We start from the raw sequence: 68,615 nt of genomic DNA, 5'->3' as shown, positions 1-68,615 counted from the left end.
TTTTGTGGGATCCCCTTCCTGGCGAGTGGCGTTTGCCCTGTGAATGCGTCTTATGTCAATCTAACCCGCTGAGCCCGCCTCCAAGGTATGCAAGTCCATGTGGTTTGCTTTCAAAGGAGGAGGAAGAGGCAGAAAGCCGGATCTCACCAATCAAGGCTGCCTTGTCTTGCCTTCCTGTCCCTGGCAGCCACACCTCACCCCGTGCTGCCCAGGTGTGCTCTGCCCCCTCCCCCCCCCCCCAAGGCCCCTGAGGACAATCCCACCCAGGCCTCAGGTCCAGCTGTGTTCCCATGGCAACCCGCTCACTCCTGTTTTGCCGGTGTGTTTGCTGCCTGCCAGGACTGACCGCTACGTCCACTCACACACTGAGTAGCATGCGCGTCTATCCGTTTAGCCCTTGCCCAAAACCCAGTTTCCACAGTCAGAACCCACAGGAGATCCATACATAGATGATAGGAAGACCGATCGATAGGTAGACAGATGATAGACTGATCGATGGTTAGATGGTATTTGGTGCGTGTGCATATAAAGGGATGCACAAGGCTCAGGTGGCTACGAGGCTGTCCCAGGAGCGCCTGTACGTTGTTCAGAGCTCTGAGAGCCAGCACGTCATGGACGTACGTCAAGCCCCCGTCTGAGGCCCTGAGAAGCGCTGAGAAGTGGGCATGCGGCGGGCAGGAGGGGAGGGTGGCTCCCTCGCGGAGTGGTCAGGCGGAGGGCACTCCGACCCCCCTCCACCTCTCTGTTGGACTCCTGCTTTCTTCCTTGCACTCATGTCGACCAGATACTCCCAGGATTCACGCTCAGCCTGCGCTCTGGGCACCCCATGGCTCGGTCAAAGAGCAGCCTACAGAGTGCCCAGCACCAGGCCACCCGTGGGCAGCGTGGCGCCCACACGCAGCTCCTTAAACCCGCTGAACTCCAAAGGCGATGACTGCTCGAGGGATGCGGTGCCCGGCACACAGCAGGCGGATGCCTTCCCTAGGGGAGCAGGTGGCGTTGTGCGTCCCGACACCCCAGAGCTTACACCCTGTGAAGTCAAATCAGTAACCGTAATACGGTGAGATAAGGTTAACACCGGTGTGTGATAACAGAATAAGAGAGGAAAGCAAACAAAGACACACAGAGAGAGAGAGAGAGAGAGAGAGAGAGAGAGATTATCAGAACAAAATAAGGAGGAAACTCGACCCTCAGGACGCCCCTCATTGCCGTAGTGGTCGCAGGGGCAGAGCTGGTATGATGTCTTCCGCCACCCGTTCTGTAGTTGCCTTTGCCTTTGCCGGCTCCTCAGCTGGTCGGGTTCTTCACCTGGTGATGGACCCAAACCTCAGCCACCCACACTCATGCCTGGTGGTATCGTTAAGAGTTTTCCACTGCGGCTGTCGCTGTGGTGTAGCTGTGGCATAGGTAGAGCTGCTGCCTGCAGTGCCGACATCCCACATGGATGCTGGTTCAAGTCCTGGCTGTTCCACTTCCAATCCAGCTCCCTGCTATGGCCTGGGAAAGCAGTGGAAGATGGCCCTAGTGCTTGGGTCCCTGCACCTGCCTGGGAGACCCGGAAGAAGCTCCTGGTACAGCTCCGGCCATTGCAGCCATCTGGGTGTGAACCAGCAGATGGAAGACCTCTCTCTCTGCCTCTGTAACTCTGCCTTTCAAATAAATAAATCTTTAAAAGAAGAAGAGTTTTCCATTGGCTTAAACAGAAACATGGTATTGCCAGGAGACCCCTCAGCCCTCCAACGTATCCCAGACACCGCGTCTCACCTGCCTTGTGGAGAGTAGTCTCACTTCTCCTCGGCAGTCCGGATCAATCACCCCCACCTTGGGGCCAGCGCTGTGGCGCAGTGGGTTAAAGCCCCAGCCTGCAGCGCTGGCATCCCATATGGGCGCTGGTTCAAGTCCCAGCTGCTCCTCTTCTGATCCAGCTCTCTGCTATGGCCTGGGAAAGCAGTAGATGACGGCTCAAGCCCTTGGACCCCTGTACCCACATGGGAGACCTGGAAAAAGTTCCTGGCTCGTGGCTCTGGATCAGCTCAGCTTTGGCCGTTGCAGTCATTTGGGGAGTGAACCAGCAGGATGGACGACCTCTCTCTCTCTGGCTCTACCTCTCTGTAACTCTTTCAAGGTAAATAAAATAATTATTTAAAAACAAGCAAAAAAAATCACCCCCGCCAGTACCACATTCTCTTCTCTGCCTGCTTAGCCGGAGGCATGATGAGTGAGCCCAGAGCCCGGGCAGCAGCCCCCAGTTCAAATGTCATGGGATGCTGGTTGAGGCTCCTGGCGACAGCATTCCTCCCTGTGGCCAGCAGAGCACAGGAAGCAAAAGGTTTGCTAGCAGATCGCCCAGTGGCGTAAGGAGCGAAGCCCCTCCCACTTGCACCCCTGGATTCCGGAGTCTGTGGGCATCCACCCCCTTGTAAAGAATGGTGCCCCAGCCCCACAGCACGCGGCCACCCAGCTGTCACTCCAAGTGAGACTTCACAAAGCCATCGCGCTGTTGCTGCAAGCTGGCTGCTCTGGAGGGCCCGGTCCCGTTGCCACACTTCCCTGGCTGCGAGTGAGTCCCCTGGCCAGCAGCAGTGGCCACGGCGGTTGGTGTCGGGCAGGCCCGCGAGGGGAGTGTGTGCAGAAGCATTGCCTGCAAGGAAGGCGAGTCTGTTTGCAGAGTCAGGGCCCGTTCCAGTAAGGACAGACGCTGCCCCTGCCTGGATGGCGGCGTCCAATATAACCACCCGGCAGGTCACCCTGGGAACACTGTGGATCTCTGCTGCTGACGGATCGGGCACTCCCTGCTGGCTGTGGAGAGTGGGAGCCCTGTCGCCCTGGCCGCTGGCTCACGAGCCCTGTGTGGTGAGAGCTCACAGGCATCACAGAGCACACCATCCTACCCCCCCCCACCTGATTATTAAAGCCCCCGCTGCCGAGGTCTCACCTTGCTGAGCCTTCTCCCAGGGCCCAGATACCTGCTTGGCGTCCACCCATCCAGAGGTCTGGCCGCACACTTCTCCCTGTTTGTTTTTGTCGCCGATTTCCCAATCCTCGTCGCACAAGATCAGCCGAAGCACTGGCCCCAGCCGATGAGTCGGCCCAGCACCTATCTGGCCACTTGTCCTCCTCAGGGGGTGCACGGCCAGGTGGACTGCCCTGAGCCCTGAAGCTGGAGGGTGTCCCTGCATTGCCATCCTTCAGGGGGGCCGGAGTCTGCAGCTGTCCACTCGGAGCCGGCGTGTGCATACGGGGCAGAGCCGTCTGTAAACCAGGAGGTCTTCTCTGCTCTGACGGCCAATGGAAGGGAACTCCCCTCTCCCAGTGCGGGGACTCTGCGAGCTCCAGGTGTGCGGGGACTCTGCCAGCTCCGGGCATGTCCCCTCTGATGATGCATTGGAAACGGGGGAGTGACCACAGCTTGGGTTTGGGGGCTCACTAGGCCCAGGGAGATGAGGACCTGAGCTAAAGCCCCACTGGTCACCGAACCTCCAGCTGCAGGCTCACAGCGGTGGTTCGGGTCTCCTGGCAGCAGTGCCGGTCCAGCGCCGGTGTCTGTGAGCCCCGACGCTCTGATCACTTTCTCCCCCAGTGCAGACAGCCGTGGGTCTCTCTGGGGAGGCGGGACCTGGTGTCTGCTTTATCCGGAAGATTCTGGGTCTGAAACTGGCTCCCATCTGGGAACTGATTGAGGAGCGGTGATCCTCTGATGACTCTGGTTCGAGTTTTGCTCACTCGATCTAGAACATTTCTAGTAAGAATCCAGCGGCTGTGGGCACATCCAGAAACCCCACAGCCGCCTGCCTGTGTCATGCGTTCTCACAAGTCAGCCTGCCCCGTGGTGCTGTGACTGTGCTGAGTCTCACCCCGGGGGACCGGTCCCTGCCACCCTGGGATCCGTCTGACCCTCGGCATCTCGGTGGCCCAGTGTGGTGCACTCCTCCCTGTAGAAAGAGCAAGCACGGTGCCACGCTCTCCTCACACTTACTTCTTGAAGCGCTGGTGCAGGTGGGCGCTCTGGCCCTCCTCATGTGGCTGAGTAGGTCTTGAGTGACAGGTCCACTGGAGCACTGCACTGCCTCAGCCTTTGAATCCACGTCTCTAAATCAAACCAAAGCAAGTCTGGTTTGCTCGCAGCAGGCCATCCTTTGATCCCTGTGTCAACCAGCCAGCTAACCAACCAGCCAGCTAACCAAACAACCAGCTAACCAAACAACCTGCTAACCAACCAGCCAGATAACCAGCCACCCAGCTAACCAACCAGCCAGATAACCAGCCACCCAGCTAACCAACCAGCCAGATAACCAACCACCCAGCTAACCCACCAGCCAGCTAACCAAACAACCTGCCAACCAAACAACCCACTAACCAACCAGCCAGAAAACCAACCAACCAGCTAACCAAACAACCTGCTAACCAACCAGCCAGCTAACCAAACAACCAGCCATCTAACCAACCAGCCAGCTAACCAGCCAGCCAGCCAGCTAACCAAACAACCGACCTGACAGAGCCCTTCCCAACTCCCTCGCGGCAGCAGTAAATGCAGACTCAGCAGAGCCGACATGGGCGCATTCATTCTGACCCGTCCGCCACTATCCCACCCTGATACCGCTGTCACACGTGCTCCCCAGATTCCTCCTCTTTAAAAGGTTTGCTTCTTGGAAAGGCAGCACATCAGAGAGAGAGAGAGAGAGAGAGAGAGAGAGCGTCCATCTGCTGGTTCACTCCCCAAGGTGGCCACACAGCCAGGGCTGGGCCAGGCTGGGGCCAGGAGCCAGGACTCCATCTGGGTCTCCCGCGGGGTGGCAGCCGCTGCCTCCCAGACGCCGCGGCAGAGAGCTGGACTGAAGCAGAGCAGCCAGGGCTTGACCAGCGCTCCGACCGGGGAAGCCGGCGTAACCAGCTCACCACGCGCGGCTGCCCCGGATTCCTTCTTCTGGGAATTAGAGTGCAGCATGCGTCTCCGTGGGTCACACTCCAGACCTCTCCCGCGGGGCCCTGCTGCCCCTTGGGTTTCATTGCGGTAGGGGTTCTTTTTTTTTTTTTTTTTTTTTTTTTTTTTTTTTTTGACAGGCAGATTAGACAATGAGAGAGAGAGACAGAGAGACAGGGAGAAAGGTCTTCCTTTTTCCGTTGGTTCACCCCCCAAATGGCCACTATGGCCAGTGCGCTGCATCGATCCAAAGCCAGGAGCCAGGTGCTTCCTCCTGGTCTCCCATGGGGTGCAGAGCCCAAGCACTTGGGCCATCCTCCACTGCCCTCCTGGGCCACAGCAGAGAGCTGGCCTGGAAGAGGGGCAACCGGGACAGAATCCGGCGCCCCGACCGGGACTAGAACCCGGTGTGCCGGCGCCGCAGGTGGAGGATTAGCCTAGTGAGCCGGGGCGCCGGCCGCGGTAGGGGTTCTTGAGGAGGGTCTGCGCCGTCTCAGGCGAGGCCACTGTGGCTTCCCAGGTGATGCCGAGTGGGCCCCTCAGCAGAGGTGGGGAGGCCTGTGTTGCCCCTGGGGACGAGGGGGCCCCTTCCTCTGGCAAAGACTCTTTGGAGCCTGGGGACTCGGTGCCCCCAGCTCTGCCAGGGTCCTCCCGCACGCCCTGAACTCCTCTCGGACGATCCTGCTCTTTCCCCAGCAACGCCCTACTGTGACTTTCGCTGTATCCCTGTCACTCAGGTGAGGGTCTGCCTTTGGTTTCCAGTAGTTTCAGCCCTGTGCCTGCGGGAGAGAAGGCGCGCCCTTGGGCCACACACAGAAGCTCCGGGTCACCGATGCGGCATCTGATTGGGTGTCTGCATCCCTAGCTCATCCGTGTCTTTCACCACTTTGTCCAGCAACTGGCCATGGGGCCGGCGCTGTGGTGTAGTGGGTTAAGCCGCCACCTGCAGTGCTGGCATCCTATATGGGCACTGGTTCGAGTCCCGGCTGCTCCACTTCTGATCCAGCTCCCTGCTCATGCACCTGGGAAGGCGGCAGAAGATGATCCAGTGCCTGGGCCCCTGCCACACACATGGGAGACTCAGAGGAAGCTCCTGGCTCCTGGCTTCGGCCTGGCCCAGCCCTGGCTCTTGCGGCTATTTGGGGAGTGAACCAGCAGTATCTGTATCTCTTTCTCTCCCTCTGTAACTTTGACTTTCAAATAAATCAATGAATACAGTCATTCATATCCTTGATCACGAGTATTCAGTGTAGCTGTTTGGAGGGTCTCCATGGCCAGATCGCACCCTGGACTATCAGTGCTCTCTGCATTATTGGAGGTACAGTCATTAGCATGTTTAAGGCTAAGCGGAAGAGAGTCAAGGCCAGAAGCCCCAGAGCCAATCGGGAAAGCTAAGACTTCACGTTCTGTCCTCTAAATCACTCTGCGGACCGAAGTCCGTGCGAGTCAGGGTTCTCTGGAGAAACAACCAAGAGGCCACCGTGTGGAGACATTGGCTCGTGCGGTGACGGAGGCCGAGAAGTCCCAGGGCCCACGGCCTCCACAGTGAGCGTGCAGAGACAGCCAATGTTACAGATTCCGGTCTACACCGCAAGCAGCTCAGTGAGCGTGCAGACAGCCAATGTTACGGATTCCGGTCTACACTGCAAACAGCACAGTGAGCGTGCAGACAGCCAATGTTACGGATTCCGGTCTACACTGCAAGCAGCACACTCAGCCTGCTTCCACCTTTTAGTTGCATTCAGGCCCTCAGACTGGGCAATGACCACCTGGGACCAGCTGGGAGGGCCAGCTTCCTCTCTCTGTCCACCCACTCCCATGCCTGTCTCTCCCACCGCCACCCTCCCAGGCACACCACGGACAGTGGTGACCAGCCGCCTGGGCATCCTGCAGCTCAGTCGACTTGGTGCCTACAACCACCCCTCACACCCTCCCTTGCCAGCTTGCTGGACTTTAGGGGAAGCACGTCTCCCGGGAGCAGCCCACCTGCTCGGAAACCAACTCCACCCCCGTGCTAGAAGTGGCCGTGAAGCCAACTCTGGCTCCAGAGCTGAACCCCAACCTCTGGAGCTGAGCCACAGCTGCACCCCGGGGCAGGGGGGAACCTGGGGCTGGAGGTGTTGGGTGCAAACCAGGGTGTAGGTCTCATGCATGTAGAGTGTAGACACTCAGAACTTGATTCTGTGTTGTCAGAGATGGACACGTACCACAATGTGAAACTGAAAAAGAGAAAGAAACCGATAAACGCAGCACAAGTGTGGTGGGCATGTCGGGGCCCCGGCACGGTCCCTATCTGCAAGAATCTGTCTCCTAACCCAGGCACAGACACCAGCGCCACTTTGCTTTCTCTCAGGACCTTTTGTACATTGCGTGTGTGAGCTGCATGCGTGGAGTATTTCATAGTTTGAGCAATGACGTGTAACTGATCCTGAGATGTGTGTATCTGGAAAGCAGTCCGTGGTGGGGACGCCGGGGCCACCTGTGATGCATCGGTGGAGATGGAGAAGCGAGTTCTGAACTGTGGTTTGCACGCCGCCCTCCTCTGAGATCCTGAGACACGCGGGGGCGGGGGAGGCTGAGCGAGCCCCTTGAAGAGGCAGACTGCAGACGGCGGGGGTCTTCTACCCACAGGAGGCTGGCTTTGGTGCACCGAGGGTCCTGGCCCCGCCCAGCAGCCAGGCGCGGTCCTTCCCTGCACCGCCCTGGAAAGACGCGAGCTTCCATTCCTGCGCTCACCACCGCCGGCCAGTTGTCCCGGTGAACCAGGGCCCAGTGGTTCAAACACACGAAGGATTTTTTTTTTTTATAGGCAGAGTGGACAGTGAGAGAGAGAGACAGAGAGAAAGGTCTTCCTTTGCTGTTGGTTCACCCTCCAATGGCTGCTGCGGCCGGCACACCGCGCTGATCCGAAGGCAGGAGCCAGGTACTTCTCCTGGTCTCCCATGGGGTGCAGGGCCCAAGCACTTGGGCCATCCTCCACTGCACTCCCAGGCCACAGCAGAGAGCTGGCCTGGAAGAGGGGCAACCGGGACAGAATCCGGCGCCCCGACCGGGACTAGAACCCGGGGTGCCGGCGCCGCAGGCGGAGGATTAGCCTAGTGAGCAGCAGCGCCGGCCCACGAAGGATGTTTTAACACGTGTTGCTTTTTGTGTCTGGAATAAGTCACAGGCGCAGCCCGTCCCCGGTGACAACAACAGTGCCCTCTCGCTGGACGTGGATGTGCGCGTCCCCACACCGAGCTGGCGCTACCAGGATGGGCAGGATGAGAACACCGGGGTTCTCGGAGGGCACAGGCTGCGGCTCCGTCACACGGCGGCTGGGGGTTGGGCTGTGCCCAGGGCTGAGTCAGCGGCAGGGCCAGGGCTCCCCGCCACGGAGGCTGCTCTGCTCCCAGGGTGCTCCGCAGGGGCCCCAAACCCTTACAGGCCCCTTTGTACCGGAACCCAGGGTGAGGCACTTGTAGGAGAAGGGGTTGGACGGGGTGAGGAGCAGCAGTGACCGTGAAGGTGGAAGCCCCGTCCTCTCCTCTCTGTTGGGGGCGGCGCCCTGCCTCCACTGCTGCCGCCCAAGTCTGCCTGTGGGGCCAAGTTCAACTCCAGCAGTCCCCGACACGCCCAACCCACAGTGCAGGAGGGAACGGGAGTCCTAGCTTCCCTCTGCGTCTCCTCCTCTGCTACAAAGCCTGGAGGAGCTGGGGTGTTCCTGAAGATGCGATGATTTATGTGAAAGGCAGAGTGACGGGGTGGAGGGGGGAGAGACCTTCCAACCACTGGTTCACTCCCCAAGTGGCTGCAATGGCCAGGGCTGGGCCAGGCTGAAGCCAGGTCTCCCACGTGGGTGCAGGGGCCCAAGCACTTGGGCCATCTGCCACTGCTTTCCCAGGTGCATTAGCAGGGAGCTGGGTCAGAAACGGAGCAGCCGGGACTCGAACCAGCAACACAGGTGGCAGCTTCACCCACTGCACCACAACACTGTAGTACATCATGCATTTCGGGGCTGGGGTGCTCAGTGCGGACGGAAGCCCAGAGACTCGTCCTCAAGTGTCCTTGGCATGGCAGATAGCCCCCACCCCTTATGTTTGTCTGCATCTCACTGAAATGTGTGTCTGAAAGGTGGCGTCGTTTCGATTGTTTGCTTCAAAGTACACGTTACCGTGGCGGCTGAGATGTCTGTGGCCCACGCCGGAGCACCCAGCGTGGCTCCAGCTCCCGACTCCGGCTTCCTGCTAATGCACACCCTGGGAGCCCCCAGAAAGCACAGGTAACCAGGTCCTGAAACCCACGGGGGAGACCGGGATTGAGCGCCTTGCTCCTGGCTTCGGCTTCAGCCTGGACTGCGGACTGTGGCCATCTAGGGCGTGAACCAGCAGATCGGAGAGCTCTCTTCTCTCTCTCCTCCTCCCACCCCCTCTCAAAAAACTGGAAAGAATTGGGGGGGGGGAGTTAGTGGAAAAACAGAATTAAGCAATAAGTTTATTTAAAAAAAGAAATAAATTAATATCGAACCAAGCCCAATTTTAATTCCAGAAAGGTCACTCTGATAAGAAGGCCCCACTGGAATCCCCTACCCAAGTTCTGGGCCTCCCCGCCCACACAGACACCATCTTACGGGGGGCCCGATGACCTGGGCCCGAGGATTTTCCTTTGAAAGAGGAAACTAAAAAGTACGCGTCCACTCGGCACATTTTAAAGTCGGAAGGCCCGGGAGTCTGCACACGCCGGCCTGGCATGGGCTTCTTTTCTCGTGCCCGTGGGGCCCAGTGTCGGAGGACGAGACGGAGGGGTCGCCAGGCGGGGCTGAGGCCCTCAGACGGATCTGCGTGGATGGTGGCCCGAGAGAGGGCGAGTGCCGGGGCCACCTCTGCCGCCTTCCCAGGCACACCGGCAGGGAGCCGGACGGGGCGCAGAGCAGCTGGGACCGGACGCTGGTGTCACAAGAGACATCCACGCCCAGGGTGGCCGAGTGCACTGTGGGGCACGGCTGTCGCGATGGTGGTCCCCGGACGATGGTGGTCCCCAGGACGATGGTGGCTCCAGGACGATGGTGGTCCCCAGGACGATGGTGGCCCCAGGATGATGGTGGTCCCCAGGATGATGGTGGTCCCCAGGATGATGGTGGTCCCCAGGACGATGGTGGCCCCAGGATGATGGTGGCCCCAGGATGATGGTGGTCCCCGGACGATGGTGGCCCCAGGATGATGGTGGTCCCCAGGACGATGGTGACCCCAGGATGATGGTGGCCCCAGGATGATGGTGGCCCCAGGATGATGGTGGTCCCAGGACGATGGTGGTCCCCAGGATGATGGTGGTCCCCAGGACGATGGTGGCCCCAGGACGATGGTGGTCCCCAGGATGATGGTGGTCCCCAGGACGATGGTGGCCCCAGGACGATGGTGGTCCCCAGGACGATGGTGGTCCCCAGGATGATGGTGGTCCCCAGGACGATGGTGGTCCCAGGACGATGGTGGTCCCCAGGATGATGGTGGTCCCCAGGACGATGGTGGCCCCAGGACGATGGTGGCCCCAGGACGATGGTGGTCCCAGGACGATGGTGGTCCCCAGGACGATGGTGGTCCCCAGGATGATGGTGGTCCCCAGAACGATGGTGGTCCCAGGACGATGGTGGTCCCCAGGATGATGGTGGCCCCAGGACGATGGTGGCCCCAGGACGATGGTGGCCCCAGGACGTTTCTGTCCAGCAGAGAGCGGTGAATCACTCCAGCTCTCAGCAAAGCGCAGCGCGAGCTCACGCAGGGTCCTCCGCAGGACGGGAGACGCCGAGCCTCGCCGCGGCGCTCTCTCCTGCGCTCACGGTGCCGAGTCTCGGCTTTGCATTTTAATTGTCTTTGCCTTCAGTATCTGGCTGTGTTCAGGAATAAGAGCATCCGCTTTTTTTTAAAAAAAAGATTTTATTTATTTATTTGAAAGTCAGAGATGCACAGAGAGAGGAGAGGAGGAGAGGCAGAGAGAGAGAGAGAGAGAGAGGTCTTCCATCCGCTGCCTCACTCCCCAGTTGGCTGCAATGTCCGGAGCTGTGCCAATCTGAAGCCAGGAGCCAGGAGCTTCCTCCAGGTCTCCCACGCAGGTGCAGGGGCCCAAGGACTTGGGCATCTTCCACTGCTTTCCCAGGCCATAGCAAAGAGCTGGATTGGAAGTGGAGCAGCCAGGTTTTGAACCGGCGCGCATGTGGGATGCTGGTGCTTCAGGCCAGGGCGTTAACCCGCTGTGCCACAGCGCCAGCCCCAAGAGCATCAGCTTTTAAAAGCTTGGCTGTAGTGGGCCAAGCCAGATGTGAATGTTGTATTTTACTAGAAAAAGAATTTTGGAAACATTTGAACTAACTTTTTAAAAAAGATTTATTTTATTTGTTTGAAAGACAGATTTAGAGAGAGATCTTCTCTCCGCTGGTTCACTCCCCAGATGGCCACAATGGCCAAGGCTTGGCCAGGCTGAAGCCAGGAGCCAGGAGCTCCATCCAGGTCTCCCACATGGGTGCAGGGCCCAGGCACTTGGATCACTGCCCTCCCAGGTGCACCAGCAGGGAGCTGGACACAAAGTGGAGCAGCCAGGACCTGAATGGGATGCTGTGTCGTAGGCAGCTACCCAAACCCTGAACCCCAACACCGGCACCTGAACTAGCATTTTTTTTAAAGATTTATTTATTTATTGAAAGGCAGATGGGGCTGGCACTGTGGCATATCAGGTAAAGCCACCGCCTATGGCACCAGCATCCCACATGGGTGCCGGTTTGAGTCCCAGCTGCTCCACTTCCGGCCCAGCTCTCTGCTGTGGCCTGGGAAAGCAGCAGAAGATGGCCCATGTCCTTGGGCCCTGCACCTGCATGGGAGACCCGGAAGAAGCTCCTGGCTCCTGCTTCGGATCAGCACAGCTCTGGCCGTTGCGGCCATGCGGGGAGGGACCCAGCTGAACTACAGAGCAGCAGTACCAGGGACGTGAGAAATAACACGGAGAAGGGTTAAGACGCCACGTGGGATGGCCACAGCCCATATCAGGGCTCCAGCTTCCTGCTGGCTGCACCCGGGGAGGCAGCCGATGCTGGCCCTGCCACTCACGTGGGGGACCTGGGTGGAGCTCCAGCTCCCCGCTGCAGCCCTGCCCAGTCCCGGCCACTGCAGGCATTCGGGGAGCGAACCAGCCGGTGGAAGATCTCTGTCTGCCTTCCAAACAAGTAAAATAAATGTCTTTAAAAAAAAAAAAAAAAAAAAAAAAAAACTACGTGGCTGCCGGTTGCTCTGAGAGCAGAGGCCACGGTGCTGAACAGTCACAAAGTCAGGCCAGTCATGAAAGTGTGTCTCCAGAAATGTCCTTCAACGGGGAGGGAAGAGGGGGCTCACTCCTCGTCACGGGCTCAGCAGAGGTCGGGTGCCAGGGCCCGGGGGCCAACCCTGATGCCCAGGGCAGGGCTCTGCACAAACGGCGTCTCGGGGCGCGGCCGGGGAGCTCAGCAACACGGCAGCACTGGCCCCAGTCCCATCCCCAGGACTGGCTCAGGGAGGCCAGAGAGCCCACTGGTCACTGCCACCACCGGCCACTTCTGAGGAATCAAGTCCAGAACCAGCTCCGTCTGCCTGGGAGGGGCACAGGGAAAAACCTACGATTCGGCAGCCGAAAGCATCAGGACGCCTGCAAAACCACGCACGGCACAGCCTGGGCGGCCACAGGTCTTGGCTGTAGCCGGGCACGTGAAGCGAGGGGACTTGCTCATCCAACACGCGTTTGTGCTGTGCCTGCGGTGACAGAAGCCGAGAATAACGAGGGCCCTGGAACGTGGGAGCCAGCCCACCGAGGGCCAGCACCCAGGCTCTGACGTCAGCTGTGAGGCGCAGAGGCCGGGTGACAGCAGGGCCTCACCCAGTCGGACCGAGTCTGGACGCAGCCAAGCGAGCAAACAGCAGTGCAGCGGGGCCACAGGGAAGAGGGCTCGGCCGGCGCTGTGCTGGGGCCAGGGAGAGGCTGTTCCCAGCTCCAGCTTCCTGCCCATGCAGACTGGCAGGCAGCAGGTGACGGCCCAAGTGGCCGGGCCCCTGTCACCCCCATGGGAGACCTGGATGGAATCCTCACTGCCTGGCCCACCTCCAGCTGTCGTGGGCATTCGCAGAGGGAACAGCAGCTGGGAGCGCTCCCTCCGGTCCTGTTCCCGCGCTCTCCCCCTCTGTGTGTGTGTTTCCCTGCCTCTCACACACAGTAAATAAAAGCGTCATACATGATAAATGTCAGGCACCGAGCTCCCCACGTCTCCCCAGCCTGCTGCCCCTGCAGGGCCCTGGGCATTGAGAGCAAACAGGAGAGAACCCAGACTCGCTCTCTCTCGGGGCCAGGGAGTCAACGGGCTGCAGCCACAGGCAGTCACAGGGCTTGCGCTCCACAAGTCCCCGCGAGAGACAGAGGGCTCTTCCCTAAAGGCCGCGTGTGGGCCTTCGGAAGCCGTGTGTGGGGAGGCCGAGGGTCCCCACCAGGGCCAGGGCTGGAGGGCGTGTGGGCGGGGTCCTGGCCAGCTGAACCGGGCTTGCTTGGAGAAACCTTGGAGCAGAACCCAGCAGGGCAGCTGGCTGCTGGGGACGGGGTGGGGTCTGGCTAGAGGGGTGTAAAACAGCACTGGGGCCTGCACCTGTCCCCCGATTCACCTGCTGAGGTTCGTCCCCGACGCAGCAGTGTTGAGAGGAGGGCCCTGTGAGAATGTTCCGGGCTGTGAGCGCTCCGCCCGCGGGCATGTGTGTTCACGGCGTGTTCACAGCGTGCTCACGGGAGCCGGCGGGGTACAGAAGCGAGCTTGGGCCTGTCTTGCCGCCTGCACTGCACTGGCCACGTAGCCAGACGCCAGCCCTGTGATCTGGACTCCCAGACGGCAAAGCGCTGCTGGTTGTCGGTCACGCGATCTGTGGATTCCATGACAGCAGCAGGACACAGACAGCGAGAGTCGGGGACGCACGCGGCTTCCACGAGGGCACCTGTGCCAACCAGTGGCAGTTCCTCGCCCAGGAGGCGGTTCTATTGGCGACAGAGCCTCATGGGGCGGACACTGAGGCCCCCTGGGTGCCCTCCCTGGAGACAGGTGTGGTCTGCAGCAGGAGGGGCTGCCCGGCCCGCGGGCTCAGCTCTCCTTGGTTAAAACTCGGGTTTTCAAGTCAGACATGAGACGCATCCTCTGGGAAACTTCCTGCACTCAGGCCTCAGTCCCCATCCAGGGTGTGGACCCTCACAGGGTGATCAGAACGAAGAGAGGCCGCTGGCCGGCTGCGTGAAGGCGGCGGCTTCTGTCGCTGCCTGTGAGCCGCACAGCAGTCGGCACCTGGCGTCCGTCAGCTCAGAGAGACGAGACTCTGCCTTGCAGAACGGAGGGCAGCGGTGGTGAGTCCGCGGGGCGGCCAGGACGGCGCAGGGGCTGAGGCTGCAACGTTCCCCAGCCAGATCCTGGGGAGGAAGGCGGGATTCAGGGGTGGGCTCTGTCCCCAGGTGAGTGAGGGTCAGGGGTGGGCTCTGTCCCCAGGTGAGTGAGGGTCAGGGGTGGGCTCTGTCCCCCAGGTGAGTGAGGGTCAGGGGTGGGCTCTGTCCCCCAGGTGAGTGAGGGTCAGGGGTGGGCTCTGTCCCCAGGTGAGTGAGGGTCGGAGGTGGGCTCTGTCCCCAGGTGAGTGAGGGTCAGGTGTGGGCTCTGTCCCCCAGGTGAGTGAGGGGTCAGGTGTGGGCTCTGTCCCCAGGTGAGTGAGGGTCAGGGGTGGGCTCTGTTCCCAGGTGAGTGAGGGTCAGGTGTGGGCTCTGTCCCCAGGTGAGTGAGGGTCAGGGGTGGGCTCTGTCCCCCAGGTGAGTGAGGGTCGGGGATGGGCTCTGTCCCCAGGTGAGTGAGGGTCAGGTGTGGGCTCTGTCCCCAGGTGAGTGAGGGTCAGGGGTGGGCTCTGTCCCCAGGTGAGTGAGGGGTCAGGTGTGGGCTCTGTCCCCAGGTGAGTGAGGGTCAGGGGTGGGCTCTGTCCCCAGGTGAGTGAGGGTCAGGGTGGGCTCTGTCCCCAGGTGAGTGAGGGTCGGGTGTGGGCTCTGTCCCCAGGTGAGTGAGGGTCAGGTGTGGGCTCTGTCCCCAGGTGAGTGAGGGTCGGGGGTGGACTCTGTCCCCAGGTGAGTGAGGGTCAGGGGTGGGCTCTGTTCCTCAGGTGAGTAGGGGTCAGGGATGGGCTCTGTCCCCAGGTGAGTGAGGGTCAGGGGTGGGCTCTGTCCCCAGGTGAGTGAGGGTCAGGGGTGGGCTCTGTCCCCAGGTGAGTTGGAGTTGGGGTGGGCTCTGTCCCCAGGTGAGTTGGAGTCGGGGTGGGCTCTGTCCCCAGGTGAGTGAGGGTCAGGTGTGGGCTCTGTCCCCAGGTGAGTGAGGGTCGGGGGTGGGCTCTGTCCCCAGGTGAGTGAGGGTCAGGTGTGGGCTCTGTCCCCAGGTGAGTGAGGGTCAGGGGTGGGCTCTGTTCCCAGGTGAGTGAGAGTCAGGGGTTGGCTCTGTCCCCCAGGTGAGTGAGGGTCAGGGGTGGGCTCTGTCCCCCAGGTGAGTGAGGGTCAGGGGTGGGCTCTGTCCCCAGGTGAGTGAGGGTCAGGGGTGGGCTCTGTCCCCAGGTGAGTGAGGGTCAGGAGTGGGCTCTGTTCCCAGGTGAGTGAGGGTCAGGGGTGGGCTCTGTCCCCCAGGTGAGTTGGGGTCGGGGGTGGGGCCTGAGCCTCCTCATGTCCTCCCTCACCAGAGAAGCCGTCACAGCAGACACGGGGACCCTGAGTCTCCAAGTTTACCTGCAGGGCATCCTAGGAGTGGCGCTGAGGGCAGGGCTCCCCTGTCCTGGCCGGCAGGGAGCCAGGCTGAGAAGCTGGGCGAGCTGGCAGCAGTCGGGGCTCAGTGGCGCCCCCCACCCGGAACTCCAGGGCATCGGCCCCCTCCTTGGCCCCCTCCTCAGCCCCCTCCTCGGCCCCCTCCTCGGCCCCCTCCTCGGCCCCCTCCTCAGCCCGGGCTCCCTGCGGGGAAGGCGGGCCTTGCCTTTCCTGGTGGAACGTCAGCATCTCTCTGGCCTCTGTTCTCACTGCCAGCATCCTGTCCTCTTCCCCGGTCAGCCCGCGGTCACCCCGGCCTCGGTGCAGGTTTTTCCAGTCGGACCGGGCCCGGCTGCGAGCCGTCTGACCCCTGGGCACAGGAGAGGCGGTTTCCCGAGGCGCAGATGGCTGTCCCAGGAGACCCTGGACACACGTGCACATCCGGGCCGGGCCGAGCCCGAGGCTTGGATTTGGGCTCTGGGTCCCCGGGCTCTCGCAGCATGGCCGCCGTCTGACACTCGAGCTGTGCACAGTGGGAGGACATGGAGGTGGCCCACGCAGCCTCGGCTGTGAGCCATGCCGGTGGTCACGTGACACCAGAGCCCTGGAAGTGCCTTGAGCAGAGAGGAAGGAAGGCGGGCGCTATGCAAGCCCCAGTCCCAACCGGCCCGGCCGGGCGGCGGGAAGTGGGACCCGGATGTCTTTGACATTGGCTCACTGGAGCTCTGGGCCTGTGTCAACAGTGGCAAAGCCGCCGGCTTCTCAGGCATTGAGGCCTGTGGCCCACACACCCTCCTGGGGACCGGCAGGTTTGGTAAAGGATGAGTGCCTAGAATTGGGGGCCCTCCTAAGAAACGGGGTACACAATTAGAAACACAGGAGCTGGTCAGAAACAGGGTTTTATTTAACATGAGCAAGGGCGCCCCGATAGGTTACAGACTCCATCGCAACATTACAAAGTCCAGAAACCATGCTGTGGTCTTTTCATAACTTTCCCACGACAGTTCCTACAGTTTCCCTAAATTTCTTACAACATTGAATAGTCCATGACTTAAAAAAAAAAAATTCTTATTGGTCCTAGCGCTGTGGCGTGGTAGGTTAAGCCTCCACCTGCAGCATTGGCATCTCTGTGGGTGCTGGTTCGAGTCCCAGCTGCTCCTCTTCCGATCCAGCTCTCTGCTGTGGCCTGGGAGGGCAGTGGAAGATGCCCAAGTCCTTGGGCCCCTGCACTTGTGTGGGAGACCTGGAGGAAGCTCTCGGCTCCTGGCTTCGGATCGGTGCAGCTCCAGCCGTGTGGCCACCTGGGGAGTGAATCAGCGGATGGAAGACCTCTCTCTCTCTCTCTCTCTCTGCCTCTCCTTCCCTCTCTGTATAACTCTGACTTTCAAGTAAATAAATCTTAAAAAAAAAATGCATAGAGTTTTTTCCCTAATATGCATTTTCAAGTAATTTTTGAAGCAGATCTCTTGTATTTTATTTTATTTATTTTTAAGGATTTAGTTGAAAGGTAGAGAGAGAGAGAGAGACACACACACACACACACACACACAGACGTTCCATCCTCTGGTTCACTCCGCAAATGGCTACAACGGTCAGGGCTGGGCCAGGCTGAAGCCAGGAGCCTGGAGCTCCATCCAGCGGGACTCACGTGCCTGCACCATCATCTGTTGGTTCCCCGGGTGCATTCGCAGGAAGCTGGGGGAAGGGAGCAGCCGGGCCTCGAGCCAGCGCCTGCCTGTGGGACGCCGGGGAAGCGGGGGCAGCTTCACCTGCCGCGGCACGACAGCAGCTTCTGAGCCTGTTATTTGGACACAGCGGTGTTGGGGTCCTGGTGGGGGGGCTAATCCAACCTGGGGTCCTTGTAAGACAAGGACGCCAGGACACAGAGGGACGGCCACGTGAGGTCACGGGAGAGGACAGCGCCTGCCAGGCCAGCAGAGCGGACTCAGGTGAGCCGGGCCCGGCCACAGCTGGACGTCACTGGACCTTGGACGTCAGCCTCCAGGACTGGGAGACAACACTGGTGCAGGCACTCGTGTGTGGTGCTCTGTTCCGGCCTCCGAGCTGACGGAGGCAGGTGCGGGCGTGGAAGCCGGGGAGCACCCGGCCAGCAGGTAGGGGGGCCCACGAGGGCTGAGAGCCCCGCGTTGTCCCTGGTGCTGAAGGAGCAGACGGATTTGAAAATAGTTCGAGCGTTACAGAAACGCTGGCGAAGAGGAAGCCAGATACCAGCGTGGCGGCGGCTGCTGCCGACCTCCTCCTGCATCTCCCAGCACAAGGACTCAGCGCGTGGGAGGGACACAAACCACCAGGCCATCTGCGTGGCAGACAGGGCAGAGCTGCCCCAGCCCACGCTGGCACAGGGCCCTCGTGGCAGCCGGCGCAGGATGGCCGGGGCTCGGCCGCAGACCTCCACCGGGTCTGCAGAGGCAGCTGGTGCCCGCAGGCTGATCCCGCAGTGCCTGCGCCGGCCCGGTGAGGGACACCACAGACCAGGCCATTGGTACACACGGGAGGCTGGTTCCCCGGGCCTTTGTGCTGTGTCTCCCAGGTGGAAGGCTGGGGCCAAGGATGAGAATCAAACAGGGACCTGAGGGCCGGCGCTGTGGCACAGCGGGTAAAGCACCGCCTGTGATGCCGGCATCCCACCTGGGCACTGGTTCGTGTCCCGGCTGCTCCACTTCCAATCCAGCTCCCTGCTGATGCACCTGGGAAAGATGCCCAAGTGTTTGGGTCCCCGCACCCACGTGGGAGACCTGGAAGAAGCTCCTGGCTCCTGGCTTCTGCCTGGTCCAGTGCTGGCCCAATCTGGGGACAGAGCTCCCAACACACGAGTGTTGGAGGGGCCGCATACAGACGGCAGCAAGTTAGACCCTGCTGGGCCTGGGGCAGCTCCGGGACCCGAGGGGCCGTGGGTGCCACAGTTAGACCTGGACTGGACGGGGCAGCCACAGAAACCCACGGAAAGGGAACAGCAGTAGCACAGGCAGCCAGAGCTCCCCCAGAGGGGGCTGGGCGCCCCCCCCCCCCCATGACAAACTCCAGTGCTGGAGACAGACGGGAAGCTCCTCAGGGCAGCGTGGGCTGGTTTTCCAGAAAAGCTGACGGGGATTTTAAAACAGCAGGTAAGTCAGAGCTGCTGGCTCCCCCGCTCAGTGCCCCCGACCGCGGGGGCTGGGCCAGGCTCAGCGCACGTGTCTAAGCCGCTTCTGGGACGCACACGGTCCGTATCACGTGGGCGCTTGGGCTGCACGGGAGGCACACGGCCCGTATCACATGGGCGCCTGGGCTGCACGGGACGCACACGGCCCGTAACACGTGGGCGCCTGGGCTGCACGGGACGCACATGGCCCGTATCACGTGGGCGCCTGGGCTGCATGGGACGCACATGGCCCGTATCACGTGGGCGCCTGGGCTGCAGCCCCAGCTCTGCTTCTAACCCAGCTCCCTGCTGATGGCACCCTGGGGGGCAGCAGGCGATGGCTCAAGTCCTCGGGTCTCTGCTGCCAACACGGAGTTCCTGCTTCGGCTTCTGCCTCTTACCTGGCCCGGCTGTTGTGGGCTCTCTCTCTCTCTCTCTCTCTCTCTCTCTCTCTCTCTGTTGCTCCACCTGCCTAAATAAATAAACTTTTAAAAATAAGATGAAATAGCTAAGTCAAGAGGCAGGCATTCGGCACCACGGCCCAAGTCACGGCTTGGAGCGCCCACATCCCACATCTGAGGGCCTGGGTTCAAATCCCAGCTTCTCTCTGTCCCGGCTTCCTGCTAATGCAGTGGCCGGGAGACAGCAGGGGTGGCTCAAGTGCGCAGGTTCCTGCCACCCATGTGGGACTGAGTTCCGGGCTCCCGGCTGTGGTGGCCGCTGGGTCTGGGGACGTGGGGTGGCTGGAGAAACGGGGACGGCCGGGGAGTTTGACCTTGGGACCAGCCTCTTCTTGCAGGGGCTGTCCGTGGGCTCAGGCTGAAGGGGCCCACGCTCAGGGGTCTCGAGGAGAGAAGCTTAACCCAAGCTTCGTAGACGAGCCGACAGGTGGGGGCCAGCAGCTCAGCTAATATTTTATGAGACAAAGAGCAGAAAGGACCTGAGCTGGCCTTGACCCTGCTGAGTGCAGGGTGTGGGTGCCTGGCGTCTCCACCACACAGGTGAGTCATGTTCCAGAGTGCAGGGGGTGAGCGGATGCCGCGACCTCCAGGTGACATTCAGCACTGCTAATGTTTACTGCGAGGCCCCAGACTTCCAAAGGCGCTGTGTGCGTGTCTCGGGTCACGAGTTTGCGGCCTGGAGACGGCGCGTTCGGTGGAACCTGCAGTGTGGACGCTGACTTTGGAGCTCTGCGGGGCCAGCAGCTCACCGTCGGATTTGCTGTGGCCGCGCCGGGCAGCGCCAGGAGCCACGGCTCCCAGGGGAACCACTTACACCTGCAGGGCTCCTGCTGGCTGAGGGGCTCGGCGGCCACAGCACCGGGCACGCTTTTAGCCTGAGACGCTGAAAGCACCGGTGTTGAGATGTGACCCACAGAACAAGGAGCGCCTCAAGATTGCTGCCTCTCTCCTTTCATTTCTTTTAAGATTGATTGATTGATTGATTTGAAAGGCAGAGGTGGGGAGAGGGGAGAGAGAGAGAGAGAGAGAGAGAGAGGTCTTTCATCTGCTTATTCACTCCCCAAATGACCGCAACAGCCAGAGCTGGGCTGACCCAAAGCCAGGAGCCAGAAACACACACATGGACACATATGGACACACACACACACACATCTACATAAAGATGCTTCTTTCTCAAGTAGAACCTGCACAAGGCAAGTCCCTTCTTTTTTTAAATTTTTTAAAGAATTATTTATTTTATTTGAAAGTCAGAGTTACACAGAGAGAAGAAGAGGCACAGAGAGAGAGAGAAAGAGAGAGAGAGAGAGAGAGGTCTTCCATCCGCTGGTTCACTCCCCAGTTGGCCACAACAGCCAGAGCTGGGCTGATCCAAAGCCAGGAGCCAGGAGCTTCCTCCAGGTCTCTCACGCGGGTGCAGGGGCCCAAGGACTTGGGCCGTCTTCTACTGCTTTCCCAGGCCATAGCAGGGAGCTGGGTCAGAAGTGGAGCAGCCAGGACTCGAACGGGCACCCATATGGGATGCCAGCACTGCAGGCAGCAGCTTTACCCACTCGCCACAGTGCCATCCCTGCAAGTCCCTTCTGCCTGTGCAATGCTCACTCGCCCACCAGGGTTTCCACTGAGACTTCTTGGTGCAGACGGACAGGCATGGGGGCGGCCTGGCCACCGCCACCCCAGGAGCTAGAGGAGGGAACAGCCCACACATGTGCAAAGTAGGAAAAGGACGGATCAGTAGCCGAAACAGGGGTCCAGTGACTAGCACAAGGGACATTGTTTCCCCTCAAGTCACAGGTCTACTCTGTGGCAAGAGCAAAACAAAGCCTTTTGCTTATTGGTGCCATGGGGGCCTTTGGGGGGCCTGGGGTCTCACCCCGAGTTCACCTTGGAATCCCCCAGGGGGCTTAGAATCCTCAGAGCCCAGGTCAGACCCTCAGGAATTGGGGTCTAAGCTCCCGTCCAGCTGTGTGCTCGGGGCCAGGGCTCCAGACCCCCACCGTGGGCTGGGCAAAGCCCCCGGGCTCCCAGGAGGAGAGGAAGGGCAGGGGGTGGGCTCCTGGGGTGGGGTCTGAGACGGTTTTGGAGGACCCCGCGCCCAGCCTGGGTTTTCCCGCCAACATCTGTGCTCCCGTCATGTGGTTAGCGACTGCGGGGCGGCACCCAGCATCCTAGGATGTGGTCCTTTTAGATAACGTTTTCATCATCTTTTAAAGAGGCTCTAAATGGCAGAGAGCTGACAAAGCCACGAGCCAGCTCCTCTCTCATCGTCAAAAATGTTATGCGGATCTATTTCTCCCCTACCTCGCACTGCCGTCCTGTGGCTCCTGCCAATTTTATCTGGATCTTACAACGCTCCAGGCCAAGGCACTGCTTGCACTGCCCCATCCCATCTCGGGGGCTCCGCTTCCCAGCCAGCTTCCTGCCAATGCGTCCGGGAGGCAGCGGATGGCGGCTGGGTGCTTAGGTCCCTGCCTTCCACGTGGCTGGAGTTCAGCCTGGCCCAGCTGTTACAGGCATTTGGGTAGTAAACCAGCAGCTGGAAGATCTCTCTCTCCTTGCTCTCTCTCTCTCTCATTGTGCCTTTCAAATAACTAAATAAATCTTAAGAAACCGTAACAATGTGGACTAGGCAGTGAGACTCCTGCTAAAGCCGTGGGAGTCGCTCCTCCGCCTACACACGCACACACGCGCACTCCAGACGACCACTCTGCTCCAGGAGCCCTGTGGGCATTGCTGTCCTGTGCCCTGGGCTTCTCCAGCCGACCCTGTGCGGGCTCCGTCCCCAGACACCTGATCCGCAGCTGTGGGTACTGTTTCCATAACAGTGCAACAGTGTTTCCTATCCATTCACACAACACAGACAGCCTGTCGCTTTTAGGGTAGCCCGTAAGCGGGTCATTTTTTCACACCCTATCGGTCCGAGGTGAGGTCACCCCTTCTGGAATCAGTCCACCGAGTTAAGCATCTTTTCTTCTCGGATTCAATGAGGAGGCTCGCCCAGCAGCCCCTGCACTGGCCGGGTCATTTCAGGCTGCTGAGCTCCCGAGAAGGGAGACTCGCTGTTTGTAAAATGAAGAACAAAACCCAGCTACCGCCCCGTTTCACAGCGACAGCATTAACTTAAAAAACGAATGATAGAGGAGCTCATAGCAGGAGGATCCTGGGTTTGTGGGACAAGGAAAGTGTATTGTGATGCAGAAATAATTCAACTCCAATCTTAGGAGGCGGCCTCCAGCAGCTCGCAGAAGGTGCACGCTAGGAAATACTGTGTGGATTTCAATGTTTTTTTTTAAGATTTGTTTACTTATTTGAAAGTTAGAGTTACACAGAGAGAAGGAGAGGCAGAGAGAGAGAGAGAGAGAGAGAGAGGTCTTCCATCTGCTGCTTCACGCCCCAATTGGCTACAATGGCTAGAGCTGCGCTGATCCGAAGCCAGGAGCCAGGAGCTTCTTCCGGGTCTCCCACACGGTGCAGAGACCCAAGGACTTGGGCCATCCTCTACTGCTTTCCCAGGCCACAGCAGAGAGCTGAGACTTAAACTGATAGGTAGGAAGTCAGAAATGAGCTCATATGTGTGTGACAAAGGCCTAAGGAACTGACATCTATAGCGGTCCAGCATCTTCATCTCAAAGCCATCCCCATAACCCCCCAGGTGCAGCCCAGTATCTGCACTTCAAACACCCCACCCCACCGGGATCCTGATGACCTTCCCGGGGGTCCTGCCCCTCCTACCTGATAACCATCCTTCCCCTAAGGCAGGGCGACCCCAGCCAGGCTTCCCCTGTCTGATAACTTCAGGGGGAAAACTCAGAAAGGAATTTTTCGTACTTACATCCAAGTCCTTCGCTTGGGAGGAGAAGGAGAGGGGGAGGGAAGGCAAGACCCAGCCCCTTAGAAGCCCCAGCCTAAATGTGCACTGCGCACTCTCCCTGGTCCTGTCTGGAGAGGTGCCCGTCCGTCCTTACGGAAGTCCCTGCCCTAATAAACCTGCTGTTTGCTTTCCACTAATCTCTGTATCCCGCCTGAATTCTTTCTTGTGTGAAGACGAGGACCCTTTGCTTCTCCGGTAACGGGGGAGGGGACGTTTTCCTTAGGGCCACATCAGTGACTCCTCACTGGGGATTCCGAGGCCACGGCACCCTGGGTGAACTGGTTTTCAGTTGCTGCTCCCACATCCTCCTCTAAGTCACTGTCGCCATCAGTGTCGCCATGGTCCATCTGGTTTGCTCTGGATCGCCGTGGCCAACTCAAGATGGATGCACAGTGAGGCTGGGATTGTCCAAGAACTCGGCCTTGCACCACGGGAGTCCATGTTCCGCCACAGCCCTGCAGAGGGGCCAGCGATGATTCCTGATCACACGGGGCACGTGGGGCCGGGACGACCAGGGGAGCCGCCGGGAGCTGGCCTCTGTGATGTCGCAGCGCCCGGCTCCCAGCCCCGTCCTGGAGAGGAGCTGATCTTTCCTACCCAGAGACGCACGAGCGGCCACGCAGGTCCCCAGGGCCGGGTGAATACCTCAGTCTTTCCTTCATTCTGGTCCGTTCAGTCTGTGGAAGACTAACAATAGACGGCAAAGAGATGTGCAAGTACTCATTAGAATCAAGGACGTCCAGCCTGGAGCGGCATAAAGGGGGACTTCCAAGAGAGGAAAAAAATACCAAAACCCTTGTAGCATTCTGGTTTTTAAGTACAATCTGGAAGAAAAAAAAAAAAAGTTTGACAAACCCGTCCCAAGGCCTCATTTCCAGTCCTCCCTCCGGCCTGGCCTGCTGAGGGGCAGGTGAGGGTGCGGTAGATAACTTGCTTTCACAAAATGCTGCGGGCTCCCTGGCTATCCTCAGGGTGAATTTGGAGATTCCGGAGGAAGGAGGGCAGCCCCTTTGTTCTGGCTAAAGTTTTGGGGAAGGAAACAAATATTTTACACTCCGAATTCCGTTGGGATCTCCTGACCCAGTAACCCATCTGACTTCTCCCCAAGGAGGGAGCTGAGGGGGTGGTGCCAGCCCTGCAGGGTCCCTGCGGGTAACCCCTGTGCCTCCCCGGCAGAGGACACCCCACCTTGCTGCCTGCAGCCCGCTTGGCCATCGTGAACTTCCCAAAGGGACAGGGTACAGAGAGCTGGACAGCTGGTACAGTCCAGCAGAGGAGGGGGAGGGGCGCTCGGCCCCACCAGGGACCTGCGCAGGAGCTGAGCACCCACCTCCCGACCCCAGCTGCACCCCAGCCCCCGGAGGAGTCTGCCCGCCTGCTTGCCCTGCCTGGCATGTCCATCTCCCGCCTCCCCGCATCCTGACCGGCGCTGCACCGGGCAAGGTGCACCCAGACTCTGAGCGCACAAGTCTCCCCCTGTCCACTCACCAAGGAGCAGCAGCCCTGGGGCTGGAGGACGGATCTCACGGCTGGGAGTCCGAACCAATCACATCCTAGATTCCTCGATGGTGATTGGTCAGAACTCCCAGGTCTAAGCCAATCAACACGTGGCGCTTCCCTGGTGGGAGGAATTGGCTCGGGAATGGACATGTGACCAGTTAAAGCCAATGAAAGCCAAGTGAGGCGGGGTGGGGGCAGCCTCCTGGCAGGGTTCCCTGTTCTCCAAGGGGATGGCCTCGCTCTGCTCTCCCACTGGACGTTCACTGGTGCGCGTGCTGGCAGCCGTCTCACAGCCGACGGCCTTTAGACCATGGATGGTAACCCAGACACAAAAGTCCCTGGACCCGTGGTGACTTTTTAAAAACCCAGTGAAGAGCCCTACAGGTGGTGACACGGTGAAGCTGGGGTAACACGGAAGAGTTGAAGGAAGTGACTTTTTTTTTAAAGATTCATCTATTCATTCATCTATTCATCAAAGGCAGAGTTACACAGAGAGAGACAGAGAGGCAGAGAGAGAGAGAGAGAGAGAGAGAGAGAGAGGCCTTCCATCTGCTGGTTCACTCCCCAAATGGCCACAATGGCCGGAGCTAAGCAGATCTGAAGCCAGGAGCCAGGTGCTTCTTCCAGGTCTGCCACGTGAGTGCAGGGGCCCAGGCACTTGGGCCATCTTCCACTGCTTTCCCAGGCCGTAGCAGAGAGCTGGACAGGAAGTGGAGCAGTTGGGACTCAAACCAGCGCCCACATGGGATGCTGGCATCACAGGTGGAGGCTTTACCTGCTATGCCACTGTGCTGGCCCCTGAAGTGACTCTTTTGAAAGGTGTGGCTCGTCGAGTAAGTGCAGGCTTGTGGTGGGAGAGCTGTCCCTGTCCCAGTGTCCCCAAGGTTCTACAAGAAGACAAGGGACGCTTGTACCAGCGAGGCTGGGAGAGCTGGGGGCAAACGCCGGCTCCCCACTTCCCCAGAGCCCACTGGAATCCATGCGGGCAGCCTCTGGGCAGCAGCAGGAGAGAGAGGAGCGTGGGAAGATGACCGGGCCGCCCACCTCTGACCCTGCCACGCCTGCGCCACACAGCACCGCGAGTGCACTGGTGTCACTCTGGGGCCCTTTTTCCATTTCTGGAATCAGCTCCTACTGTAAATTTACAAAATGTTGCATATACAAAGTTGTTATTTAAAAAAATAAAAGTGGTAGGCTAGAAATGGAATGGAAATTCATAGAAGACACAGAAGCCCCCAGGCTTTCAACTCCTGGGTGGGAAGGGAGGGGGAGAGGAAGGGAGGGGAGGGGGGAGGGACGGAGGGAGGGGAGGGAGGGGTGCCAGTGGCACCCGTGTGCCGGGGCCTGCAGCAAGGTCTGTCTGGGAAAGGAAAAGCAGGCGCAGCCCACTCCCTCCCAGGAGTGAGAGGCCCGGGGCTTTGTTTAAGGACTGCTGACCCCACGGTGGAGGGGGAGGAGTCAGGGGCGGAGTCGGCCACCCCTGGGAGCTGAGCAGACAGCAGCATCTTCCAAAAACACTTCAGAGTTAGGAGAAAAGCAAATGCCTGGAAAAGCGGACAGTAAGTGCAAGAAATTCACAGTGCACATGCGCGCAAGCGTTTACAAAGAAATTCCTCCGAACGTTCCCGAGGAAATCGAATGACAGAGCGAGCATCAGCCGACTCTTTAATTGTACGCGATCTTCAAATAAGCAGAGGCAGGGAGAGAAAGGAAACAAGCCGAGAGCGAGAGTGTTCTACAAAGCGACTCAAACAGCTCCAGATCAAGAATGGGTAGGAAAATGGTGATCAGAGGTCTTAGAAATAAAAGCTATAAATATTCGGATAAGCTGTTCTGGGGCGGTGCTATGGCACAGAAGGTTAAGCCTCTATCATCAGTGCCGGCAGCCCATATGGACGCTGGTTCGAGTCCCGGCTGCTCCACTTCTGATCCAGCTCCCTGCTAACGTGCCTGGGAAGGCAGAGGAAGATGGCCCGCGTGCTTGGGTCCCTGCACCCATGTGGGAGACCCAGGTGGAGCTCCAGGTTCCTGTCTTTGGTCTGGCCCAGCTCCGGCCATTGCAGCCACTTGGGGAGTGAACCAGCAGATGGAAGAGATGGAAGATTCTCTCTCTCTCTCTCTCTCTCTCTCTCTCTCTCTTTCTCTCTCCATGTAACTCTGGGATCAGCCTGCCTGTTGCTGGGACGAATGCTGCCTGAGCCCTCAGACCCGAGAAGACGGAGGCCTCCCCACACAGGTGTCCGGTGTCAGGACAGAACCGCAGGGCTCCAACCCTGCGTGTCCATCAGAACTCCAGGAAACATCTAGAAGGTTCCAGCACCCTGGCCACACCCAGGCCCGGACGTCAGCTCTCTGTGATCTCCCAGGGTTGAAATCACTGCTCCACCTGATTACTCCGGAAGAAGAAGGCGGGATCTGGGAGAGGTGACGGCGAGTGCGGGGTCCACGGAGTCCGTGGAGGCACCAGCTGTGTGACTCAGTGTCGCCTCAGGGCAGGAGACGCTGCTGGGAGAGTGTCATTGCCTGGCTCCCGCGGCCTCCAGCGACCCGAATTTTAGTGGGTGGTCCTGCCTCCAGTGAGAGTTCCTTAGTCATTCTGCAGGCAGGCAGAGGTCATGCCTGTGGCACCAGGGCGTCGGCTACTGGAAACTCCTAGAAAAAAAAAAGGGTTTAGCTGCAAATAGCTGGGGCTCACCCGGAGTTTCCGGTCCCCTGAGAGGCACTGAACTCGGGTTGGCTGAGCCGAGAACAGCCAGAGATGCGAGGAGGAGGGAGCTTGGACCCGACGCAGCGCCCTGCAGCCTCACAAAACAATGGTGGAGTAGTCTTCTAGAAGGTTCCACCATGGGTCGTCTTCACAGCCACCTCAGAACCAGGCACTGTGTAGGGAATTTCTTGGCAATTAAAGGAATCACTCCCGAAGTTCATGGGAAAATGGAATAGAAAGGTTGATTTCGTTGCAAAACGAAAAGATAATTGAAATCCGTGCATATGAGGGGTCTTGGAAAAGTTGAGGGGAAATGCTTATCATGAAAAGACTATGCATGGATCGCAACAATTATTTTTGCACCAAAATAGGCATATTTAATCCCATTTTCCTGTGAACCTTCCGAAATAGCCTTGAATTTCTTCTTGGCCTGCTTCTGCTGTTTCGCATCGGCCCTGTCCGCTCCCTGGAGGGTGACGGAGACTCAGGGATCGTGGCTGTCTGGGGGCCGGCCTTGTGGCGCAGCGGGTCAGCCGCCACCTGTGACGCTGGCATTCGTGGGAGTGCGGTTCGAGTCCCCGCTGCTCCACTTCCCATCCAGCTCCCTGCGAATGCACCTGGGAAGGCAGCAGGTGATGGCCCCAGCGCTTGGGCCCCTGCACCCATGCGGGAGACCCAGGTAGGGTTCCAGGCTCTTGGCATTGTCCTGGTCCAGCCCGGCCGTTGTGGTCATTTGGGGAGTGAACCAGTGGATGGAAGATCCATCTCTCCTTCTGTCTCTGTAGCTCTGCCTTTCAAATACATAAATAAACCTTCGGGGGAAAAAAAAAAAAAGCAGCCTTGGCTGTGTTTATCCTTGGGGAACTTTGGACGAATCCGTTATTGCTGGTGGGGTGATTTCCTTAACAGGGTAGAGGGAAGCTGGCCAATCCCGTTCGTGCGCGTGTTATAAAATGATTTGATAATGAGCCCTCCTTGGGCACAGGGAGGGCCTGGGAGATAAGGGGACTACAGGGGCTTTCACGGGAGCCGGTGACCTTTGTCTGAGGACCCAAAACGAGCGGGGCCTGCCGCGGGCGGCCCTGGGCGGGGACTGCCGAGCCCAGTATGAGTAAGAGCCCCGTGCCCCGACACCGGACTCCCCGCTCCTGGAGCAGGAGCCGTGGCCAGTGTCCCAGGAACAGCAGGCTGACACCGGGCGCAGCCCCAAGGCGGCTGACCGGGACGGGGAGCGTTAACAGAGCTGCGCCAGGGAGGCCGTCTCTGGGCTGACCCTGAGACCGGGTCACTCACACATCGCCGCAGCTGGAGCCCCGGGGAGGCGTCGGGGCCGCCCCTCTGTACCCACGCTGGACGCTGTCTGTGAAACACAGATGGCTGGCCTGCCCTCAGGGACTCAGAGTCAGGGGCTCCGAGGTGGGGCCTGGGAGTATGCATTTGAAACCAGCCCCGAGCAAAGCCGTACCAGCCATGGCCACCTCTTCCTGCAGGTCCCCCCGCCCCTACCAGCCAGGCGGGGGTCTGTCTCTCTGGCTGACATCCTCAGGGCCCCAACATTCCACACAAGAGCGAAGGAAAATCGCTTCTCTCCTGGCGCATTGCTGGGGACTCGGTGGCAGCAGGTGACAGCTCTCAGCACGAGGGCCGCCCAGTGCCGAGTGGTCACCCAGGGACCCAGCCTGCAGAGAGAGCTGGGCTGGCTGTGACAATACTGGGGCTCCCCCGTCTGATTCTCCCATTCTACAGATGGGGAAACTGAGGCTTTGGAAAGTCACTGGCTTCCCTGGGGCCCCAGCTGAGGTTTCCCACTGCAGCCGTCCACGCCTGACCCTTGGTTCACCACGTCCTCAGGAGTCTCAGTGGGGACTCTTCCCTGTTTGGCTGAATTCAAGAGCCAGCTTCCGCGTGCCAGCCGAGGCCCCTCCGTGGGCACAGAGAATCTGTTGAACGCGGCCTCCCTGGGCCAACCAACGCACACACAGGGGGATTGGGCTGTGCCCCAGGATGGCGGCGCGGCCGCAGTGGGGGGAGGGCCCCAACCCCTCCTTGAAGGAGCAGTGGCTGCATCCAGGACAGGGCCCGTCTCAAACCTGGCGGGGCTGCCCGCACACCTGCGGCCTCTGGGAGGTGACGACGGGCCACTCCCTCCCCTCCCCCTCCCCCTCCCCCACCTCTCTCCCCCTCCCCGTCTCTCACTGCACCTCCCTCCCTCTCTCTTTCCCTCCTACTCCTACTCCCTCTTCCCCTCCCTCCCTTCCACTCCTCCTCCCTTTCTCCCCCTCCCTCTCCCTCCCCCTCCCCCTCCCCGCCTCTCTCCCCCTCCCCGTCTCTCACTCCACCTCCTCCCTCTCTCTCTTTCCCTCCTACTCCCTCTTCCCCTCCCTCCCTTCCACTCTTCCTCCCTTTCTCCCCCTCCCTCTCCCTCCCCCTTCCTCTCCCCTCCCCCTCTCCCCCTCCCCCTTCCTCCTCTAGCCTCCTTCTCCCTCTCCCTCCCACCTTCTCCCTCCTCTCCTTCCCTCTCTCCCTTCCCCCTCCCTCCCCCTCTCCCACTCCTCCTCCCTCCCTTTCCCTTTCTCTTCCTCCTCCCTTCCTTCCCCTCCCCTCCCCCTCCTCCCCTCCCTCCTCCCCTCTCTCCCCTCCCCCTCCTCTCTCTCTCTCTCTCTCCCCCACACACACCCCTCCCAGATAGGGGCCTCATCAGATTGGTCTACTTAGGCCAAGGTCACGACCCTGGAGGAAGGAAGAACGGGACCCAGGAGAGCGTGGGCTGCACCCACCGCGTCTTCATTGCCCCCAAAATTACGCAGCCAAGGATGCAGACTGGGGGTCACCGTTGATGGCCACAACGAGCCTTCGTCACCCGCGTTCCAGGGGACGCAGCCGATGAGCCCTGAGCTGCGCAGCCCCGGTGACAGGTGCACGGCGCTGCAGGCTGCATCTGAACCAGAAATCCGTGTTGGCGGAGTTTCCAGGTTGGCCTTGTAAGAAGATAATAAACTCAAAAACCAACACAAAACCGAAACAAGCAGGAAGTCCTGCGAGGGCCGGTGAGGGCGGAGCCTCTGGCGTCAACCCGCACCAAGACACCGACCAGACGGGCTCTGCCGGAACCGCCGTGTCGCCCGGCAAGCGCGCCCACCCCGGGCCTGTCCAGCCCTGGAGGGGTCTCCTTGCTGCCCACCCTGTAGCCAGGCTGCTTCCCTCGGGACCCCCCGTGAGCTGCACCTGCGCCTCTAAAACCCCAGTCGCTTCCGTCCGTCCCTGGCCCAGCAAGGCCCTGTCGTGCCCGGATGCGATCTGTGTTCCGAGCGCCGTCCACTCCAAGGCCAGCAGCTGGCGGGCAGGCCGTGGCCCGGGCGTTCCGGAGTCAGCTGTGCTGCGGAGCCCAGCGTCCTGCACACGGCGCCTGCTCCCCGGCACCAGCGGCATCGGGGCAACTTCAAGGCCAGGAGCTGCCGTGCAGGCCCTCGTGGGCCTGGAGTTTGCCCGGGTTGGCAGCCCCCCGTGTAAATGGCCGACCCTGAGCGTCCCGGGGCCCAGCCTGGTTGTCCCTCCTTCCTCTGGGCTCGGCCTCACTAGGGAGTGAGTCGTGCGTGGAGCGATCCTCCGCTCCAGCCCAAACTCCCACAGGGCGTGGCTCAGCAGGGAGCGTGGCACTGTGCGAGCAGCCGTGGGCCACACGGTTCTGTCCACTGTGCCCCCACTCATGAAAAGCAGAGAGACAGAGAGAAAGGAAGGAAAAGAGAGAGAGATCGAGAGAGAGAGAGAGAGAGAGAGAGGTCTCCCATCTGCTGGTTCACTCCCCACATGGTCACAACAGTCAGGGCAGGGCCAGGCTGAAGCCAGGAGCCAGGAGCTTCTTCCAGGTCTCCCACGCAGGTGCAGGGGCCCAAGGACTGGGGCTGCCACTGCTGCTTTCCCAGGCCACAGCAGGGAGCTGGATCAGAAGCGGAGCAGCCGGCTCCTGAACCAGCACTGGTGCCCACTCAGAAGTCTACGAAAACGGCTCCAAGGTAGCCCAAGGCCTCCCAGGCTCACGCCTGGCCCTTGGGTTGACCTCAGCCCCAGACCACAGCTGCGCCTGCCCCTGGCACGGCGCTTGCGTTCCCTGGCCTTCTCTTCTACTGTGACCCTCGCTCCTCCTCCAGGCCCTACGTGTTGGTCCCTGGCTCCTCGTTTCTTCCCCCTTGAGTCCCTGTGCACAGGTGCCCCGGCCGCTCCGAGGACTCTGGGTGGCCAACTCCACCTCGTCTCCCCCAGGCTCGGCCACACAGGTTTGGACCGGGACACTTATCCTGCTGGATCCAGTGGGAGCCACTCGGGAACCCTGGCGGGAACCAGGCAGTCCTGGGCAGGGGCAGCAGCGCCGAGCAGGCGTCTCCCGGGGGGACAGAGGAAGGGTGGGTCCTGGGACCACCTGGCACAGCTCTGGAGGACACCCCTCCCACTTTGTCTGCTTCTCCATCCTCCCCCGGCCCTGGCCGTGCTGCCTGAAGACCCCCGGGGCCCCAGGCTCCTTGGGAACCCAGGCTGGTGGCGATGGAGGATGCAGTGTCCCCGGCGGAGAAAGAAGCGGCTCTTAAAGGAAGATGTTCCGGGCATTTCTCTCTGCAGCACTGTCTAGTGGGTTCTGGTGGACACCGATGGCACGAGGGGGCAGGGCCGGGCACTGTGGTCAGCAGGTAGAGCCACTGCGTCTCATACCGGAGCGCCCGACCCGTGACCTGGCCGCTCCGTGCTTTTGGGCCAGCTCTCTGCTAACGTGCCTGGGAGGCGGCGGATGACGGCCCAGGGACTTGGGAGACCCGGGGTTGAGTCCCAGGCTCCTGGCTTCAGCCTGGCCCTGCCCTGGCTGTTGCGGACATTTGGGGAGTGAACCAGCAGATGGGAGACCTCTCTCTCTCTCTCTCTCTCTCTCCATCTTTTAAATAAATAAGTCTCTTTAGGAAAGAGAATGGTGAACAGTGAGAAGCTGCAGGTGGCAGGGGAAGGTGGGAAGAGGCCCCGCAGGAACTGGAGGAGGTGAGTATGGGAGGGGAGACGGGGAGAAGGGGGAGACGACGCGGAGCCTGGCAGGGCAGGGGAGAGGCTGTCGCAGAGTCTGAGGCACTGGGGGAGGCTCGGGAGGAGGCTTTCCTTCTAAACATTTTATTTGTGTGGAAGTCAGTGTTGCAGAGAAGGGAGAGACAGAGAGAGGTCTTCCACCACTGCGTCTCTCCCCAAATGGCCACGATGACTGGGGCTGGGCCGGGCAGACCTCCGTCTTGGTCTCCCATGTGACTAGCAAGGGGCCAAAGCCCTTGGGCCGTCTTCTGTGCTGTCCCAGGCCGTTAGCAGGGAGCTGGGCGGGAGGTGGAGCAGCCGGGACTCGAACCAGCGTCCCCACGGGGTGCCGCGTCTCAGGCAGGGGCTGAACCCGCCGCGCCACAGCGCCGGCCCCTGGGGGGAGGCTTTGTCCCATGCAGACCAGCGAGCACACTGCACTCTTGGGAACGCCGGGCTTTCTTCTCCCACAGGGCCTCTTCCCGCTTCGTGTAGCTGCGTCTTCCAGAAAAGAAGTCGACATTAACGTTCTCCTTGGTCTGAACTCTCCGCGTAAGGATCAGGACTTCCTGTCAAGTAAAACGCTTGAGAACTCGCCGTATCTGAACCTGGGCCGCTGTAACGAAGGGTCCTGCCCAGATGACGGAGTTCCCCCAATTCCCTCCTTCTGCCTCCAAACCCCGAAAGTTCAACCCAAGCCAGGATGCTCTTGGCTGTCCTTGCTGGGTGGGCTCAGGCTGAGCCGGGCCTCCAGGACACGCACCTTCAACGGCCCTAAACCCCAGGCCAGGTAGGGCGTGCACTTGCGATCTGAACTTGACAAAGAGGCGGGCAGGAACAGCTGGGCTAGGACTGGGCGTGACTGCGGGCCCTCGGCCCTTACCAACGAACATACAACAATTGTTCCCCTTACCACCGGAAGCTTCTAGAATCGCACCTGCGGCATGCCCGGACCTCCTGTGTTCCTCCGCCGTGTTTAGCAAAATGCTTGGTTTCCAGTGGTGACCGGTGCGGCTCGTGAGTCACTCGTTCCAGGAAACTGGAGCAGGGTTGCTCCCCGAATGCCGCCCGTTTCCTTGTTGTGGAGTCTTTTCTAAACACGGCCTGGCCTCCGGGGGTCAGGACTGGTCCTCCCTCCCTCCCTCGGGGCCGTCCCCTCTTCTCTGCCTCTCATCCTCTTCCTCCTCATCCCCAGTCCCTGGCAGCTGGAGACCGAGTGGCCAGGATTCCCCCGGCGCCCCCGCATCGCCCTTAACACTGCACCTGCTGTTCACGCCCCCTTTCCTGGAAGCCTCCTCCTCCTCCCCGCCCCTCCCCCAGTCCCTGCATGGCTGTGGCCCCCAGCACAGTGCAAACACCAGCACGGAGACCTGCTGCTGTTCACTCCACAGTCAGGATACCTCTGAACAAATAAGACAGAGCCATTTTTAATTGTTTTAATTATTTATTTTTATTTAGAGGTAGAGTTACAGAGAGAGGGGGAGAATCCACTGGTTCACTCCCTAAATGGCTACAATAGCCGGAGCTGGGCTGATCTGAAGTCAGGAGCCAGGAGCTTCTTCCAGGTCTCCCATGTGGGTGCAGGGGCCCAAGCACTTGGGCATCTTCTACTGCTTTGCCAGGCCACAGCAGAGAGCTGCATCAGAAGTGGGGCATCCAGGTCTTGAACCAGCACCCATATGGGATGCCTACTCCACAGCGCTGGCCCCGCAAAGCCATTTTTGTGACACGATGTCCACCCCGGCCCTTCAGACAACTCTGCCTGCACCCCGGTAGCCACGCCCAGCCAAGCTGTCTCGGGAAGCCGGCCGGCCTCACTGCTTGCCGTGGAGTCGCCGTCACGGGGCTCGGCGTGTACGGCCGCTGAAGAGCTGCGTGGCCCCGAGCGGAGGCCCGCACTCTGCCTCAACTGCGGCCGAGAAGTGAATCCATCCGCGGGCAGCCGGCCAAGAGTGACCCCGTCCAGGAAGGACAGCCAACAGCAAATGGACTGCAGGTCTGCGGCTGCGTGGGGAGACAGGACAGGTGAGAGGACAATGCCCCGATGTCTGAGCAAGTCCCTTTTCTTGTCTCACCCACAGGGGTCAGCAGGACACAAAGCCCCTGCCTCCAGCACACGCCCACCTCTCCCCGGGCCCCGCCCACATGCCTGAGGGAGCCCAGCACACCTGGCCCCTTCCCCCGGGTGCTGTGGCCTACGCTTGGGCTGCGTAGCCCAGCTGAGCCCCGGCAGCTCCTGCCTTGCGACCCTATCTCCCCAGTAAGGCTCCCAGGGCCTCCCCAACAGGCCCGCACCCCCAGGATCCGCGCCCTGGCAGCCCCCGCCCCCTCACAGTTGCTCTGGGGCACGGGCAGGAGTCTGTCTGCCTGGTGCCTGCTGTGTGCACCTGCTCCTGCCCAGGTCGCGCCCCACGACCTCGAGGCTCGGCGGGTTTATCTTGGTGCCCTCAGACACAAATAGCCGCACAGAAAGTGCCACCTCCATCCCATTTTATAGACACGGAAACTGAGACCCAGGAGATTAGATACGCTGTCCAAAGGCCAAGGATCCCGAGCGATAGACTTACCTTTGAGCTAAAGAGTTTCCAGCTCCCTTTGGAAACAGGCCTGGCTGTGTGAGCCGCACAGCTGCCGTGCGGGTGGGTTCCCTGGGAACAGGGAGGCTGGCTTAAAATCCAGAGGCTGGAGAGTGACGGACCCTGGGACATTGGGGCAGCCGGGGAGCAGGGTCGCCTTGCGGGGGGAACTGCTCCCAGGACCCCCACCCACCCCCAGGACACACAGGGGCGCACCACGTCTGCATCCATCCACAGGGAGGCCGACGCCAGGGTTGCAGGGGACTTCATCTGCTTCTCCTGAATGACAGCCATCAGTCTCGCAGTCACAGACAGGTCTCCACACTCAGTGGGTGCACTCATGAAAACCCTCCTACAATCTGTCAGTCTTTCACACCTGAGTGAGAATTAGCAGCAGCTTCCTGCCTCCAGACTGCCGGGAGAGTCACTGACGGCAGCAGGGTGGCCGAGTCGCTGGCTTCCTGACGGCCGAGGGGTTTAGTGAGCCAGCGGGCAGGGGAGGACCCTGGACATGGCCTCTGCAGCTCCCAGTCTCTGCTGGGTCAGCCTGGCTCGGGTATGAACCTAGAGAAGCAGCCTGGTGCCAAAGAGCCGGGGAGAGCCACAGGGGGCCACGGGGGGCCACGGGGGCCAGAGGGGGCCACAGGGGGCCACGGGGGGCCACGGGGGCCGGAGGGGGCCACGGGGGGCCACGGGGGCCGGAGGGGGCCACAGGGGGTCACGGGGGCCACAGGGGGCTGGAGGGGGCCAGGGGGGCCACAGGAGCCAGAGGGGGCCACAGGGGGCCACAGGGGATCACGGGGGGCCATGGGGGGCACGGGGGCTGGAGGGGGCCACAGAGGGCCACGGGGGGCCATGGGGGCCACAGAGGGCCACGGGGGGACACGGGAGCCAGAGGGGACCACGGGGGGCCATGGGGGCCAGGGGGGCCACAGGGGCCACAAGGGGCCGGAGGGGCCAGCCTCTCTGCAGGGACTTTGGGGTCGGCAGCTCCTGCCTGTGCTGTCTGCTGGGACGTCGGGTGGCATGTGACTGTGTTTGCAGGGAGCTGCAGTGTGCCCCGCCCCCTCGCCGTCACCCTGGGGTCTTCTGTCCACACCTCTGGCTGGGAGCTCAGGACAAGCTCTGCTGCCAGCCACGGATCTCCTGTGTCACCTTGAGTGAGCCAGGTGAGCAGTCACCCAGAGTTAGCTCACGGACCCACAGCAGGTCAGGATCTGCGGTCTACACTGCGGGCTCCCAGCAGCCCATGACCATGAGCCGCAGGGCCTGGAACCTGAGGCCCCTGAGGCATGGAGGCGGGGCCTGGGGTCAGGTACCCTCTTCTCCAGGGGCGGGGTGGGCTGTGAGTGCTTCAGAGAAGGGCCCAGCAGTGACCAGCAAAGGGACGGGCGTGCCTGGAAGGAGGCCGGAGGTGGCTTCTCGCTGGCATTCCCCAGGTGTCACGAAGTGGCCACACAAGTCAGCAGTACCCGGAACAGCACTTGAGTCATAACCAGAGCTCGGGTGCTTTTACGAGGCTTTGTGGTGGTAAATCAATTCCATGGGTGCCCCTGCGCGCTAGACGAGGAGTGCTGGCTTCCCTTAGGGACAGAGCGCAGCAGAGGGCGTGGCCTGGGGCTCCTGGGCTGGGCCTTGGGGCTTGTCCCCTCCCCCTCTACAGGTCCCACCCCGGATGCCCCTGCGATCAGAGAAGGAGCAGAGGGGCCCAGGGATGCAGGGGGGGGGGGCAGCTGCAGAGTGGGGGTGGGTGAGAGAGAACAGGACGCAGGGAGGAGCTTCCTCCAGGCTGCTCCCCGGCCGCTGCACCCAGGTGCACCCCCTGAGCACGGGTGTGCGTCTCCAACACTCCCTTCATTGCCTCTGAAGGGAGCCGCCAGGACGTCACTGGTCAACTCCTCCCATCACCAACAGAGGCGGCAGGTCATTCTTGTCCTGGTGCCCTGTCACTCACAGATGCACACCCTGGGGATAGCTAGGCCGCAGAGTGGGCCACAGGCCCCGCCCCTGCCAGGGGACTCAGACCCCGGGAGGCCGCCCAGGGGAGAGGAGAGCTCCCTGTGTTCAAGCACAGACATGGAGCCGCTTGGGGGCAAAGGTCGGAGGGGAAGAGGGGCTCTCCCAGGCGGGGAGACCCATGGGAGACACATGCAGAGAGCTGGGCTGTCCCGAGGCTGCACCCCCCCAGGTGTGCAGCACGGTCACACACAGACCCACTGGGCGAAGGAGACCCCGGCAAGTGCCCCTGCGCCGAGCCTGGTGCTGCGGATGCGGGGCAAGTCCTTCTTCAGGACCCAGCACCGGCACGGCCCAAGGTCACCGTCTGTGAGGCCCCAGGCCCTCGGAGGAGAGCTGGATTTGAACTGGGTCTGCAGTGGCCCTGGGTGACTGTGAGAATCTGTGCCAAACCCTCCGTCTATACCTCGTGTCCAGCCAGGTTCCCAAGTTCTTGTGTTAATAAAGTTCCGACAACATAGAGAAGTCCATGACTAAAAAAAAAAAAAAAAATTCTTATTGGTCCCAGTGCTGTTGCATGGTAGGTTAAGCCTCCACCTGCAGCATTAGCATCTCTCTGGGTGCTGGTTCGAGTCCCAGCTGCTCCTCTTCCGATCCAGCTCTCTGCTGTGGCCTGGGATAGCAGTGGAGGATGACCCAAGTCCTTGGGCCCCTGCACCCACGTGGGAGACCCGGAGGAAGCTCCTGGCTCCTGGCTTTAGATCAGCCCAGCTCGGGCCATTGCGGTCATTTGGGGAGTAAACCATCGGATGGAAGACCTCTCTCTCTCTCTCTCTCTGTCTCTCTCTAACTCTGATTTTCAACTAAATAAATAAATCTTTAAAAAAAAACATTTAATAATAACCACAGAGGTACATTTTTCCGAAAACTTGTCCAGAATGCAACCTCAGAAGGCAAAGAAATGGAAAAATCCCCAAAAGAGACTGAGGCGTGGTCAGTGGCGTGGAAAGATCTGATAATCTTGTTGTCAGAATTCCTGAAGGGCGTAACCAAGAGCCTGGAGAAGGCGCAGCGGTCCAAAGATGGCACCCAGGAATTTTCCAGAATGTTGAGACATCAATCTTGGGCCCAAGCAACTGAACGGTTCCGAACCAAAATAAGTGAAGAAGAAATCCAGAGACAACCATATCACAGAGAAATGTCAAAGAATTAAATTCAACATTAAAATTAAAATTCTGAACAGAGCCTAGGGTGTTCACTCACCACCTGGACTCTGCGGCTTCAGGTCTGGGGTAGGAAAGGAGGGAGGACCGCTGTGCTCACTCACAGCGGCTTGGTGAAAATCCTACGACACACACGGGAGCTGCAGGATACAAGGTCAAAACCTCGGGGCCGGCGCTGTGGCGCAGCAGGTAAAGCCACTGTCTGCAGCGCCTGCATCCCATATGGGCGCCGGTTCGAGTCCCAGCTGCTCCACTTCCCACCCAGCTCCCTGCTGGTGCACCTGGGAAAGCAGAAGATGGCCCAAGTATTTGGACCCCTGACCCCACGTGGGAGACCCAGATGAAGCTCCTGGCTTGCGCCTGGCCCAGCCCTGGCCATTGTAGCTGTTTGGGAGCGAACTAGCAGATGGAAGATCTCTCTGTTTCTCCCACCCCTACCCCGTCCCCCGCCCCGTCACTCTGCCTTTCAAATAAATAAAATAAATCTTTACAAACCAACTTCTACAGACTAGCAAAGAAAAAAATGTCATGGATTTTGCTATGTTAAAATAAGTTATCTGGCCGGCGCCGCAGTTCACTTGGCTAATCCTTCGCCTGCAGTGCCAGAACCCCGGGTTCTAGTCCCGGTTGGGGCACCGGATTCTGTCCCGGTTGCTCCTCTTCCAGTCCAGCTCTCTGCTGTGGCCCGGGAGTGCAGTGGAGGATGGCTCAAGTCCTTAGGCCCTGCACCCCACGGGAGACCAGGAGGAAGCAGCTGGCTCCTGGCTTCGGATCGGCGCAGCGCACTGGGCGCAACACACCAGCCATAGCGGCCACTTGGGGGGTGAACCAATGGAAAAGGAAGACCTTTCTCTCTGTCTCTCTCTCTCTCACTGTCCACTCTGCCTGTCAAAAAAAAATAATAATAAGTTATCAACATGTGATACTGGTACATTTTCTAGCATAGAGTGCAAGGCTTCAACTCCCACACCGGGTGTAAACCAATTAGCCAGGCAATCGTCTTTCCGTTTCCTTATTTGTGTTTGGAGCCCAGCCACTCCTTCCTTCCAACTCTTTGTAAGTGTGTGACATACAGATACACACACATGTAGTCCATATATAGATACATAGATTGTGTGTGTGTGTGTGATACATTGTTGTGAACTGCGGTCTCCCACTGTGTGTGCAGGGTTAGAACTCACTACTTTCTCCTGACTGCTCTGGTCCCGATATCCAACCCCTCTCCAGCCCGCTCCCACCTTCCCCAGCCCCCAGTGATGACAATTTTAAGTTCAGATGAATTTTTCTAGCTTGTATACATGAGAGAGAACATACAGTGCTTGTCTTCCTGTGTCTAGCTCAGCAAATACATACATATGTTGCTTACAACAGCATCAGCAGGTGCAATACGGGGCCAGGGCACTGTGGCACAGTGGGCTCAGCGCCCCCCATAGTGCCAACATCCCATATGAGCGCCAGTTCAAGTCCCGGCTGCTCCACTTCTGATCCAGCTCTCTGCTGTGACCTGGGAAAGCAGTGGAAGATGGCCCAAGTCCTTGGGCCCCTGCACCCACGTGGGAGACCCAGAAGAAGCTCCTGGCTTTGGATTGGCTCAGCTCTGGCCATTGTGGTCAACTGGGGAGTGAACCAGCGGATGGAAGACCTCTCTCTCTCTCTCTCTCTCTAATTCTGACTTTCAAAATCAATCAATCAAAGAAAGAAGGCAGGCAGGAAGGAACGAGAGTCTGGAATCTTGAGAAGGGAGGGGCGTGGTGTGCGGGCCGCGCTGCCCACTGGGAGCCAGCATGGAATCTCAGGGCAGCCTTGAGCTCACCTCCTGCAACAAACATGGCGGAATTTAAGGAAGCGGTTCTGGTGTTGGGGGGGGGGGCAGGGGCCGGTCTGTGGGGCAGAAACGGGGGCTGGAGCCGAGCGGCGCAGGTGTGGTCACAGCCCTGTCCCTGCAGGTTCTGCGCCGTCAACCTCCCTGCTCGCGGACCTTGGCTCAGCCTCAGCAAAGGCGCCCTGGTTTCCGCACGTGCGCGGCACAGCTCAGGCAGTCAGGAGCGGCTTGGTGCCTGCAGCCAGAACTGGATTCAAAGCCTGCCTCCACTGAACAAGATGCCCTGACCTGTGTGGGGTTGGGGCAAAAGGACAAATGGAGGTGCCAGGCCACAGACTGGCCCCCACTGCTACCCCAGCTCCAGCCTCGCCAAGGACAGTCCACACACGAGTGGACAGGCACCGAGCCCGCGACAGCCACGAGCCACCTGCAGTCCTGGGACGGGCACACCGGCTGCTCTGGCTGCCCCAGGGAGCAGGACCCAGGGTGGGCGCAGGCTCAGGGCTCCAGGGAGAAGGATCCAGATGGCACGTTCCTGGAGCCGGGTCTGGCTCAAGCTCCACCTGGACAGAAGTGGGGCCGGCCGCCTGTCCCTCAGGGAAGAGGCCTCGTGGCAGGTGGTCGGAGGGCCCAGTGCAGGCGCCCAGGGGCTGGGGTCCATGGCGGGAACTTAGCTGATTCACCCCAAACGACTTAGTCTTTGAAGCTCTCAGATCTGCGCGGGGCAGATAAACACAACCGTCCTGCTCACCTTTGTGCTTCCTTAGCTGTGGTGGGGTGGGCATCTGATGGCCCTTGGGGTACCTGCATCTCATATTTGGGCGCCTGGGTTCAAGTCTCAGCTGTGTTCCCAATTCCAGCTTCCGTTACTGTGCACCTGGGAGGCAGCAGGTGCCGGCTCAACAGGAAATCGAGGTTGATTTCCAGGCCCCTGGCTTTGGCCTGGTCCAGCACCAGCCATTGTAGGCACTTAGGGACTGAGCCACCAGATGGGATCTCTCTCTCTCTCTCTCTCCCTCCCTCCCTCCTTCTCTCTCCCTCCTTCTCTTTCTCTCAAATAATTAAAAATAAACAGAAAAACTTAAATTTAAAAAACCATGTAACAGCAGCTGGTGCTGTGGCGTAGTGGGCTAAGCTTCTGCCTGCAGTGTCGACACTCCATGTGGGCGCTGGTTCGAGTCCCAGCTGCTCCACTTCCAATCCAGTTCCCTGCTGATGTGCTGGGAAAGGAGTAGAAGATGGCCCAAGTCCTTGGGCCCCTGCACCCACGGGGGAGGCCCGGAAGAAGCTCCTGGCTCCTGGCTTTGGATTGGCTCAGCTCCAGCCACTGTGGCCATTTGACGAGTGAATCAGCAGATGGAAGTCCTTTCTCTCTCTCTCTCTCTCTCTCTCTAACTCTGTCTCTCAAATTGATAAATAAATCTTTTAAAAATACACATGCAACATAAACTTAGCTTTTTGAAGCATGCAGTTCAATAGTGCTAGCTCTGTTCACACAGCTGCACGAGAGACTTCCAGAATCTTCCATCTTGCAAAACTGAAACACATCACATAGATTAGACAGATTATCCAACACCTTAAACACCTCCCACGGCCCACCTGCCCGTGCCCAGCCCCCCACCACCCCCCACCCTACCGTCTGTTTCCGGGAGTTTGACGAGGGTCCAAGCCTCACTCAAGATGAATCCACAGCGCCTTTGCCTGGCTGGGTTCGCTCAGCACCACGGCCCCAGGTGCCGCCCACGCTGCAGCCCAACTAGGACACTGTCTTCCTTCAGGCTGAGAGCGGTCCCTGGTGCAGGAGTGTGAGGTGAACAGCTGGTTCATTTTCAAAGTGAGACCTGAAATGTCCACGCAAGTTCTTTTCCTATGAAACATTTGTTTGTTTGTTTGTTTATTGGAAAGGCAGGGAGGGGAGGGGGGCAGAATCAGTCAGCAGGCAAAGACATGTCACCCATCTACTGGACTGCTCCCCAACGCCTGCATCGGCCAGGGGTGGGCGAGGGCGGAGCCAGGAGTCCAGGCTCCGTCAGGATCGCCCACGCGGGAGGTCTTCCATCTGCTGGTCCACTCCCCAGCTGTCCACCACAGCCAGGGCTGGGCCAAGCCCAAGCTGGGAGCCAGGAGCTCCACCCAGGTCTCCCCCGTGGTGCAGGGGCCTGAGCACTTGGGCCATCTCCACTGCTTCCCCAGCATTTCAGCAGGGAGCTGGATCAGAAGTGGAGCAGCCGGGACTCAAACCAACGTCCAAATGGGATGCGGGTGCCACAGGAGGCAGCTCTACCTGCTATGCTACAGCACCAGCCCCAATAAACTTTAATCCCATTTTTCCAGAAACTTCTAGAAGTGCCCCGGTCTGTATTCAGACACACCTTTCCCCATCGCCAAACTTCGGCATCAGCGTCCCTCTGTCATTTGGGGGATTCTGTTGCGAGGGGAAACCCACGGCAGGTGGGTCTCAGCCCTGCCTTCCTCAGCGAGCCCCCAGGGCCCCACCAGGCTAAATTCCAGGAATAGGCTTGCTGGATCCGACAGGGCTGCATCGCTTCTGCTTTTTAAAAAATGGACTTGGGTTTGGGAGCTGTTTCAGGCTCAAAGCAAACCTGAGCAGGAAGCAGGGAGCCGCCCCCCAGAGGCACACCACCCCTGTCGCCGTCCCGCACCCGAGCGGCCGTCGGCTACAAGCCGGGAGCCCACGCGTCCGTCCGTGTCACCTCAAGGCTGTACTTGACATTCCTGACACCCGGCACTCACTCTTGGTGTCCGTGTGCTGAGTTCCAGCGCGGGTGTACCGACCTGCACACCAGGTGTTCGCGCTGCTCCAAACGCCCGCTCCGCCCTGGGCTCCGTCCCGGAGAGCTCTGCTCCTCCCCATGGTTTCCCTGTTCCAGAAGACCGTGTGGTTGGGCTTGTGCAGTGCACAGCCCTGCAGCCTGGCTGCTCTCACTGACCAGAAGGCGTTTGAGTTCCGCCTGTCTCATTTCCTGTCCACACTGAACAATGCCCCATTGTGTGTGCGTGCAGGCTCATCCATCCGCCCACTGCCGGGCATCCTGGCTGTGCCCAGGTTGGAGCAATTAGGAACAGAGCTGCTACAAACGTCGGCTTGTGTGATCCCAGGTTCTCGACTCATCTGAGTACGTTCCCAGGTCAATCCCGACTGCTGAATCCGTGGCTGAGAGCGTGCTCAGCTTCCGAGAGACGGCCATGCTGTTTCCAGGGTGGCGTCCCGTTTAGGATTCCCACGGCCGGTGACTGATGCTCCCCAGGCTCCAGATCCGGCACTTGGTGTTGTCCCTGCCTGAGATTCTGACGCTGCGAAGGCCTGGGAAGACAGCTCACCAGCAACCGCGGAGCTGTTTCCAGAGTGGGGGTGCCACCTTGCACCTCCCACGCAATGCATGGGAGGGGCAGGAGCTCCGTTTCTATGCCCATACTCGAGAGGGGAATTCTTCTGTGATTCTAACAACACCGTTTCTTATCAGCTTTCCAATGTTTCCATAGCAAACAGTCCGGGAAGGCTGGGCCGAGCCCTCTGCTCAGGTCCTGGCCAGGCTGTGAGCAGAGGTCAGTCTGGCCGTGACCCCCATGGGGCTGGCTGCAGAACGGTCCACTTGGGGCTCACGCACCGCCTTGGCAGAATCGGGGTCCCTGCGGGTGGCTTCTCCTTGGCTCTCAGCCGGAAGCCACTTCAACCCCTACAGGTGCACTGGGTTTCCTGCCACAAGCATCGTCAATTTGACCACTTGCTTCCCTGAAGCCAGAGAGAGAAGAGAGAGAGAAGAGAGAGAGAGAAGAGGGAGAGAGAGAAGAGGGAGAGAGAGAGAGAGGGAGAGGGAGAGAGAGGGAGAGAGAGAGAGAGGGAGAGAGAGAGAGAGGGAGAGAGAGAGAGAGAGATCAGAAGCAAGTCTCCGGTCCTTCCCCAGTCAGGGCGAGGGGACTGCCCAGGGCTGTGACTTCCAGGACAGACAAATCATGGGGACCACAAACCCCAAACATGCAGCTGGGAAAAGCCATAGTGTATTAGCAAATCTAAAACAAATAAACAGAATTCCTAAACATGAAGAACACAGAAAGTATCCTGGGAATAAAAGAAATCTTCAAAAACTTACATCCTCTGAGCAATGAAAATGACTCATTCACAAAGCGAACGTGGAGAAGCCAGCAGAAAGCAAGAAGGCGCGTGCACGGATGTCTGCGGACAGCTGTCAATCAAGGTCAGGACAGGAGATCATTGTCCCGTTCAGGTCGTTGTCGGCTGAGCTTCCCGGGGTACTGTGGGATAAAGAAGGCTCTGCGCCTCTGTGTGTTAAAGTTTGACTCTCGGAGGCCAGTCGCAGCTTGCTTGTCTTCGAGTGCTTGAGAATCATTCATCTAAAGCCCCCGCGCTCCAAATCAGATGTCAACAGGCGTTGGTGAAGAGACGTTGTCCTGAGTATTCACTAATCAAGTTACAGAGTGATACTGGAAACAGACACACTTCTGTCGCTCCCCGTCTTCGTGGAGGAATGACACAGGACCCTGCGTTGTTCTTTCGTCTGCTCGGCCCTCCCCGGGTTTGCTGCTGGTTCTTCCCGGGTTGGCTACCATCCCTTCCACCTCCGTGGAAGGGCGGTTCCCCCCGCCACTTTCCCCACTTCCGCGGGGGAGCGGCACACCGCCGGCCGGCTCTCTCGGGGGCTGCACAGGTGTTCCTTCAGATAGATGTTCCTGGTGCATGTTGTCTCTCTCCTCCTTTATAGTCCTCTTCCACCAATCCCAACTCTGCTACCCACACGCCAAGTACGCTGCTCTCCTCCAATCAGGAGCAGGTCCTGCTGTTTATTGGTTGAACTGGAGGCAGCTGCGTAGAAGCTGTTTTCTCCTCTCCCAGCGCCATATTGTGGGAGAGCAGATGCACAGAATAAGTCTTAATTCCAGTAACAGTCTAGTCCGGGTTGCTCCCCACACACTTCCACTTGCCTCGGGTTCCTCTGCTCCCTTCTCTAGCACACAGGTGTTCACTCCCTGGTTATTGCTTAGTATTGCTGAATGCTTTTAAAGCACTTCCTCTGGGGCTAGCGCTGTGGTGTAGCAGGGAAAGCCACTGCCTACAGCGCCAGCATCCCATAGGGGCGCCGGTTCAAGTCCCTGCTGCTCCACTTCCGATCCAGCTCTCTGCTGTGGCCTGGAAAAGCAATAGAAGATGGCCCAAGTGCTCAGGCCCCTGCACCCACATGGGAGACCCGGAAGAAGCTCCTGGCTCCTGGCTTCTGAACCAGTGGATGGAAGACCTCTCTCTCTCTCTCTCTCTCTCTCTCTGCCTTTCAAATAAAAAATAAATCTAAAAAATGAAACTTATTCTTCCTAAGAAAGCTCAGAGAGAACTTGAACTCCCTTCCCCGTGAGATAAAGGGAGACCTGAATCAGCCCCACCTGCTGTCTCCTCAGAGGCCGGGGCTTTAGGTCAGCTATCTCTCCCTCATCTTTCTCACCGTTTGTCTCTGCTTCAATCTGGATACTTTCTCCTGGCCTGTCTTCCAGTTTATTAATTCTCTCTTCAGCTGTTTCTAAAATACTATAAAAGTTACGCAGTGTTTTTTTTTAAAGATTTATTTATTTATTTTAAAGGCAGAGCTACAGAGAGGGCATAAGAGAGAGAGAGGGAGAGAGAGAGAGGTCTTCCATCTGCTGGTTCACTCCCCAGTTGGCCGCAATGGCTGGAGCTGTGCTGATCCAAAGCCAGGAGCCAGGTGCTTCTCCTGGTCTCCCATGCAGGTGCAGGGGCCCAAGGACTTGGGCCATCCTCCACTGCTTTCCCAGGCCATAGCAGGGAGCTGGATTGGAAGTGGAGCAGCCGGGACTCCAACTGGCATCTATATGGGATGCCGGCATCACAGGTGGATACCCACCCTACTACGCTATGGTGTCAGCCCCTTTAAAATACATTTGACTGATCTTTGCACCTGTTTTCATTGTGAGTGATGATGCAAACTACCTGAGTGCCCCCCTGGTGGGGGCTGCGGCATCTGTGTTCTTTCTTCATTTACATTTCATCACATCTCCCTGCTGTGAGCACCCAGAGCTCAGCCTGTAGTCCCTGCACTCTCCGCACGTCCAGGCCCCCACACTGGCTGTCACTCACGGCACAGCAGGTCTCCTGCCTGTTCCTCACCCCCAGCCAGGAGGAATTTTCAAATTTCTATTGATTAGAAAGCAGAGAGACAGGAAGAGAGGGAAGATTGCCAGCAGTTTTTCGAGGCGCCATGAACTGCTGACTCGCTGTCTCCTCTGCAGTCTCCCGCCGGTGTCTGCTGGATGCCACGCCTTGTGCAGCCGAGTTTTACAGAAAGAGCAGGTGGGGACCGGATCCCTGAGCCCGGCACGCCCCGGGACGGGCCCCAGGAACACGCGTCGTGAAGGCCTCCGTGGCATCAGCAGAGGGATGCACGGCAGGGAGGGAGGTGTGAGGGCCATCGGCACTGTGGGGGGCGGCGAGGGGCTTGGGTTAGGGCCTGCGGAGCGGTGGTGGGTGTGAGAGACGAGAGGAGTGGAGGCCGGCACTAGGCTTCGCGCCCGGAGCAGGTGGCGGCACTTGACGGCCACGAGCAGAGGAACAAGTGCGGGGAACACACTGCCTCGTGCCAGTGGTGCCCGGGGCCCCTGGAGGAGCGGCCAGGTCCACCCTGACGGGGGGTGCCCAGCAGCACGACCCTGGGGCTTCAGAATGACGCCGAGAAAGCCTGGCCCCATGCCCTCTGCCAGCTCCCTGCCCAGCGGCCGGTGCCGGCCTCACCCCGGGGAGTCCGGCACACAACGCCCGTCTCCCCACAGCCAACAGAATCCTAGCTGTGTGCAGACAGGGGATGCCCCAGCTTAAAACACTCTCCTTCTCTGTCCAACGCAGGGCACACTTGGGGAAAAATAAAAAATAAGGAGCACCTCCCTCCTCCTTAAACAACAGAAGCAATGCCTGGAGCTGCAGCAGCTGCTGTGTGCTGGTGAGGGAATACAAACGGTGACAAAGGGAGAGGCTTTTTAGCTCCTGCCCCGGGAGGCCCTGCCAGTGCCGGTGAAGCTCGGCAGGAGGCAAATGCTCATGAAGCCGGGTAGTCGGGTTTGCCGTGGGTGCTCCTGGATTGCAGGACGGCGTGCGTGGGAGGCCTGCGGTGTGGTCAGGTCAATGACCTCCGTGGTGAGCAGGCCACAGAGGGGCCCCAGACAGGTGCTGGGAGGGTCCTTGCTTGGGGCTGTGGGAACTGGGGTGAACGAGCGTCGAATCGAATCACAGCTCCTCTGCACCCAGGGTTGGTTGGTTTTTTGTTTTTAAGATTTATTTATTTGAAAGGCAGAGTTACAGAGAGGCAGGGATACGGGAGCCAGGAGCTTCCTCCAGGTCTCCCACACGGGTGCGGGGGCCCAAGGCCTTGGGTCATCTTCTACTGCTTTCCCAGCCCACAGCAGGGAGCTGGATTGGAAGTGGAGCAGCCGGGACTCCAACTGGTGTCCATATGGGATGCCGGCACTGCAGGCGGCGGCTTTACCGGCTCAGCCACAGCGCTGGCCCCATGCACCCTGGGTTCCCCTCTGTTTTCAGCATGAATTCGCCTCTTTTCCTCAGCGACAAGACAGAGGGTGGCGGTGGGGAGGAGGAGGTTCTGGTGTAGGATAGGTGGGCGGGGGCGGGGCTCTGCGCGGGGCTGTTTCTATGGGTGGGGAGGAGGAGGTCCCGGTGTAGGATAGGTGGGCGGGGCGGGGGCGGGGCTCTGCGCAGGGCTGTTTCTATGGGGGGGCAGGAGGTCCCGGTGTAGGATAGGTGGGCGGGGCGGGGGCGGGGCTGTTTCTATGGGGGGCAGGAGGTTCTGGTGTAGGATAGGTGGGCGGGGGGGGCAGGGCTCTGCGCGGGGCTGTTTCTATGGGGGGCAGGAGGTCCAGGTGTAGGATAGGTGGGCGGGGACGGGGCTCTGCGCGAGGCTGTTTCTATATGGGGGGGCAGGAGGTCCTGGTGTAGGATAGGTGGGCGGGGCGGGGGCGGGGCTGTTTCTGGGGGGGGCAGGAGGTTCTGGTGTAGGATAGGTGGGCGTGGCGGGGGCGGGGCTGTTTCTGGGGGGCGGGCAGGAAGTCCCGGTGTACGATAGGTGGGCGGGGCGGGGGCGGGGGCGGGGCTCTGCTCGGGGCTGTTTCTATGGGAGGCAGGAGGTCCCGGTGTAGGATAGGTGGGCGGGGGTGGGGCTCTGCGCGGGGCTGTTTCTATAGGGGGGCAGGAGGTCCCGGTGTAGGATAGGTGGGCGGGACGGGGGCGGGGCTGTTTCTCTGGGGGGCAGGAGGTCCCGGTGTAGGATAGGTGGGCGGGGGCGGGGCTCTGCGCGGGGCTGTTTCTATAGGGGGGCAGGAGGTCCCGGTGTAGGATAGGTGGGCGGGACGGGGGCGGGGCTGTTTCTCTGGGGGGCAGGAGGTCCCGGTGTAGGATAGGTGGGCGGGGCGGGGCTCTGCGCGGGGCTGTTTCTCTGGGGCCAGGGTCTTGCTCTCCTCCCGGATTCACAGGCGCCCAGATATGTGCGTTGCGGCGGCAGCAGCGGTGCCTCGGGCGACCGGACCGGCTCAGGTGCCAGCAAAGCTGAGAAGGAGTGAATGCGGGACAGAGCAGGCCGGCTCACGAGGACACCACGGGAGCCCCGCCCCCTACAGGGCCCCCCACTCAGCACACGGTCAGCCCGGGGCCAGACCTGACCCACATGCCGCTGCCTCCTGCAGGCAGGCCTCCAGGCTTCCTACAGCCTGACGGGGTCACCGGGTGTCACCGCTGGGAGTCGGGGTTTCAGGTTTGACTCCACGTGCCAGGCGGGGTCCTCCGTTGACCCATCCTGCCCCCAAGTCGGCCCTGCGGGCATGCTCGAGTCCCTTCATCCTTCTTACCAACACATTCCCATATGCGCCCGTGAGGACACAGCCTGGCCGCTCTCTCAGGGCGGATGCCGGGCAGCGCCTGAGTCCCTCTCCACAGCCCCAGCCTGATGGGTGTGGCCTGGTGGGGGTCAGCCCAGCCCCAGCCTGATGGGTGTGGCCTGGTGGGGGTCAGCCCAGCCCCAGCCTGATGGGTGTGGCCTGGTGGGGGTCAGCCCAGCCCCAGCCTGATGGGTGTGGCCTGGTGGGGGTCAGCCCAGCCCCAGCCTGATGCGTGTGGCCTGGTGGGGTCAGCCCTCCGCGCGGCCCTGGCGGGGCAGAGCAGGGTCTGTGGGTCTGTGCTTCCTGGAGAAGCTGCTCACCTCTGCTTGGAAGGAACGGTCTCCCGCGGCTTCCAGTCCTGACAGGTGCACACGGTGCTACAGGTGTGTGTGTGGTCCTGGCAGGTGTGTGTGTGGTCCTGACAGGTGCACACGGTGCTACAGGTGTGTGTGGTCCTGGCAGGTGTGTGTGTGGTCCTGACAGGTGCACATGGTGCTACAGGTGTGTGTGGTCCTGGCAGGTGTGTGTGTGGTCCTGACAGGTGCACACGGTGCTACAGGTGTGTGTGTGGTCCTGGCAGGTGTGTGTGTGGTCCTGGCAGGTGTGTGTGTGGTCCTGACAGGTGCACACGGTGCTACAGATGTGTGTGTGGTACTGACAATTGTGTGTGTGGTCCTGGCAGGTGTGTGTGGTCCTGGCAGGTGTGTGTGTGGTCCTGGCAGGTGTGTGTGGTACTAGCAGGTGTGTGTGGTCCTGGCAGGTGTGTGTGGTACTAGCTCCTGGCAGTGAGGGAGAGCCACAAGGTGCATCCCCGAGTAGTGAGTGCAGCGTGCTGTCTGTGAAGAACAAGGCACACACACACACACACACACAAACACACATGCACATGAACACACATCCAAACATACATACATGCACACACCCACATGCATACACTCACACACATATACACTCATGCACACACGAGCACACATGCACACACAGGCGCACATGCACGCATGCACACGCACACGCATGTCCATGCATGCACGCCTTTGGGGTTCTATGAGCAAGCCAGGGACGGAGAAGCCCAGAGGCAGTGGAGCTAGGAAAGAGGTGGGGCGGCCCGGGGCAGGCGCGGAGGGTGTGGGCATCTCCAGAGAGGTCCTGAAACAGCACCTGGGACGCAGAAGCCCCGGGGGAAAGTGGTCGGCGCCGGGCTGGGCCGGTGAGAGCCGGCTTGCCCTCCCCTGCGAGAGCCTGGTTACTTGGCTGAGAATCGCGCCAGCTGGTTGCTAAGCCGCTGGGAGCTTTATTTTGGCTACAACCGTGTGCCCCGTCTGGGGACCAGCTCAGCCCCGCTCTCCTCCCTGGGGTGGCTGCCCTCGCCTGCCCGGTCAGCCACCCGGATTCCTGCTCACTCTCTTTCACACACATTTCTGAGGGCACGCAAGCATGTGCTGGCGCACCAGGGAACGGCCGGGCTCGTTTCGTGAACGCTTGACTTCCTGTGTCCACGCAGGTCACTCTGCCTCAACTTGCACTGCCTGTGCAGCGTTTATTCTGCAATGCATCGAGTTTCATTCCGGAAGACTCCGGCTTCCTCCCAGGGACAAGACGAGCATGCGCGGTGAGCGTCTCCCGGTCCTTCCCTCACCCAACAGGGCGAGACTGATGCTGACATCCTGAGGCCCCCTTCCAGGACACCTGTCCAAACGGGACATCGGGAGACTGTAGGTCATCTCGAGTGGGCCCAGGGTGCCACCTCCTGCGTCCCTGAGCGTGGACGTCCCCGGGAGCTGTCACAGCCCCTGCTTGCATCGCCAGGCTCTGGGGAAGTAGCTTCGACTGAGAAAGGTGGGGTGGGCTCCTCCCCGCCCCCCCCCCCCCAGGCTGATTCATGAGAATCAGAGCCAGGGGTGCGTGGTGGGAGGGGAGGATGCCCGGAATCGGTGCCACCTGGGAAACCTAAAGGATGGGGAGAATAGCGCAGCCGTGCAGGTCTCCACCGTGTCACCTGCACGGCCCAGACCGACCCCGGAGGATGGCGCTGGACCACGGCGCAGGATCACGGCAGACCCAGCTATGCACCACGGCTGCTGCACCAGCCTGGCAGAGCACTCATTGGCCCACTGCACCCATGACATCACGCAGTGCATGGTGGGAAGAAGCGGCCAGGCGATTACAGACCTGGTGCAGCCACAGAGGCTGGGCGAGCAACCTCCCCAAACCCCCGGCACCTGCGGGTGCCCGGTGCCCGATGCCCGGTGCCGATGGGCAAGCTGGGACATTCCTGCCAAAGCCAAGGAAAAGTCGCTGTATCCTGGGCAGGTGTCTGAGGGTCACCACGCCCACCTCGGGGGTGTGGCTTCTCTCCCCTCCCCGTATCAGTGACCCACACACTGCTGGCCTCGAGCAAAGTTAAGCAAGGAAACACTCCGCTTCAGGGGACCTGGGCTCTGCTGAGTGGGGAGATCCCAGGGCACCGGGCGCATCGCAGCAGGGAAAGGCGCCCTACACACTGAGGCAGATCCCGGGGACGCACGACCTGGGACCCAGAGTTTCCGGAGCAAGACCAACGCCACCTGCCCTGGGCGACGCCGTGCCCCCAGCAAGGACTCCGAGCGCCCCTGGGATGGTAGCTGCCTGTACTGAGCTGGGTGTGATCGGATCCACCGCAGCATGAGGCACAGCGCCGGCGCTATGGCACAGTGGGCTAAAGCCTCCGCCTGCAGTGCCAGCGTCTCACATAGGCACCGGTTCGAGTCCCGCCTGCCCCTCTTCTGATCCAGCTCTCTGCTGTGGCCTGGGAAAGCAGTAGAAGATGCCCATGTGCTTGGGCCTCTGCACCCGCGTGGGAGACCCGGAGGAAGCTCCTGGCTCCTGGCTTCGGATCGGCTCGGCTCCGGCAGTTGCCTTTATCTGGGGAGTGAACCAGCGGGTGGAAGTCCTTTCTCTTTGTCTCTTCCTCTTGCTGTCTGCTCTGCCCCTCAAATAAATAAATAAATAAATAGGAAGCACAGACAGCCAGGGAACAGGCAGGAGACCCCAGGGCCTCGCCGTTGCCCCAGCACCCCACTGGGTGTGGCACCCTTAGGACACAGGGAAAGAAGCAGCAACCTGGGCCATGAGCAGTGGACTGGCTGGAGGAGCAGGGGTTGGCCTTGAAAGTGGGCACAGAGGGGCCCCACCCAGCGGGTGGCGCCGCAAAAGACACGCCTGGGCCAAGGCTGGAATCTGCACGAATTCATGGGCAGTGGGAAACGGCTTGGCCGGGTTTCCAGGGCGTGGAAGGAGGAAGACGGGTGGATCAGGGGCCCGGATGTCTGGGGAGAGGCATGCGTGTGACGTAGGCACACAGAGTGACGATGCTCACGTCCACGTGGGGAGGCCCGAGCAGGCGCTGCTTGGCCAGTGGTGTCAGCCAAGCTCTGTCCTCAGCTCGGTGCCTGCAGGCCTGGAGGGGACGTGGGGCGGCGGAGGAGGCCGTGCCTGACCCCCACGGGCCTGACTGTGGCGGCTGTGGCTGCGTCTCCACCTGCCAGAAACAGCAGCCCTGAGCCCAGGCTGGGCCACGGAGCCCGGGGAGGCCACATGGGCGCACAGGGCACAGAGCAACAATGCCTCTGGCTGTCGCTCCCCCTCTTCGTGGAGGAACGACACAGGACCCTGTGCTGTACTTTCGTCTGCTCCGCCCTCCCCGGGTTTGCTGCTGGTTCTTCCCGGGTTGGCTACCAACCCTTCCACCTCCGTGGAAGGGCGGCTCCCTCTGCCACATTCCCCACTTCCGCGGGGGAGCGGCACACCGCCGGCCGGCTCTCTCGGGGGCTGCTCATGTGTTCCTTCAGATAGATGTTCCCCTTAGATGTTCCTGGTGCATGTTGTCTCTCTCCTCCTTTATAGTCCTCTTCCGCCAATCCCAACTCTGCTACCCACACGCCGAGTACGCTGCTCTCCTCCAATCAGGAGCAGGATCAGCTCCTGCAGGTTATTGGTCGAACTGGAGGCAGCTGCGTAGAGTTGCTTGGTCTCTTTCTCCCAGCGCCATATTGTGGGAGAGCAGATGCATAGAATAAGTCTTAATTCCAGTAACAGTCTAGTCCGAGTTGCTCCCCACTTCTGGCAAGGGCCGACCCCAGCCCGGCTCATCTCTCGGTGACGTTGCGTCATTCAGCCCACCTGAGCAAGAAGCGGCAGCCACGCTGGCCGCCAGGAGGAGGGTGCGCTTCGGTCCCATGGAAGCTGAATTACTGCCGAGATCTGAGAACCTGGACCGTGCCCACCGCGGGACATGTCCAAGAACTTCACGTTGTCTTTATTTTTTATATTTATCTGAAAGTCCAAGTTACACAGAGAGAGAGGGGCAAGCAGAGAGAGAGAGAGAGGTCTTCCATCTGCTGGTTCATTCCTCAGATGACAGCAACAGCTAGAAATATGCCAATCAGAAGCCAGGAGCCAGGAGCTTCTTCCGGGTCTCCAGTGCAGGTGCAGGGGCCCAAGGACTTGGGCCATCTTCCACTGTTTTCCCAGGCCGTAGCAGAGAGCTGGATTGGAAGTGGAGCAGCCGGGGCCAGCGCTGTGGCGTAGCAGGTAAAGTCACCAGCTGTAGTGCCGGCATCCCATATGGGCGCCGATTTAAGTCCCAGCTGCTCCACTTCCAGTCCAGCTCTCTGCTATGGCCTGGGAAAGCAGTAGAAGATGGCCCAAGTCCTTGGGCCCCTGCACTCACGTGGGAGACCCAGAGAAAGCCTCTGGCTCCTGGCTTCAGATCGGCACAGTTCTGGCCGTTGCAGCCAACTGGGGCGTGAACCGTCGGATGGAAGACCTCTCTCTCTCTCTCTCTCTCTCTCTGACTCTCCTCTCTCTCTGTGTAACTCTGACTTTCAAATAAAAAAAAAAAAGAAAGAAAGAAACCATGTTGGCCTTCTCTGCATGGCCACACACTTGTTCATTTTCACGCCTGCGTAGTATTGCACCATCCAGCTCTGCCCAGACCGCACGGAGGCTCACTTCGCTGCTGCCGCCTTGTGGTCCGCACCCTTGGCCGTGTGTCTTTGTGCAAGACATTCTGCCCACCGGTTCCTAGGAGACAGTCCTGCTTCTTAAAGGCACAGGAAGCAGAGGCGCTGAAGGACGGACTGCCCGGGGCTGCACAGGCGTTGGACGCCAGCTCCGTGTGACCCCGAAAGCTGACCTGCTTCCCATGCCCTGCGCTGTGGACTCTCTCGGGTCCCTGCGCCAACCTCACCAGTCCCCCGGCGAGCCGGTGACCTTGACCGCAAACCTCTGAGAGCTGCAGCCCCCAAATCCGAGCGCCGCTTCTTCAGCCGGCATCCCCCACATGGACGGAGCCCATCAGCCACCCCTCCTGGCATCTAAGCAGCCCCCTGCTAAGGTGACAGCTGAGTGACGGGCCGGCAGGATTCCTCTATGGGGCTGGCGGGATTCCTCTCCAGGGACTCCACGCGGTAACACACACCGGGCCACACCCGAGGGCTTCGCTGCCGCTCCCAACTGAATCCAGGGCTCGGACAAGAGAGGACAGCCACCACGTCACCTGAGTGGGGGGCCCCTGGGGACACTATCCGGCCCGGCTGCCTCCAAGGGGTGGTGGGGGCGGGCCTGAAATAAGAAGGCTTCTCTTTGGCTTCTCCCAAAACCTGCTGTGCCCGTCTCGGGTGGAGGGGTGTTGCCTGGCAACCGGAGAAGGGCGGTGACGTCCGTGGAATAGTCTGTTCCCGCAGGTGACACTCAAGCTACTTGACCAGTACACAAAGCGACAAGCGCGTCCTGTGCCGTCGCCTGGGGCCGAGGCCTGGGCACTGGACCTGTCAGTCCTCGGGAAGGGGTTTCGTGCCCCACCTCCCAGGTTCCTGGACAGGAAGACCCTCAGTGCCTTCGGGCACACACGCCGAGCCGTGCCCTTGCCTGGCCGGCTCCCCGGCGTCCAGGGCCTCCGTGCTCCGGCCGGTTAACATCGCGTGGGTAACCAGGACAGAGCCCGCTCTCCGAGGAACGCGTTAATCATTGACATTCTGCCTGAGCTACTGAGGGCCCGGTGGCCCCAAGTCTTTTCAAAGAGCTGCTTATGTCACCGGGTAAACAATCATCGGAGATAAGCGTTTGCCGGCCCGGACACTGAATGTCTTAGAAACTTTGAGCTGTGCCCTTGGCGGAGCTGCGTGCTCCTCCCACAGGCCGGGGGCAGGGCAGGGGAGGGGGGGGGGGACTTTAAAGAGCTCGGTCCTGGTTCAACACTGGGCGAGAGGGGCCGTGCCCAGCGCTGCCAGACCTGCGACCTTGCGTTTTCTGTGCGTGCAGCAGGGGTGGGGCAGCACCTGCCTGTTGCTTTGGAAAAGGTGTGGCTCTGTCCTGGGAACAGCTTCCCAGCCTGCCCTGCGGCACAGAAGCCCCGCTCACCCCGGGCACAACACCCAACTCTGGCAGGAGCCGAACCCCAGGCACTGCCCTCACGGCCCCGAGCAGGGCCACTGGAGGGAGGCGCCCAGCCCGCCGCCATCCCCGCTTCTCCCCTCTGTGGCCTCCAGAGCAGGTGCGCGGGGCCCAGCGGGGGCCGGGGGAACAGCGTCTCTGGTGCTGACCCCTGGGTGCTGGCAGAACAACTCTAAGGAGCAGGGGCCAGCATGGGGAGAGAGGCCGGGCGGGGCGGCTCGGCTGGCCTGCGGGCGCTGTGTGCAGAGCTGGCATCCCCACGTGCAGCAGAGACCTGAGAGCCGCAGTCCCGGGTGCAGCAGGTTCACCCGGTGGCCGGGGTCGGGGTCATGACCTTCGGCTGTCCTGTCTGGGCTGCTGTGGGCTCCACCCCAGGACAGCAGCCCGGGTGCCCTCAGAGTTGTGGGTTCAGGGTTAGGGGCGGACTTGGTGCTTGGCCTGGAGTCCCAAGGAGCCCTGGGGTTTGACAGGACCCTCGGGGTGCCCTCCCACGCTGTCCTCACAGTCGTGTCTCCACCTCCTCCTCTCTGGTGGGGGAGGGTGCAGGGGGCACCTGGAGTTGGAGGCGCCCGAGCCTGGTGGCACCACCAAGGGCATCTCTGTGTCCTGTTTGTCACCGCTCTCACAGGCTGAGTGACGGCCCCAGAAGACAGCCTTGTCCTGACTGCTGGACGTGATCACACAGGCTGTGCAGATGCTGCTAAGCTGAGGGTGACGGGACACAGCGGCGAGCCAGGGACCCGCGCAGCCGCCAGCGCCCAGCAAGGAACCTTCGTGGGAGCCTGGAGGGGACGCAGGGCCCTGCTGCCACCTGGGGGCCGCCGCATGACTTCTGGCCTTTGGAAGGAGAGAGAACGGTCTCCCTTGTTCATGCCCCTTCCTCCCGGCAGCTGCAGGGGGCGCTCACGGGCCCTCTCCGGTCCTGGCTCTGAGCCAGCACATTCCAGCCCCTGCACCCCGGGTCCGCAGGGTGCAGAGCTCCGGGAAGTCTCCTGGGCCACTCGCTTGCGCCGGCCGCTCAGCCCTTGCTTGGCATTTCGTCCCCTGTGAACCCAGGCTGCCAGTCATCGGCGGCAGCTGGGTCGCTGTCAGGCGACTTCAGGGGCCAGCACTGTGGTGCAGCCTCCACCTGCAGTGCCAGCACCCCCGTGGGCACCCGGCTGCTCCGCTTCCCCGCCGGCTCCTGTTAACACACCTGGGAGGGCAGCGGAGGGCGGCCCGAGTGCTCGGGCCCTGGACCCACGTGGGAGACCCAGTGAAGGTCCAGGCTCCTGGCTTCAGCCTGGCCCAGCCCTGGCGGTTGCAGCCATCTGGAGAGTGAACCAGAAGATGGACGATCGCTGTCCGTCTCTAACTCTGACTTCCAAATAAATCTTTATTAAAAAGTTCATGGAGGGGCCAGCGCTGTGGCGCCGCAGGTAAAGCCACCGCCTGCAGTGCAGGTTCCCATATGGGCGCCGGTTCTAGTCCTGCCTGCTCCACTTCCGATCCAGCTCCCTGCTGTGGCCTGGGAAAGCAGTAGAAGATGGCCCCTGTGTCCATGTGGGAAACCTGGAAGAAGCTCCTGGCTCCTGGCTTCAGATCGGCCCGGCTCCAGCCTTTGCGGCCATCTGGGGAGTGGACCAGTGCATGGAAGACCTCTCTCTCTCTGTCTCTACCTCTCTCTGTAACTCCGTCTTTCAAATAAATAAATAAATCTTTTTTAAAAAGTTCATGGAAATAGAATTAAAAGGTTTAGTTTGGTGCAAAAAAAATTTAAATCCATGCATGTGAGGGTTCTTCAAAAAAGCCCATGGAAAAAACTGATGAAGAAAGCACGCATGCACTTCACGTCTATCGATTTTCTCCCTGAATGTGTCTTATCTGAGCGAGAAAGCGAGCGATCCCAGCCGTTGGTTCATGCCCCACGTGCCTGCAAAAATCCAGGCCTGGGCCGAGCCGGAGCCAGAGCCAGGAGCTCCTTCCAGCTGCCCCGCACGGGCGGCAGGCCCTCCCCGGCCCACACCGGAGCCGGAGCCGGAGCCGGAGCCGGAGCCAGAACCGGAGCCAGAGCCAGAACCAGAGCCAGAACTGGAGCCAGAACCGGAGCTGGAGCCAGAACCGGAGCCAGAACCAGAGCTGGAGCCGGAGCCAGAACCGGAGCCAGAACCAGAACCGGAGCCGGAGCCAGAACCGGAGCCAGGAACTCCTTCCAGCTGCCCCGCACGGGCGGCAGGCCCTCCCCGGCCCACACCGGAGCCGGAGCCGGAGCCGGAGCCAGAACCGGAGCCAGAACCAGAGCTGGGGCCGGAGCCAGAACCGGAGCCAGAACCAGAGCCAGAACCGGAGCCAGAACCAGAACCGGAGCCGGAGCCAGAACCGGAGCCAGAACCGGAGCCAGGAACTCCTTCCAGCTGCCCCGCACGGGCGGCAGGCCCTCCCCGACCCACACTGGAGCCGGAGCCAGAACCGGAGCCAGAACCAGAGCCGGAGCCGGAGCTAGAACCGGAGCCAGGAACTCCTTCCAGCTGCCCCGCACGGGCGGCAGGCACCCCCGGCCACCAGCTGCTCCCCCTGCATTAGCAGGAAGCTGGAACCAGGAACAGAGCCAGGAATCAAAGCAGACACCCCAAAACAGAATGTGGGCGTCCCAACGGGAGTCCCCACTGCTCAGCCAAAGGCTCACCTCCAGGCGCTTTGCACAAAAATAAACTCACCTTTTAACTGCATTTTTTCATGACCTTTGGATCGCAGGTTCCAGAACGTTCCACACCCCACTCTCAGGGGAGCCAAACCTTGGCGCTGCCCTGGCCCTGGGCAGCACAGCCTTCCCTTCCTGCAGAACTGCGCCCGCCCCTCCCGGAAGCCCGCTGAGAGCAAACCACTCACTCTGAGAATGGCGGTCTCGGGCGTGGAGACGGAGCCCGCGCCAACAAGGAGCCGTGGTCAGCTCGTGGAGGGGCGGTCCCTCGGCTCTCTGGGTCTGCGTCCTCAGATGCTGAGGGAGCACCCCAGGACTGACATCCTGAGGCTGCGGGTGATTCGCTGAGCGCAGAGTCTGCTCCACCCTCCACGCACGGGCTGGGTGGGCAGAGCCCCCTCAGTCACAGCCCCAGCCTCCGTGTGCACGTCCTTGAGGGACCCCCACCTGGGGCGGCGGCAGGACCTGGCTACCCGGTCTAGGGACAGAACGAGCTGGAGCAGCACTGATTGATCCGGTTCCTAAGAGCCGGCAGCAGGCTGGACTCTCTCCCCAGCCTGCCCAGTGTGCATGGTACAGAGGCCACGTGGGCAAAGCAGCTCGGGCAACCTCTGGCCACACTGATGAGGCCCTGAGACCCTGGGGCCCGCAGAACCGAACCGTGGCGGCAGCCGCTGCAGGGACTGTGGGCGGATCTGCTCCTGGCTGGACCCTCACAGGACCACAGCCCCCGTAACACTGCGACTGCAGAGCTGACAGCGGCCTTGGGCCTGCCCTGGACTCCTGCCCCGCGGAGCCGGGTCAGCCACTGCCATCCACAGGACCCTGCTTTGCAGTGGTAGCCCGGCCCACAGAGGCCTCTAGGACCCGGCTCCAGCTCACGGCCGGTGTCCACCTGGCTGGCCAGTGCCCAGGGCGTGCTGTGGTGCGCTGTCACCTGTCATCCTGCTTAAGCAGGACCCACGCCTACTTACCCACACCGAATCAGGAACTCGGCCCCAGATGAGGACAGTGCCCAGCCGGGCGCTCCAGGAAGCCTGGGCCCTCGTCCCCAAAGCCCGTGTCGCTGGGCTGGTTTGTAAGTAGCTGCTTCCCTGAGCCCCTGCAGTGCCCCGGGGTGTCCCCCAGCCGTCAGGGGTCCTGGCTCACCGGGATCCCTGCTCCTGGCTCCAGATCACGGCCAGGCCCCGGTGCCATGGAGCAACAGCTTATCACCAATCTCACACCGGTTGCTGGGGGGCACGCACTGTCCCACATGGCACACACCCAGTACATGGAGGCCCTGTCTGACTCCCATTGACTGCTCTCCCAGTCCTGGCCACCCTGCCGGCTACATGCTCAAGCTGGCTCTGGGCAGGCGGCAGGCCCTGGGGTGGGCCTGGGCGCAGAGCATACAGGGGGTGTGGTGACCCTGCACAGCCGGGCAAGTTCCCAGAGGCCGCGGCTGGCTGCTGGGTCACCAGTCCAGTGCCTCATTCAGCTGGTCTGAGGCCAGCCAGGCTCTTGGCAGTAGCTGAGTATTTGAAGAAAAGAGAAAAAATATTCTGGGGCTGTTGATGAGACACAGCAGGTAAAGCCCCCATCTGTGGCATCAGCAGCCCATATGGGCGCCAGTTCGAGTCCCAGCTGCTCCAGTTTCAATCCAGCTCCCTGCTAATGGCCTGGGAAGGCAGCAGAAGACGCCCAAGCGCTTGGACCCCTGCATCCATGTGGGGGCCTGGAAGAGCCTCTGGGCTCTTGGCTTCAGACTGGCTCAGCCCTGGCCACTGCGGCCGCTTGGGGAGTGAACCAGCGGATGGAAGACCTCTCTCTCTCTCTCTCTCTCTCTCTCACGCGCGAGCGCTCTCTGTGTTTCTCCTTCTTTTTCTGTAACTCTATCTTTTAAATAAATAAATCTAAAGAGAGAGAGAGAAGAAAGGGAGGGGGGAGGGAGAGAGGGAGGGAGGGAGGGAGGGAGGAGGGAGGCAGGAAGGAAGATCAACCCTGGTTCGAATCCCAGCCCTGCCCCTAATAGCTCACCTGATCGCCCTGGGGAACGCCCCGTAGCTGGCCACTGTGAAATGCCGCAGTGACTGCCGGGCCCGGCACACCTGCTGTGCACCTGCTGTCTGGACCGGGCCTGGCTCAAAGCAGAGAACATGCAGGCGGCCTCCTGGGCATGCTGGCCCTGGGTCAGCACCTCCAAGTGCAGCTCTGTGCGCACCTAGCTGTGGTGGCTTTGCTTTTGCTTTTCAAGGGTTAGTTTATTTACCTGGAAGGCAGAGTTAAAGACAGAGAGATCATCCACTCCCCAAACCGCCACGCCAGCCAGGGCTGGTCCCCGCCAAAGCCAGGAGCCTGAAGTCATGGCATCTGTCCAGCGTGGGGGCAGCTGGACTGAGGTCCCTGCTGGCCGTACCTGGGGCACTGTGGACTCGGGGCTGGGAGGGGCCACCTGCAGGGCCTCGGGCTCAAGGGTGCAGACGCCGGCTTCAACCCAGGGACCTGGGGGCCGGCTGGGGCAGCGGGGAGGACCCTGCACTTGGAGTGGAGGTGGGGAGCCTGCCCAGGGGGAGGGGCAGGACCACAGCCGGGTGAAGCCAGGGACACAGTCTGGGCTCCAGGACGCCCGCCCCGCGGCGGTGACCCTCAAGCACTGCCCACCCTGACTTACCCCAGAGACTCAGGACAGTGGCTACATGATGACCACGCTGATGTGCACAGCACCACCCTGGAGTCTTCCCCTGCCCCCTGCCCCCAAGTCCTGCCAACCCCCCCAGGACGTGGTTTACGCCCCTAAAACAAACACTGGACATGTGACCCAGGTCTGGGAGCGTGAGTCTTTGTCCCTACTGTGTCCGCCTGGCTTCTCCTCACCCCCACCTGGCTCTGCTCACCCTAGGCGTCCGCACTCCTTCCTCGTCCCTGCAGAGAGAGGGGCCAGAGCGGGACTGACCCGGTGGCCAGGGGTCCTGAGGCCCCACCAGCGTGTGCTCCATGTCCAAAAGTCAGACGCTCCAGAGGGCAAAGGCGTGGGTGCCCAATGGGGCGCCAGGAGGCGGGCAGCGGTGGGCCTCACAGCCTTGAGGACCAGGGCGCCCCCCAGAGGCAGCCCTGGGAGCTGCATCCAAGCAGCAAGGACCTGTCCAGGCTCCTGGAGGTGGATTCCCCGGATGTGTACCTGGGGAGAGAGAGGCCAAGAGAGACAAGAGCTGCAGGTGCCTCTCAGGCCTGGCCACAGCCTCCTGAGTATCCCACAGTGCCGGTGAGGAAGGCTGCAGCTCCAGGCCGCCCACCGCAGTGCCAGGACGAGCCGGGACTACAGCCCAGCGTCCCTGACACACAGCCGCCCCTCCCCCCCACCAGTGTGTGAGCGGCAGGAGCTGCCCACCCCCGCTGTCAGGGCTGGGACAGCGGGCATCCAAGCCCCATGCAGAGGGCCGGGGCCAGCCCCAGGAGGAGAGGCCCCGTCCCGGGCTGCGGGACCCTGGGTGGGCCGCTCTCGCAGAGGGTCTGTCTCCAAGCCAGCTGGCCTGGGCAGAGACAGCTGGCAGGGATCCCACGGGTTAAAGCCCAACAGGAGATCCGCGAAGACTTCCGTGGCTCCGGGCATCGTTCCCGGGCGCTTTGGTCGGGATTTCTCACTGTCTCAGGTTAAGGAAGCAGAGCTCCTCATTCCTGAGGCTTCACGGCTTCCCCTGGGGCCGCCTCCCCGTTCCCACGCTCGCCTTTCCCTGGGGAGCACAAAGGGCTCCAGACAGAGCGGGGGGCGGGGAGGCTGTGTTCACCTCCCTGTCTGCCGCTTCTGCCCACTCCCCCCAGAATTACCTCCAAGTCCCAGGCCCCGCCCAGGCCAGGAGTGACCTCACTGGAGATGGCCCCTACAGACGACCACAGTGCATGGGGTCGGGGTGGAGCAGGGCGCCAGGGCCCCTGGGAGGAGACCCCTGGGGAGGAGCCCCTGTGAAGACGGGCAGAGACCACCCCGGGAACCCCGGCAGCTGGGAGCCGGGCACGGGGCCTTGGAGAGAGCAGGATCCCAGCCCCCAGGGCTGTGAGGGAGTCCAGGTCTCCACCGCGGCCCCAGGATGTGGAGACCCCGCCAAGCACCGTCCATGGGCCTCAGGGCAGGTGCTGTTCCCCGACCCTCTTGGGGACCGTGAGGCCCAGGCACGGGGTGGACCCTCCTTGGCCACAGTGGATATTTGCTCCCTCGTGGCCACTAGGCTGCGACTCCCTCGTCTCAGGGCATGTGGTGACCCCTGTCCAGAAACCTTGAACTTCAAGGCAAGAGGGCAGAGGTGCAGACAGCAAACCCAGGCGACAGCAGGAGAGGAAGAGCCGGTGGGGAGACTGCGATGCAGCCGCATGGACAAGCAAGACCGGGGGTGGGGCAGAGAGGGGGCGGAGCTCTGTGTGCTCTGGTCAACGGGCGCCCAGCACCTGCAGGACCTGGCCGAGCCAACAGCCAGGAGGGCGGGGCCCGAAGCACAGACCGAGCTCTGGGCTGCCCAGAGGGGCTTCTCGGCTGGGGGCTCCGATCCAGCCGACCCCCACACTGGCCGGGCCTCTCGGGCCCAGCCCTTCCCACCCAGTGCTAGGGCTCCCCTGGGCTGGAGGCCACACCCCCTTTGCTTCCCCTTGGGTCCTGGCATCGCCTCAACGTCACAGCCAAGCCCCCTCACACTGCCGCTCCCCACCCCCAGGCCTCTCCCTCTAGCAGGGTGGAAGCCAGCTCTGCCCCGTACCGTGCCCATGGTCAGAGTGCCAGTGGGATGTCCCCTCCAGGCCAGTCCTTCCTTGTCTCCACCGCGGGTCGTCACCCACCTGCCCATTTGTCCCCACCAGCCCAGCACACCCCCTCCCATACCTGGGGCCTTCAGGACAGACAGCCTCCCGCCTTGGACTCACCGCCACATGGCACCCGGCCACACTGGTGCCGGGCTGCAAACCTGTGCCCACCCACTGCCTTCAGCTCACTCTACAATTCTAGAAAGCTCCATCGATACATTGCTTCCTCCGGGAAGCTCTCCGGGAATCCTTCCGGAAAGGCACCCCGGATGACCCTGGGCGGTGGGGTCCCTGCAGGCAGGGACAGCTGTGAAGCCAGGCCCGGGCTGTGTGGCACAGGTCTGGTTCTGGCACGGCACAGGGAGCAGAGGGAGGGCCGGGAAGCGGGGCTCATCCAGCGGCAAGGCGTGGCCTCCTCTCCCCTTGCGCAGTGGCTGCCTGGTCTCTCCTGGGCGGGCCCTCTCCAGAGCACCCGGTTCTGGGTCTGGGTGGCGCCGTAGTTAGAGGCCGGAAGCAGGAACAGAGTGCGTGCTCCGTGACTCAGAACCGGGCTGGGAAATGCAACAGCACCCAAGCCCGGGGGAGGAGCAGGACTGAGCCCTGGCAGGGTGGGCCCACGGAGGAGGGGGTGGGTCCAGGGAGGAGGGGGCGGGGCCAGGATGGAGGGGGTGGGGCTGGCAGCACCCAGGGCATCCCGTGGGCTCCTCCCTGGAGTGGGCCCTGAATGGAGGGGGCGGGGACGACGGCACCCAGGGTACCATGTGTGTACAAATGTACATGTGTGTGAACATGCATGTGCGTGCAGCTAAGGGTTGAGCTGGGTTGGGGTTCTAACCCAGTATTTCAGAACAAGACCTCATTCAGAGACAGGCTCATTGCACAGGTCATCAGGCTAAACTGCGATCTTCCAGGGACCCCAAATCCAACAGGCCCGGGGTCCCTGTAAAAACAGCAACTGGGGACAGCACTGTGGCGCAGCAGGCTAAGCCAACGCCTGCAGTGCCGGCCTCCCATATGGACAACAGTTCACTCTCAGCTGCTCCTCTTCCAATCCAGCTCCTTGCTAAGGCACCTGGGAAAGCAGTGGAGGGCGGCCCAAGTGCTCGCTTCCCTGCACCCACATGGGAGACCTGGAAGAAGCTCCTGGCTCCTGGTTTTGGCCTGGCCTGGCCCCAGCTGTTGCACCCATCTGGGGAGTGAACCAGCGCATAGAAGATTTCTCTCTCTCTCTCTCTCTCTCTCTAACTCTGTCTTTCAAATAAATAAATACATTTTAAAAAGAATAAAAAGAGGAGCGTGGGAGTCGGGCCCTTGGCCTGGCTGCTAAGAACCAGAGCGCCTGAGCCCCACACCCCCTTCCTGTGCGGCAGACCCTGGTGGGCAGCAGCGAAGGCTCAGGTGACGAGGCCCCTGCCACCCCCCTGGGAGACCTGCACGGAGCTCCTGGCTCCTGCCTCGGCCCCCGGCCCGGGATGATGCGGGCTCTGCAGATGAGTCGCCAGATGGTGTCTGGCTCAGTCTCTGCCTGTCAAGTAAATTTACAATAAAGTGAGGGAGGGGAAGTTGAGAGGCAGGCAGGCAGGAGACCCAGGAAAAGGAAGACAGTGACGGGGAGAGGCGGCCGAAGCGGGGGTCCCCGGGGATGCGTCTCGGAGTGGGTGACAGGCTGAGGCGGGGGCTTCTCGGGGCGGAGTTTCTGTCTCAGCATCTCTTGTCCATGGCGAGACTGGATGCGGGGAAGAAGGAGAGCCACGGAGCATGAGTGGGGAACACCTCGCCGCGCACCTGTTTGGTTTCTGGATCTTGAAGCCATCAGGACAGAGCCCCCGGCCCAGACTGGGCAGCTGGGGACCCTGGCCTCCTGGTGCCGTCCACTCCTGACACCTGGGGAGGAGGGCGCCCGGGAGCACCTGAGGTCCGAGTCGAAGCCAAGGATTTCTCTTTGCAGCTCTGAGCAGTGAGCCTGAGGTGGCGGCATCGGATCCGGGGCCTTTCGTGGCCGGGGGTCCCTGGGCTGGGCAGCGAGGCCCTGCCAGGCCCCAGGCACAGCGGTGCGGTCAGATCCAGGGACCGCACCTGAGGCCGCGCTGGGCTGATGGAGACGTGTGGCCCGGGGGAGGTGCACGCCGGCTTCCTGAGACATTTTAATTTCACTACACACTGCTGCTTTGCGTAGGTCAAGGGAAATGAACACGTTGTGAGTATTCAATGCTCCTGTTTCTGTTCACTTTCTAAATTATTTTTTGATTGATTTACCTTTTATTTGAAAGGCAGAGAGACAAAGAGAGGCAGAGACCTTCCATCCGCTGGTTGGATCCCAAATGGCCGCTACAGCCAGGGCTGGGCCAGGCTGCAGCTGGGAGCCAGGAGCTCCATCCGGGTCTCCCACGTGGGCGGCAGGGATCCAAGTACTTGAGCCGCCACCTGCTGCCTCCCAGGGCGCACGCGCAGCAGCAGGAAGCCAGGTTGGAAGCCCAGGGTGGGACGTGGGCACAGATGCGCGGCGCCTTGACTTGGGCCAAACGCCCACCCGGACCTCATCCTTTTTTTTTTTTCTTAACGTGGCCACTAAAGTGGCTCCTGCGGCCTTCCTGTCCACAGGGCTGCAGCCCAGGCTCAGCTTCCTGCCCTGGAGGTGGGAGGGGTCTCCTCCGGCTCCCTCTGGGAAGACTCCAGCCGTGTTTTCCAAAGCAGCCCTTCCTGGTGCACGGGGGCCGAGCGAGGACAGGCAGCGAAAGTGTGGGTCCTGTGTGACGGCCTGGGCCGGGGTGGTGGTGGCGGTGGGGGGGGATCCCCGCTACAGGGCTTGCAGTGACCCCCGCCTTTCTTCTCTGCTCAGACACAGCGCGTGCACCTGACCCTGCACGTCTCAGAGGCAGTGCGTAAAGGGGACCTGACGTGAGCGCACTTCTAAAAGCTCTTGGGGGCCGGCACTGTGGCTCAGTGGGTTAAAGCCTCGGCCTGCTGCGCCGGCATCCTGTATGGACGCTGGTTCGAGACCCAGCTGCTCCACTCCTGATCCAGCTCTCTGCTGTGGCCTGGGAAAGCAGTGGAAGATGGCCCAAGTGCTTGGGCCCCTGCACCCGCGTGGGAGGCCTGGATGAAGCTCCTGGCTCCTGGCTTCAGCCTGGTCCCCCCACATACTGGCTGTTGCGGCCACCTGGGGAGTGAACCAGCAGATGGAAGCTCGTGTGTGTGTGTGTGTCCGTCACTCTCATCCTTTCAAGTAAATCTTTTTAAAAACGCATGGGCTTTTTCACAATAGACATCTCCTGTGAGCTTTCTGAAGTCCCTTCACATGCATACATTTCAAAAATTTTTGCACTAAAGTAAATTTATCTTTAATTCCATTTTCCATGAACTTTTTGAAGCACCTGGTTTCATGGAGGATGAAATCAGCCATTGTAAACCCCTCAGCTTCGCTCCCCTGGGGAGCAGGCGTGCGCTGGGCTGGTTAAGCCCTGAGTCCCACGGTGGTGGGAACAGCTGCGTGCACTGTGCCTGGCGGGCAGGGGCCGTGGGGGCTTTGGGGGATTCCTGGATTCCCCCGGGAGAGCCATAGACACCTGCTGCTAGGAGGCAGTGTGGCGTCGGCTCTGCTCCCCCAAAGGCTGGGGGACACGAGGGGCTCTGTGACTACAGTTCCGCCTTCTTTTCTCCAACTCCAGTGTTAGGTTCTGGGCTCTCGGTCCATAACCAGCGGCTGGAAGGCCGAGAGCCAGAGCAGAAATGCGGCGAGGCTGCTTCCCGCCAGCAGGGGGCAGTGTGGCACGCACCGCCTTCCCAGGACTGGGGAGAGGCAGGTCCAGACCCGTGGCCCAGCGGCTGGGACAGTCCTGGGGGTGCTTGGGGAGCTTTATCGTTGCTTTTCCGGCAGGCAGCCGTGGTCGCTGGCGGGGAGGGATCCCTGGCGGGCGGAAGAGGATTCAGGTCCAGCCCCTTTCGTGCCTGAGGACTGCTCCCGGGGAAGGCAAGGGGCAGCTGCCCCGGGAGGCACAGACAAGCCAGGGCAATGAGAGGAGGGCGGCTGGAGCCGTGAGATCCTGCAAGGAGCCGCGAGTCCCAGGATCGTGAGCTGTGGGTCTCGGGGGAGCCCCACGTGGCCAGGGTGGCCTGCAGGGACACCCCAGGGGCTCCTCTGAGCTCTTTTTACCTGTGTCCACACTCGCCTTTTGGCCTTGCCACAGCGAGCCTTAAGGAAGCCTCTTTCCTGCCTTCCTCTCCAGCAGGGGGCACGGGGAGCCCGGGGCTATGGCAGACGCTGGGACGCGGACGCCCACTCCTGCGTAGAAGGTACAAAGCGTCAACCCGGGCTCCTAGTCAGAACCAGAGTTTCATAAAACTCACCCGGCCGTGGTGCAGACGGTCAGCCGCCCCAGGCTGCAGACGCAGCTCCCAGCTAATGCACCTGGGGAGGCAGCGGAAGGTGGCCCAAGTGCCTGGGTCCCTGCACCCTCATGGGAGGCCAGGTGGAGGTCCAGGCTCTTGGCTGTGGCCAGGCCCTGCCACTGTGGCCGTTTGGGGAGTGAACCAGCGCATGGAAGACCTCTCCCTCCTCTCTCATACAAGTTCTTTTTTTAAAAAGACTTATTTATTTATTTGAGAGGCAGAATTACAGACAGAGAGAGGCAGAGACAGAGAGGGAAAAAGGTCTTCCATCTGCTGGTTCTCTCCCCAATTGGCCACAATGGCCAGAGCTGGGCCGATCCGAAGCCAGGAGCCAGGAGCTTCTTCCAGGTCTCCTATGTGGGTGCAGGGACACAAGCACTTGGGCCATCCTCCACTGCTTTCCCAGGTACATTAGCAGGGAGCTGGATTGGAAGAGGAGCGAGACTCGAACCAGCACCTATATGGGATGCCGGCACTGCAGGCAGAGGGCTAGCCCACCACACCACAGCACCAGCCCCTCATACAACTTCTAATCCTCTCCCACCCTCTCCCACCCTCTCCCAATTGTCGGGGACCCAGCAGCTGAACGCTTGGCTTCCGCTCTGCGCCTTTCTCCTGGTCTCTGCCCTTGCGGGCCTCTCCCGTGCCCGCCAGGCCCCCACCCACTGTTGCCCTAAGTGGGTTGGATGGTTAAGGCTTGGCGTTGCCTGTCCCCTTAACTCTTCAAGCGCCTCTAACTGTAGGCGGAAGGGGGAGCATAAGGCAATGCTGGCTGCTGAACAAGCCGCACAGGACAAGGGCGCGGGGCTGTGGCCCCGAGCTGCACCTGCAGGTGAGGGCACCGGCCGGATCCTGCAGCAGAGAGATTCGGGGGGGGGGGCCTCAGAGCAAGATGGGAGGTGCAGCACCACCCACAGGCCCCGGGCAGACGCCCCCAGGACAGCCCCTCCTTGCTCCAGCCCAGGCAACAAGCACCAGCCCCCGCCCGGGGCGGCCAGACACAGCCTGGGAGTGGACACCGCGCCTCCTGTGCCGGGGCGGACTGGCCCGAGTCTCTTCTCTGGGCAGCTGCGCCAGAGGCTGGCTACTCACCTCGGGTGGGGAGGGAGGGAGGGCTCCCTCGATTCTCATTTGCTGGGTGCACCCAGCGCAAGACGGGCAGCTGGGTGCAGGGCCACAGCTGCCAGAAGGGGGCGCTCTGCGCTCGTCTTCACATCCCGCCTAGCGAGGCCGCCGTCAGCCCTCCAGACACCTGCAGTGCGCACGTCGCAGCTCCCGATGCAGGGAAGACCACAGCTCGGACGGACACCCTCGTCCCCTCTCGCGTCCCTTCGCAGGTGCTGCCGCAGCATCCTCGGGCATTCGGGGACAGGATGCGAAGTTCTCTGCCCTCCACTCGGGCACCGCAGCCAGGA

General features: G+C 60.9%; 2 long non-coding RNA genes across 4 annotated transcripts; one reads left to right on the top strand and one right to left on the bottom strand.

The window, feature by feature from the left end:
- Positions 1–22,030: 22,030 nt before the first annotated feature.
- On the bottom strand, positions 22,031–30,350 carry LOC138849473 (uncharacterized). The gene is made up of 3 exons (XR_011388319.2): positions 30,162–30,350; positions 27,064–27,329; positions 22,031–24,001 (listed from the first exon to the last, which is right to left on the bottom strand). It is a non-coding gene; the product is annotated as an uncharacterized LOC138849473 (long non-coding RNA).
- A 3,451-nt stretch (positions 30,351–33,801) lies between these two features.
- On the top strand, positions 33,802–39,035 carry LOC138849472 (uncharacterized). 3 transcript variants are annotated; one of them, XR_016232220.1, is made up of 3 exons: positions 33,802–34,452; positions 36,048–36,172; positions 37,869–39,035. It is a non-coding gene; the product is annotated as an uncharacterized LOC138849472 (long non-coding RNA). The 3 variants fall into 3 exon arrangements; XR_016232221.1 differs by having other exon boundaries at positions 33,804–34,452; positions 37,991–39,035; XR_011388318.2 differs by having other exon boundaries at positions 33,845–34,452; positions 37,897–39,033.
- Positions 39,036–68,615: the final 29,580 nt, after the last annotated feature.

This window comes from Oryctolagus cuniculus, chromosome 4 (genome assembly GCF_051225735.1).
Source record: "Oryctolagus cuniculus isolate XC-2025 breed Fujian yellow rabbit chromosome 4, ASM5122573v1, whole genome shotgun sequence".
In the NCBI taxonomy this organism is placed as follows: domain Eukaryota; kingdom Metazoa; phylum Chordata; class Mammalia; order Lagomorpha; family Leporidae; genus Oryctolagus; species Oryctolagus cuniculus.
This window is presented reverse-complemented; position numbering and strand designations above follow the sequence as displayed.